The 72089-nt window shown below is 44.2% G+C and overlaps 1 protein-coding gene across 1 annotated transcript; it reads left to right on the top strand.

The window, feature by feature from the left end:
- Positions 1 to 18127: 18127 nt before the first annotated feature.
- Positions 18128 to 61272, top strand: LOC115090801 (aquaporin-8-like). The gene is made up of 6 exons (XM_029600313.1): positions 18128 to 18162; positions 28316 to 28637; positions 32280 to 32406; positions 49266 to 49477; positions 53246 to 53381; positions 60577 to 61272. Exons 2-5 carry the CDS (start codon positions 28348 to 28350, stop codon positions 53307 to 53309), a joined length of 693 nt encoding a protein of 230 aa, XP_029456173.1. The 5' UTR covers positions 18128 to 18162; positions 28316 to 28347; the 3' UTR covers positions 53310 to 53381; positions 60577 to 61272.
- The last annotated feature ends 10817 nt before the right edge of the window (positions 61273 to 72089 follow it).

Genomic DNA, 72089 nt, shown 5'->3' with positions numbered 1-72089 from the left:
GACTCTGAACAGTGGAATACTGAAGAAAGAACAAAATACAAATATGTAATGCGCACATTCCTAAAGATAACATATGCCAATCACAAAAAAATCAAAATAATATTTTTTTTTTACCTTTGTTGTCTGATCTCTGTTTCTCTAATCAGTTGGTCCCAAGCTTTTTTTTCCACGTTCCCTTTCTTGATCTTTTTCCAATTCCTTTTACAGGATTTCTTTTTTTTTTTCTCTTTCTTCTCTCTCTTCCTGTCTTCTTCCCTTCCTCCCTCAAATACACTCAGGCGCTCATTCTCACACGTTGTCTCTCTCTCAAATACTCTCTTACACACACATATAGGCTCCCACTCTCACATGCTGTGGCTTACACACGACTCTCACTTTCACATGCTATCTCTCACTCATACATACACACTGGTTCTCTCACATACTGTCTCTCACACAGCCTCTCACTCTCACATGCTGTCTCACACACACAGGCTCTCACTCTCACATGCTTCTCTCACATAAACATACATGCTGTCTCTCTTACCCACAAACACATGCACTCATTCTCACTGGCTCCCTTACACCCCCCTCCACAGACAAGATCCCATTCATTCTCTCACATATATACGTAGGCAAGTTCCTACAGACCCCCAGGCAGGCTCCCATTCATTTTCACACTCACACACAAATCCCCCAGACAGGCACCCTTCATTCTCACACACACTCAGACTGAGAGACCCCCAGGCAGGAACCCATTTTTACACAGACCCCCAGGCAGGCACCCATTCATCTCACACACACACACACACACACACACACACACACACACACACACACACACACATACAATCCACCAGGCAGACACCCATTCATTCTCACACACACAGACATATTGATAGACCCCCAGGCAGGCACACATTCTGACACACATACAGACCCCCAGGCAGGCACCCATTCATCTCGCACACACACACACACACACACACACAATCCAACAGACAGGCACCCATTCATTCTCACATACACAGACAGATTGATAGACCCCCAGGCAGGCACACATTCTCACACACATGCAGACACCAGGCAGGCACCCATTCATCTCTCTCTCACACACACACACACACACACACACACACACACACACACACACACACACACACACAATCCACCAGGCAGACACCCATTCATTCTCACACACACAGACAGATTGATAGACCCCCAGGCAGGCACACATTCTCACACACATACAGACCCCCAGGCAGGCACCCATTCATCTTTCTCTCTCTCTCTCACACACACACACACACACACACACACACACACACACACACACACATACACACACACAATCCACCAGGCAGACACCCATTCATTATCACACACACAGACAGATTGATAGACTCCCAGGCAGGCACACATTCTCACACACATGAAGACCCCAGGCAGGCACCCATTCATTCACACACACACACACACACACACACACACACACAGGCAAGCTCCCATTCATACACATACACATACTTAAGGAAGGTCCCCCCTCTTTCTTTTGCCGGGAGCCTCTCTCACTGCGCTGCATGGCTGTTGGGGAGGAGCCAATCGCTGCTACTGGCACCTAAGCCTATTCTGCTACCTTTTCTGTGTAGGCCCTGCAATATAAAACATTTGCAGGGCTAACACTTCCTTTGTGCTGATCTCGTGCATCGCAAGATCAGCATAGAGAAAGTGCTGCTATTGCGAGTTTTTAATACTGCGGGACACCTGGAACTTTGGGGCTCTCGTCTGTACTTCGGGCCGTGGTGGCATGAGCTCTACAACGGCCCTGCCGGTTTTACTGCATGGGGATAGAAAAGTTGTGCGTGGCCTCCAGAAAAGTTATGTGTGGCCGCGCACGTGCGCAGCATAGAGGGAGCATTGCTGGCAGCCCACAGGTCCTTGGGGGCAGGGTGAGGCGGCCGCTAGAGGAGTTTGGGTGGACAGATTTTGCCACTTCCAAATTTTTCCACCTGAAGCGGCCGCCTCACCCTACCTCATTATAGAACCGCCCCTAGGTATACTCGACAGAGGTTTGTCTTGAATCATGTTTTATTGCCCCTTCTCAAATTAAGTAGCAGCTGACACCTCCCGTATTTGCATATCTTTTCAAACAAAAGTGCTCCTGTCACACCCAGAGAGTTCCCAGTACGATATCGTTTGACAACAGGTAGGGAGGCCTATGCAGCTTCTCAGTTAAAGCTGTAAGACTTAATGAACGATGCTATAAGCTTTTTTTCTAGAGGCCACGAATTACCATCTAATAACAAAAATACAGAATACGCCTAGAAACAGAAATGCAGTAGTGTAGTTTCTATGGAACAAGCATGAGAAACAAATTGTTACTAAAAAAAAAATAAAAGGCTCATAAGAGTTGTCAGACTCCAGAGTCTATGTAGTCAGCTATTCAGTTCTTCTGGTTATTTGTTTCAGAATATGTGCACAGCTTTGTTATTTCAGCAGGCTTTTAATGAAGAGAAATAATACATCTCACTGTACTCTATGGCAAATAAGTCCTAAGACAGTTAAATGTATTAATGAGGTGTCATACGATGTTATTTTATATTGATTATGTAGTTGTGTTCTTTTGTTAGTTTTAATCATATGTATGTTTTACTGGGAACCGCTTTGGGTTTAAAGTGGTATAGACATTTTTTCCAGATAAATAAATAAATAAATAAAAGGACTTGTTTGCATATTCTATAAGAAATAACCAGAAGAACTGAATTATTTGTTATTAGAGTAATCTGCATGGATCGGCAATTACAAGCCTAAACAGAAGGTGAGTGAGTAAACGGCACAGAGAGGCTGTTACAACTTAAAAAGAAGATGACAGGGTAACCTGTATGGAGTTAAAACCCTAAATACTTGGTTGACAGCCTGGATGGGCCATTTTGGTTTGTATCTACCATCACTTACTATCAGGCCAATTCAGTATGGTGTGCTCAGGCCGAGCGCACCGTTAGCCCCCGTTTGGATGTGCGTTTTCGACTCGCCATTATTACCCCTTATACAGTAAGGGGTAATAGCGCGTCGAAAACGCGCGACCAACCCCCCGAAACTAATAGCGCGCATCACATGCAAATGCATGTTGATGAGCCTATTAGTTAGTCACGCTCAATACAGAAAGTAAAATGCCCCAAAAATAAAAAATCTTAAAAAAAAAAATCTGCCTGCGGCCCGCGGGTTGGAAGACGGACGCTCAATTTTGCCGGCATCCATTTTCCGAAACCGTGGCTGTCAGCAGGTTTGACAGACTTCAGTTATTATTATTTTTGGGGCCTCCGACTTAATTGGCTTGGCTGCACATTTTACTTTCTGTATTGAGCGTGACTAACTAATAGGCTCATCAACATGCATTTGCATGTGATGCGCGCTATTAGTTTTGGGGGGGGGGGGGGGGTTGGTCGCGCGTTTTCCATGCGCTATTACCCCTTACAGTATAAGGGGTAATAATAGCGCGTGGAAAACGCGCATCCAAACAGGGGCTAACGGTGCGCTCGTCCTGAGCACACCATACTGAATTGGCCTGATAGTAAGTGATGGCAGATACAAACCAAAATGGCCAATAAGGAGGTGCTAGGGATGCACTAGTGTCCCTAGTGCCTCCTTATTAGCGCAGGCCCTCATTTGAATACTGAATTGCGTGCCTAGGAGAGTGGCCTGGGCACGAGTTGGGAGAGCGGGCGCTCGCCTCGGAGTGCCGGCTCTCCCGCGCACTTTACTGAATCGGCCTGTATGTTACTGTCTTTTTACCAGCTGATACCTGTTAAACATTAAAGGATATGTCACGTTGGGAGTGCTCAAAGTTCTCTCTGCAAGCAAATCCCAGCACTCTCGTCCTTCCCTTTGCATCGGGACTCCAGCATTCTTGTCCTCCCCTCTACAGCACCCTCTGACCCCACCTACTCTTCATCTTCTCTCCCAGCCCAACCCTATGGGCTACCCCCTTCTCAGCCTGACCCGAGCACTCTCTTCCTTCCTCCCCACACACTCACATGCCCCTTCCTAGCCAGCTCGATCCCAGCACATTCTGACCCTTCCCCAACCTGACCCCATCACTCTCTCCCTCTCCTCCTGAGCTCCACCCCGGCACACTCAGACCCCTCTCCCCAGCCCAATCCTAGCACTCGTTTATCTGATGATGATGTTTGTCTCTCTGTGATCGGTGGGGTACACATGTGCACCATTGTGCACTTGTGCACCATGGTAGCAGTCAAGGAAACATGTCCATAAATATACCTGGGAATTTTTAATTTCCAATCACTGAGATTGTAGTGGATTATTGAGGTGGGGTGTATGTGCACAGACCTTCTTCTGTCTCATGCACACACACTCACATGCTCACTCTCACACTGTCACACATATACATGCTCTTTCTCTCACACATTTACACTCTTACATGCTCGTTCTCACTCAAACATGTGCTCATTTACATGCTTACTCCTCTCATTCTCCCACACACATTTTCATTCACTTACTTTTCTACCTCTTCTACACACACATCCATGCCCCCCACACACTCACATGCCCATTGGTTGATGTTTCTCTTCCTTCCCACCCACATGACCTGGGTGATTTATTCTTCCCAGGCCCACTTGGGTCTGTTTCTGCAGCAAGACCCAGGGTTCTCCAGTGTTAGCTCAGAGACCTGGAAATTCCTTTAGAATTCCAAAATCTCTGGGCCATATCTAGGTATGCCATATCTAGGTATGCCCTAGAGCGACACCCATAAGAACATAAGAAATTGCCATGCTGGGTCAGACCAAGTGTCCATCAAGCCCAGAATCCAGTTTCCAACAGAGGCCAAATCAGGCAAGTACCCAAACACTAAGAAGATCCCATGCCACTAAGGCCAGAAATAGTAGAAGCCATTCCCTAAGTTAACTTGATTAATAGCAGTTAATGGACTTCTCCTCCAAGAACTTATCCAAACCTTTTTTAAACCCAGTACATTAACTGCACTAACCACATCCCCTGGCAACAAATTCCAGAACTTAATTGTGCATTGAGTGAAAAATAATTTTCTCTGATTAATCTTAAATGTGCTACTTGCTAACTTCATGGAGTGCCCCCTAGTCCTTCTATTATCCGAAAGTGTAAATAACCGATTCACATCTACTCGTTCAAGACCTCTCATGATTTTAAAGACCTTTATCATATCCTACCTCAGCTGTCTCTTCTCCAAGCTGAACAGCCCTAACCTCTTCAGCCTTTCCTTACAGGGGAGCTGTTCCATTCCCTTTATCATTTTGGTTGCCCTTCTCTGTACCTTCTCCATCGCAACTATGTCTTTTTTGAGATGCGGCAACCAGAATTATACACAGTATTCAAGGTGCGGTCTCACCATGGAGCGATACAGAGGCATTATGATATTTTCCCTTTTATTAATCATTTCCTTCCTAATAATTCCTAACATTTGTTTGTTTTTTTGACTGCTGCAGAATACTGAGCCAACAATTTCAAAGTATTATCCACTATGATGCCTAGATATTTTTCCTGGGTGGTAGCTCCTAATATGGAACATAACATCGTGTAACTACAGCAAGGGTTATTTTTCCCTGTATGCAACACCTTGCACTTGTCCACATTAAATTTCATCTGCCATTTGGATGCCCAATCTTCTTGTTTAACAAGGTCCTCCTGTAATGAATCACAATACGCTTGTGATTTAAATACTCTGAATAATTTTGAACCATTTGCAAATTTGATAACCTCACTCGAGGTATTAAGAACATAAGAACATAAGAACATGCCATACTGGGTCAGACCAAGGGTCCATCAAGCCCAGCATCCTGTTTCCAACAGTGGCCAATCCAGGCCATAAGAACCTGGCAAGTACCCAAAAGCTAAGTCTATTCCATGTTACAGATGCTAGTAATAGCATTGGTTATTTTCTAGGTCAACTTAATTAATAGCAGGTAATGGACTTCTCCTCCAAGAACTTATCCGATCCTTTTTTAAACACAGCTATACTAAGCTAACTGCACTAACCACTAGGGATGTGAATCATTTTTCTGACGATTGAAAATATCGTACGATATTTTCAAACTCGTCAGAAATCGGGGGCTCCCCGAAACCGATAGGAAAACCCCACAAAATTGTTTGTGGGGTTCTCTTATTATTTAGGGGAGGGCGGGAAAACTGGCACACTAAAACAACCCCTAAACCCACCCCGACCCTTTAAAACACATCCTTTAGCTTCCTCCACCAGGTTTGGGGGCTATTGGGAAATTTTTTGCGTACGGTCCGATCGTTTTTTTTTTTATCGGCTGTGCCTGAGCCGATAAAAATCCTTTAGCTTCCCACACCCTTCCAACCCCCTCAAAACTTTTTAAAAGTACCTGGTGGTCCAGTGGGGGTCCCGGGAGCGATCTTCCGCTCTGGGGCCGTCAGCTGCCACTAATCAAAATGGCGCCGATGGCCCTTTTCCCTTACCATGTGACAGGGGCTATCGGTGCAATTGGCTGGCCCCTGTCACATGGTATGCGCAATGGATGGCCGGCGCCATCTTTAAAAATGGCTGCACTAATGGCTGCCACTAATGGCAAAGGGCCATCGGCTGCCACTAATCAAAATGGCGCAGATGGCCCTTTGACCTTACCATGTGATAGGGGCTATCGGTGCCATTGGCCAGCCCCTTTCACATGGTAGGAGCAATGGTGGCCCATGCCATTTTTAAAGATGGCGCCGGCCGTCCATTGCTCCTACCATATGACGGGCCGACCAATGGCACCGATAGTCCCTGTCACATGGTAAGGGCAAAGGGCCATCAGCGCTATTTTGATTAGTGGCAGCCAATGGCCCGAGAGTGGGAGATCACTCCTGGGACCCCCACTGGACCACCAGGTACTTTAAAAACATTTTGAGGGGGTCGGGAGGGTGGGGGAAGCTAAAAGATGTGTTTTAAAGGGTCGGGGTGGGTTTTTTGTTTATCGGTTCGGGCGCAGCCGATAAAAAAAACAAACGATTGGACCACACGCAAAAAATTTCCCGATAGTCCCCGAACCCGGATTCAGAACCGATTCTGGTTCTGATTCACATCTCTACTAACCACATCCTCTGGCAACAAATTCCAGAGTTTATTTGTGCGTTGAATAAAAAAGAACTTTCTCCGATTAGTTTTAAATGTGCCACATGCTAACTTCATGGAGTGCCCCCTAGTCTTTCTATTATCCAAAAGAGTAAATAACCGATTTACATCTACCCATTCTAGACCTCTCATGATTTTAAACACCTCTATCATATCCCCCCTCAGTCGTCTCTTCTCCAAGCTGAAAAGTCCTAAGTACATTAACTGCACTAACCACATCCCCTGGCAACAAATTCCAGAACTTAATTGTGCATTGAGTGAAAAATAATTTTCTCTGATTAATCTTAAATGTGCTACTTGCTAACTTCATGGAGTGCCCCCTAGTCCTTCTATTATCCGAAAGTGTAAATAACCGATTCACATCTACTCGTTCAAGACCTCTCATGATTTTAAAGACCTTTATCATATCCTACCTCAGCTGTCTCTTCTCCAAGCTGAACAGACCTAACCTCTTCAGCCTTTCCTTATAGGGGAGCTGTTCCATTCCCCTTATCATTTTGGTCGCTCTTCTCTGTACCTTCTCCATTGCAACTATGTCTGTTTTGAGATGCGGCGACCAGAATTGTACACAGTATTCAAGGTGCGGTCTCACCATGGAGCGATACAGAGGCATTATGACATTTTCCCTTTTATTAATCATTTCCTTCCTAATAATTCCTAACATTCTGTTTGTTTTTTTGACTGCTGCAGAACACTGAGCCAACAATTTCAAAGTATTATCCACTATGGCGCCTAGATCTCTTTCTTGGGTTGTAGCACCTAATAAGGAACCCAACATTGTGTAATTATAGCATGGGTTATTTTTCCCTATATGCATCACCTTGTACTTATCCACATTAAATTTCATCTGCCATTTGGATGCCCAATTTTCCAGTTTCACAAGGTCTTCCTGCAATTTATCACAATCTGCTTGTGATTTAACTACTCTGAACAATTTTGTGTCATCTGCAAATTTGATTATCTCACTCGTCGTATTTCTTTCCAGATCATTTATAAATATATTGAACAGTAAGGGTCCCAATACAGATCCCTGAGGCACTCCACTGTCCACTCCCTTCCACTGAGAAAATTGCCCATTTAATCCTACTCTCTGTTTCCTGTCTTTTAGCCAGTTTGCAATCCACGAAAGGACATCGCCACCTATCTCATGACTTTTTACTTTTCCTAGAAGCCTCTCATGAGGAACTTTGTCAAATGCCTTCTGAAAATCCAAGTATACTATATCTACCGGTTCACCTTTATCCACATGTTTATTAACTCCTTCAAAAAAGTGAAGCAGATTTGTGAGGCAAGACTTGCCCTGGGTAAAGCCATGCTGACTTTGTTCCATTAAACCATGTCTTTCTATATGTTCTGTGATTTTGATGTTTAGAACACTGCCTGCGGCAGTTTGGCGACCTGGTTCATCGAAGACCTGCTTGAAGATCTGTACGACATGTTGTAAATCCTGCAGCAAGGGGTCTCCCCACTCCCACAGGGGGGATGCCCAGGCCAAGGCCTTCCCATCCAGCAGGGAGAGGATAACCGTGGTCTTGACCGTGTCACTGGGGAACTGAGCCGGCTGGAGGAAGAAATTGATAAAGCATTGATTGAGAAAGCCTCTACACTGCTTTGGATCCCCAGCATAGTGAGGTGGAGCCAGCAAGCGGAGAGTCGTGGTTGCGGTCAATGGTGCAAGTGGTACCGGGGAAGCAGAACTGGCAGAAGTCGTGGAGGTCAAGGCATCCAATCGAGCCACTAAGTGCTCCACGGTTCTAGCCAACATCTCCAAGCATTGCTGCTGCTGCTTTATTTTTTGAGCTAGGCCTGGAGTGGCCCGTGATCCAGGGAGATCTGTCAGGTGCATGGCCTCCGCAAACTGTTATGTGGAGTGGTGGATACCTGGGCCGAGACGAGGTTGGTGTCACCTATAGGAGAGGGGCCCCTACAGGTCCTTGTCGTCGGGAGGTGGATGCAGATGATGGAGACCCAACCAGACCTTCATCTATACTAGCCCTCATTCCCCATAAGTCGAGCCCTTGGGTGCCAGGGCTAACAGGACTTAGGAGCAGGTCTCCATACGAAGACAATCCTTGAAGGCAGAAAGCGAAGGTCAGACGTAGCAGAGGTCAGGGCTGGCAGCAAACAGGAGAATCCAGGAACAGACCAGAGGTTGGGGCAGGTGGCTAGCAGAAGAGATGGTGAGCAGGCAAGTTTTCAGGACAGGTGGCAGACAATGTGGAATCCAGGGACGAGCCAAGTCAAGAACCAGAAGGGCAAACCGAGGGGACGAGGAACCATAACAGGGACAGGAGCGGGAGAAGGATTACGGGACGAAAACAGGAGCAGGATCAGGAGCACAAGGAAGAAGGAGCAGGATCTAGGAGCACATGGAGCAGGAGCAGGAACACATAGAGCAGAAGCAGGAACAGGAACAAGCAGAGCAGTAGCAGGATCAGGAACACACGAAGCAGGAGCAACCAGCAGCTCTGAAGCAGAGTGGGATCTGTTGCTGAGGCAGGGAAGGAGCAGTAAGGCTGGCCTTAAATAGAGCCCTAGACCGCATCATCAAACAGGGATGCTGGCAGCCTCCCAGTTGCTGGCCCTTTAAACAGGGGGAAGGCATGCACATGTGCATGCCTAGAGGCCCAGCAGGGAAGATGGCGTCTGCAGCGTGGGGGGCGCAGTCATGGCGGCTCCCTTCCGCAAGGTCAAGCACCCGGGGCCGTCGGGGAGAAGCCCGCACGGGGTGAGTCCCTTGGCATCGGGTGGAACGAGGGACCGGCTGCAGAGGTTTGCATCCAGAGGCTGCAACAACCGGTCGCTCTCTCATATCCCCATCCCTACCAGGTTCTATCTCTCTCACCCTCTCCATCCGCACCAGTCTCTCCTTCTTAATCCCTAGGGATGTGCATCCGTTTTCCACGTATTTGTAATCCGCAACTTATTTTTCGCTATTTGTTAAATACGTGGGGAGGTGAAACGCATCGCGACTCCCCACATATTAAACAGATTTCTGTTTTATTCGGCCTCCTAAATAAAAATTTAAACCCCCCACCCTCCTGACCCCCCAAAAACTTACCAAAACTCCCTGGTGGTCCAGCGGGGAGTCCAGAAGCCATCTCTGCACTCGTTTGCTAGTTCTTATGGCACCAATAGCCTGTCACAGGGGCTACCGTTGCCATTGGTCAGCCCCTGCCACATGGTCACCGGCGCCATCTTGTGCTCCTACCATGTGACAGGGGCTGACCAATGGCACCGGTAGCCCCTGTGACATAGTATGGGCAAAGGCTATCGGCACCATTTTGAGTCCTGGCATCGGACGGCCGGCGTGCAGGAGGTCGTTCCGGGACCCCCGTTGGACCCACAGGGACTTTTGGCCAGCTTGGGGGGGCCTCCTGACCCCCACAAGACTTGCCAAAAGTCCAGCAGGGGTCCGGGAGCGACCACCTGCACGCAGGCCGTCCGATGCCAATACTCAAAATGGCGCCGATCGCCATTTTGTGTGACATAGTGAGGGCAAAGGCGATCCTTTCCCCATTGACTTTAATGGGAACCGGGAAATGTATTGACAGATCGACAAAGTATGGAATTCTCCATACTTCCGCATGAAACGGAATCGACCATCCACGAATACGTATCACAAATGCAACGAAAACTTTTTGGCTGCACATCCCTATTAATCCCCTTCATCCCTACTTTTATCACTTTCCCTTTGCCACCCCTCAGTCTCTTCTATCCTACTTTGAACTCTGTCTCTCTGCTCAAGCAGGGCAGTAGTTCATCTCCAAGCTGGAGGGTGTGATTCTCTGGCCACTTGAGCTGGGATTCTTCCATTGTCTGCCTCCCAGTGGTGAGCTTGGGCTGCAGCAGCTTCTGTTTCTCCTCAGTCACAGATTGACTCCAGCAGCTTCTGTCACCTCCTTGGCGGGTTGTACTGTCAGAGCAATTTGCAGTGGTGCCAGTATCACAATTAGCCAGTACTATACTTTGGTGGGCCACAGAAGGGCAAAGTTCAACAGAGGTATAAGCGTGAATTACACTCTTTTCCTAGCAGCAACCTCAGAAGTTGTTGTGGCTTTGTCTCCACCACATGTAGGAATGCTAAAATGAGCTCTTGTACACAGTTGAATATGATACCTAAAGGTGCAGTCAGAAGGTCATAACTCACCAGGAGCCATATGAGAGAAATGGTACCCTCCAGCTCTGCTACTGCCAGGGAGGAAGCAGGCTGGCCAGACTTAGTGTAAACACAAATGGAACCATCTGGCAGAAGAAGAGAAAATCTGTAGTGTGATGGCTTGGCACCCCTAGCCATGTAACTAGAGAATTGGATCAGGAAAGAGTGCTAGATGTGATTTATTTGGATTTCAGCAGGGCTTTTAATATGGTCCCACATAGGAGACTAGTGAACAAAATGAGAAGCTTGGGAGTGGGCGCCAAGGTAGTGGCGTGGGTTGTAAACTGGTTAACTGACAGGAGACAGCAAGTAATGGTAAATGGAACCTACTCTGAAGAAAGAGCGGTGTTAAAAGGCGTGCCACAGGGATCGGTTTTGGGACTGGTTATGTTCAATATCTTTGTGAGTGACATTGCAGAAAGGATAAAAGGTAAAGTTGTCTCATTTGCAACAAAGTGGACAAGCCTAAAGAAGTAGAGAGAATGAAAAGTTATTTAAGAAGCTTGAAGAGTGGTCGAAGATTTGGCAGCTGGGATTCATTACCAAGAAATGCAGTCATGCATCTGAGGTGCAGTAATCCAAAAGAGCTGTATGTGATGGGCGGTGAAAAACTAATGTGAACGGACTGGAAGAGGGACCTTGGGGTGATAGGGTCTGGCGATCTGAAGGCAGCAAAGCAATGTGACAAGGCAATAGCTAAATCCAGAAGAATGCTGGTATGCATAGAGAGAGGAATAACCAGCAGGAAAAGGAGGTGATAATGCCTTTGTATAGGTCCTTGGTGACGCCTCACCTGGAGAACTGTGTTCAGTATCTGAAAAAGGATAGAGACAGGATGGAGGCGGTCCAGAGAAGGGTGACCAAAATGATGTGGGGTCTGTATAAGAAGACTTATGAGGAGAGGCTGAAGGATCTGAATATGTATACCCGGGAAGAGAGGAGGTGCAAGAGAGATATGATACAAACCTTCATATACCTGAAAGGTTGTAATAATGCATGAACTTCGAACCTATTCCACTGGAAAGGAAACAGTAGAACTAGGGGGTCACTAAATGAAACTTCAGGGGGAAGACTCAGAACCAACATAAGGAAATATTTTTTCATGGAGAGGGTGAGGGATGCCTGAAATGCTCTTCTGGAAGAGGTGGTGAGGACAAAAAGAGTAAACAAATTCATAAGGGCATAGAATAAATACTGTGGATACTGTGGATCCCTAAATAATGAAATAAAGGGTGCATGGGGGTAACTTGCATGAAGCAGCAGTTAGTACCCTTAGTAGAAGGCATGGGGGATTACTACCCTTAACCAATTAGCCTTGTTGCTTCTGACACAATTCCAACATCGCTCTCCTCTATGACGGCAGGGGGGTGGGGATGGGGGAAAGGATATTGGATTCTGAAGACAGCCAACACTATGTAAAATAGGCGCACCGGCGCGCAGGGCCCTGCTCGCCTAAATCCGCCCGGATTTAGGCGGATTTAGGCGAGCAGGGCTCTTAAAATCCGCCCCACTGTGTCTACTTGATATATCCACCTCTGGATATATCTCTGCTGCCAGCCATGCAGCATGACTACTCGTACAATATCGCTCCTTATCCAAAATAATTTTTGTCATCTTCCTCTTTTGTACTCCACCCTCTTGGGTAAAGGAGCATGCAAAATCTCTTATTTAGTTCACATCCAGTATCATTCCCATATCTAGCCACAAAGGTTTGCAATAATCAAGGATGGTAGCTTTCATACCGGCGCACGGGCGCACATGTGTGCACGTTCGGCAGCTCAAACCCAGGGATGTGGCTATCTTATAACATACGCATGTATATGTGCACATTATAAAATAGCCTGGCAGTGAGCACAATTTTAAGTGGGCATGCTTGTGCGCGCAAATACTTCTACTGCGTAATTGGGGGGGATTTTAATAGGCACACACGCTGATGCCAGTGCCAGTTTTCTCAGTTCATTCCCAGTTAAAGAATAGTTCTTCCCAAACACCCTAGTTTAATAGCCTTCCTTCTCCCCTCTTCTCCCCGACCCTTAAAACCCTGCAGAGCTGGCTAGATTTTTTTGTTTTATTACTTACACATCATTCATAGCATGGCAGGGAACCCTGATGCGTTCCATTGCGTAAGTAATTTTGTTAATGTCCCACGGAACATACTGGAACAAAATTATCATACCCCACCAGTGACCTCACTTAAATATGAATCTCAAAGACATAACAAACATCACAGGCGACTGTGGCGTCATGTAGCCCCGGGCAGCGGTTGCTACATGAATCCGTGGTTGCTTTGTGAAGAAGCCTCAACTTGGAGAAACATGGCTTTGAAGCAGAACGGATGAAGTGATTAGCTACTACCATGTCTTTGAACTAAACTGCATTACATTTGCATGGTTGACTATTGTTTGAACTGTCTGCATTTCATCTTGAATCATCTGAAATTCCTTTGAAGTTGTTATGGAATTTTTTTAACCATTTTTAACAGTTTAGTTTTCTTGTTTTTCATTTTCTTGTTTTTGTTTTTTTTATTTATTTTTTCTAGTTTCCCTTTCTTTTCTTCTTTTTCTCATTTTTATTTTGGTTTCTTGTATTTTGTTTTGTATTTAAGAACATAAGAAAATGCCGTACTGGGTCAGACCAAGGGTCCATCAAGCCCAACATCCTGTTTCCTGTTGCCAATCCAGGCCATAAGAACCTGGCAAGTACCCAAAAACTAAGTCTATTCCATGTTACCATTGCTAATGGCAGTGGCTATTCTCTAAGTGAACTTAATAGCAGGTAATGGACTTCTCCTCCAAGAACTTATCCAATCCTTTTTTAAACACAGCTATACTAACTGCACTAACCACATCCTCTGGCAACAAATTCCAGAGTTTAATTGTGCGTTGAGTAAAAAAGAACTTTTTCCGATTAGTTTTAAATGTGCCATATGCTAACTTCATGGAGTGCCCCCTAGTCTTTCTACTATCTGAAAGAGTAAATAACCGATTCACATCTACCCGTTCTAGACCTCTCATGATTTTAAACATCTTTATCATATCCCCCCTCAGTTGTCTCTTCTCCAAGCTGAAAAGTCCTAACCTCTTTAGTCTTTCCTCATAGAGGAGCTGTTCCATTCCCCTTATCATTTTGGTAGCCCTTCTCTGTACCTTCTCCATCGCAAGTATATCTTTTTTGAGATGCGGCGACCAGAATTGTACACGGTATTCAAGGTGTGGTCTCACCATGGAGCGATACAGAGGCATTATGACATTTTCCATTTTATTCACCATTCCCTTTCTAATAATTCCCAACATTCAGTTTGCTTTTTTGACTGCCGCAGCACACTGAACCGACGATTTCAATGTGTTATCCACTATGACGCCTAGATCTCTTTCTTGGGTTGTAGCACCTAATATGGAACCCAACATTGTGTAATTATAGCATGGGTTATTTTTCCCTATATGCATCACCTTGCACTTATCCACATTAAATTTCATCTGCCATTTGGATGCCCAATTTTCCAGTCTCACAAGGTCTTCCTGCAATTTATCACAATCTGCTTGTGATTTAACTACTCTGAACAATTTTGTGTCATCTGCAAATTTGATTACCTCACTTTTGTTCTTGTATTTTGCTTTGTCCCTTGTGTATACGTTTGTGTTTCTTTTAAGAGAATATTTATAACTCTTTGTGGTAGCGCTGTACAATGTTGATCCCTGTATATTGGTTATATATTAATTATATGGCCATTCTTCCAATCTTCTATAGAAATTCTTCACTGGATACCGTATCCTGTTCTCTGTCCCCGTTTGCTCTTCTGCTCAGTGCAGTCTGGCCAAGGAACAGTGTGTCTTCACTGAACTTTGCTTATTGCCTGGCTAGTTTGACATGCAGACATAAAAAAATTATTACCTGGAGATTCCCAGAAGTATCAAGACGGAGCTCCAAAAGTTACCAGACAGTACAATTGATAATGAGAAGGCTCCAGTACATAGAGAGAATGCATCAGAGCCGCTAACTTTCAGTGAGAGAAACAGTGATCCGGGCATCGGGAGAGACTACCTGACTATTTCTGCTCATCCTCTTTATTTCCTTCTGGCTTTCTCTTACTTTCCCAGGTCAGAACAGAACGTTTGGCTCGGCCTGTTTGTCTTGTTTAGCAAAACTAGAGCTTGAGTCTTTTCCTCAGCTGCTCCTGCTTTGTGGGATAAATTCTCGAGGGAGTTCAGACTGGAATTCAACCGCCTGACTTTGAGGAAAAGCTTAAAAATCTGGTTATTTTTGTTAGCATGGCTCTATTGTGGGGCTACGGGTTCTGCTTTTGTTTCTTCTTGTAACCCACCCTGCCAGGGGAAGCCTCTTCCGCTGTGGTGTCTGTATGTGGGCCCGAGGGTATGTAAGGCAGAGACTTATGATGGAGCAGGCAGGGGACACTCTCAGAAGCCCCCTCTCCAATTGGGTGCTGCAAGTGAGGGGACTGAATCCCACCCAATATTGTCTCCTGCAGGTAGGGAGGGAGAGCAGAGGTGAAAGTGGGAAAGGGGGGAAGGGAACTGAATGACTGGAGTTCTTCTGCTGTATAGTAAACAAGATTTATTAGCAAAAACAGCGAGAAGATGCAAAGAACCATAAACAATGTTGATAAAGCTGAACATTTCTTTTATATACAAGATGTTTTTATATATAATAAAGATGTAACTACTCTTGAGGTGGCAGTATGTTCACCGTCCTTCAATCAAGAATGAGTGTTCAAGAATAACTGTCAGGTAAGTATCCTGTAAGTACTTTAAGGTGTTAAGTATTAACCCAAAATATGATCAGCAGGTTCAATAATGTAATGCTTTGTATTCACTGTCCTTTTGCTGGTGTCCCTAATTCCTATTGCTAGGCAGTAGCAAAAAAATAAGTAATTTTACATTAAGAATGTAGCTGTATCTTGTTATTCGTATTTTCCTATATTAAACCTTGTCTACTCAGAGTTGTCGTGTAGCTGTCTCTTTGTCTGTGTAAGTGTACACTCTTTGCTTGAGCCTGTGTCTTTCCTATGAATTGGTTTAGCTAGTCTGTAGGTTGTGGTGCAAATATACATAGCTCAAAGTCTGTAGCTTGGTTCCTTTGTAGCTGGTTCCTGTATCCTGATCCTGTATTTTGGTTCCCTCCAGGTTCTGCAATTGATGTGGACGCTGGATTGGTGATTTTTTTTAGTTCTTCTTTCTTAATGTGTAACTTAGGCTTTAATTAAACAAAATGGGGAGGTACTCGCCACACTCTACGACAATCTTCCGAAAGTGTACTTAAAAGCAGTGCTGACCCGTATGGTCCTCAAGACTTGTTGGTACTGTATTTCTAGCTAAAGTGAAAAAAGGATAAGTAAGATTTTCCCTATTCTCTGGGTATGGAGAGAATAAAAAAATGGTTAGTGTCTTTCACAGCAGTCCAGCAGCCTGGGTCTTTTGCTTCTTCTGCCACTGGTGGGATCAAGTCTACTGGCGGCACCATGGGCCTCCGCTTCTTCCGCCACTGGTGGGATTGGGTCCACTGGTGGCAGCATGGGCCTCTCCCTGCTCCCAATGTCACTCTACCAGGTGTGCTGCCCTGGCCTATTGCACGGTTTAAACACCCAGTGGTGCTGGGCCGGACTGCTGTAAAAGACACTAACCATTTTTTAATTCTCTCCAGCAGAAGAAGCAGGAGGCCACATCAGATAAGAGGCCCGTCCGGCAACTCCTCCTCGTGTGCTGGCCCTGCGGTAATTCAACACTCACGGGTCTAGCACTTCCTGTATTGTCATCTCATGCATCATGAGATGACAATACAGGAAGTGCTAGCACATGAAGAGGAGCTGCAGAACAGCTGCTCTCCACAAAGATGAAGGTACAGGCTGGCGGCAGCAGTGGAGGAGAAATGACCTGTGAACCCTGACTGCCTGGTCTGCATGTGTGTGAGTGAATGGGAGGCTGCCTGGGATGGGTGGGTGTGTGTGATTGTGAATGGGAGGCTGCCGGGGATGTGTGTGTGTGTGTGTGAGTGTGTGTGTGAATGGAAGGCTGCCTGGGATGTGTGTGTTTATGTGTCTGTGCATGTGTGTGTATGAATGAGAGGCAGCCTGGGATGTGTGTGTGTGTGTGTGTGTGTGTGTGAATGGGAGGTCGCCTGGAATGTTTGTGTGTGTGTAAATGGAAGGCTGCCTGGAATGTTTGTGTGTGTGTAAATGGAAGGCTGCCTGGGATGAGTGGGTGTGTGAATGGGAACCTTCCTGGGATGGGTAGGTTTATGAATGAGAGCCTGCCTGGGTTGCATATGTGCATGTGTGTGTGAATGGGAGCCTGCCTGGGATTGGTGTGTGTGTCTTTTTTTATGTGAGTTGGGAGCCTGCCTGGAATGAATGGGTGTGTGTGTATGCGTGTGTGCACATGCATGCATGAGAGCCTTCCTGGGATGGACAGAAGGTGTGTGTGAGAACAGGAACCTCCCTGGGATTTGGGTGTATGTAAATGGGAGTCTGTCTAGGGTGTGTGGGTGTAAATGGGAGCTTGTCTGGGGGTGAGTGTGTGTGAGAGAGAGAATGGGAGTCTGCCTGGGGAGTGTGTGTGTGTGTGAAAGAGAGACAGACAGAGATAGAGAGAGAGAGAGAGAATGGGAGCTGCCTGGGTTGTATGTGTGTGTGTGAGAGAGAGAATGGGGGCTGCAGGTGGATTCCAACTGCAAGCAGCTGAATTGAAGATTAGAGCCTGGGGCTGCTGGCAGATCCCAACCAAAGAAGAGGTGGAGACACCTGCGGGTTTGTCTGAGAGGGAGCGTATGTGTGTATAAGCTTATGTGCGTGTATGTATAAGAAAGAGAGGAGAAAGTTTATATATCCCACTCCTACTAATCTATGACAATCTCAGGGTGTCTGGAAATCAAAAGTTCCCAGGTATGGAGAGCGTGAATTTTTAAAATCCTTCGTAGTTTTATTTTTCAGGTGTTATGTGTATGCTGTTTTGAAATATTTTATTGGTATTTGGGACATTTAAAAGAAACTTGTATATGAGGTTTAATTATTTATTTTGTATTCATCAGCTTTTTTGCAAATAATATTATTAGTATGTTTTTAGTATTATGATTATATATTTATTTTATTTCTTGATTTTATTGTTTGATGTTTGAAGAATGGTGATGGTTCTACTTTCTCATTGTTGCACTGCAAAGAGTGTCTGGCTTCTTGCGGTTTCCAGTTCAGTTTTTGTCTGTGTGTTTGTATTTCTACTTTATAGTTGCTCTATTCTGTATTTGTAATTCTAAACCCCAAAAAACCTAAACAGTGTGGTTAAGGAGAGATACCACGATAATCAAACCATCAACCCTAGACCTAGGAATTATAAATATCACTTCCTCAGATCAAGTACGAGACTTAGGAATACAGATTGATGAGAACTTTACTATGAAAAAGCATATAAGCAAATTAATCAAAACAGGATACTCCGAGCTGAGAATACTGCATTGGCTGAAACTTTTACTAACAATACAGGACTTCCACACTGTCTTACAAACACTAATATTTTCAAACTTAGACTACTGCAACTGCATTTTACTAGGTATACCCTCAGGACTACTAAAACCACTACAGTTACTTCAAAATGCCTCTGCTAGACTCCTACTTCAGACAAGGAAATTTGACCACATCCCCATCACTGATTGCCATGCACAGGCTTCCTGTACAATCCAAAATTAATATAAAGTATTAACTCTAATTTTCAATATCAACAAAATTAATCCATGCTTATTAGGAGTGACACTTCAACATTACACACCACAGAGAGCCCTAAGTTCACAAAACAAAGGACTTCTAGTGGTGCCTTCTACTCGGAACACACACCTAACGCAAACAAGAGAGCGAATGTTTTCCATAGCGGGCCCCCAAGTTGTAGAACTCTCTTCCAGAGTCACTACGTCAGATAACAGAAAAAAAGAGTTTCAAGCATGAACTGAAAACATGGATCTTTAGAAATGCTTACGATTTAACGTAAAATACCAATATGCTGATAACTTCAACGTCAGTGCCAGAGATAATGTTAGTGGAGCGAGCAATAAGCAATGAACGATATAAAGTGTATTATTAATAGAATTAGAATTAGTATTTGCAGTTGTGTTGACCTAGAAAATGTATGAAAATGAACCAGAATATGTATTTGCTGTGGTGTTGACCTAGAATATGAATGTTGACACAGTATGTGAATGTAGACCAAGAATATGAATATTAATTTTGTAAACCGTTGTGATCTTTTTTTGAAATGATGGTACATATAAATTCCTAAATAAATCAATAAAATAAATAAATACAATTTGGTGAGGGTCTATTTATATGCTCATGCTGCATGTGTGACTGAGGTGAGGCATTTTCCTAATAGGAAGTGTATTAGTGTATTCGGGCCCACACCCAACATATGCCTAATAGCATATGGGTTCCAAGTGTGTATTTTATAGGAATTTCTGGTTGGGATCACAGCAGCACATGTAAATATAATGTAAGTGATATTTTTACCTCAGAATACTGTATTTTGATATTTTTCATGTAAAATATAAATGAATAGCTCTTAACTATGTGGAATGGGGCAGCGGGGGGGGGGGGGGGGGGGGGGGAGGGGTATGGCTATAAGGTTCGCCTAAGGCACCTAATACCCTTGCACCAGCCATGGGTTTGGGTGATGGTGGTGGTGGTGGTGTCAGTTTTTAAAGTTTTTCTCACTGAAGGGAGCTGTTTTTTGTGGGTTTTTTTGTGGGCCCAGGACAAAGAATGAATGAACCAGTTGGGGGTGGGGGCAGCACAGTAATCGTTCACACAGGGTAGCAAAAAATCTAGCACCAGCCCTGACAGCAGTTGCACTGACTGTAGCATTCACAATGCTTGTTTCTAGGGATGTGCAGAGGGACGCCATACGTTGCATTCAAGATTCGTATTCGTTGGGGGGCAGATATGTTGCATTTGGCAAGAGGGGCCCCCGATATGTTCATGCATTAATTCTTATTCGTTTCCTGGCTAAAATTGAATTAACTACAACCCCCACCCTCCTGACACCCTCAAGACTTACCAAAACTCCCTGGTGGTCCAGCGGGGGGTCCGGGAGCCATCTCCTGCATTCACACCCTCGGCTGCCGATATTCAAAATGGCGCCGATAGCCTTTGACCTTACTATGTCACAGGGGCTATTGGTGCCATTGGTCAGCCCCTGTTACATGGTAGGAGCACAAGACGGTGCCGGCCATCCATTGCTCCTACCATGTGACAGGGGCCGACCAATGGCACCGGTAGCCCCTGTGACATAGTAAGGGCAAAGGCTATCGGCACCATTTTGATTACTGGCAGCCGATAACCCAAGTTCAGGAGATCGCTCCCGGACCCCCGCTGGACCACCAGGGACTTTTGGCAAGTCTTGGGGGACCCTCCTGACCCCCACAAAACTTGCCAAAAGTCCGTGGTGGTCCAGCGGGGGGTCCGGGAGCCATCTCCTGCACTCACGCCCTCGGCTGCCGGTATTCAAAATGGAGATGGCTCCCGGACCCCCGCTGGATCACCAGGGAGTTTTGGTAAGTCTTGGGGGGTCAGGAGGGTGGGGGTTGTTTAAATTCACTCCTTTAAATGGCTGAATAATTCGGTGAAGATTTGTTGTATTCGTGGGGAATCGCGATACGTTTTGCTTCCCCACGAATACAACGAATATGGCCCTATACGTTGCGGATTACCAATACGTAGGAAACAAATACACAACCCTACTTGTTTCTGCAGCAGCTCTCTTCCCTGGCACAGTAACAGGGAAACAAAAGTAGCTTGATGGGGTATCCGGTTAACTTGGATTTCCTTTGCTAAGGATTATCAAATTCTACAGTTGTCCTAGGTAAAGTTTAACAGTCTGTGAGGTGGCTGCAGCCTTTACCACTGACTGGCTATGGTAAAACTCTATCTCACACTGTCTCAGAGATAAATTCTTAAATTATTCTTGAGTAACAACAATAATGAGTTCTTTCTTTAAGGGGCTCCCACAGATAGACTTGGATCTCTCAACAGAACAGGTGGCATCAAATAAATGTTCACTTTCAAATTCTTCAGCAATAAAGTTTATACTGTCCTGTCTTAATAAGCTGAATTTGAATAAACACGTATCTTCAGCTGGAGAGTTACCATTAACTAACTCTTGATTTTTATCTTCTGTACTCAGCATAAGCAATAAACCAAATATACTTATTTTTTGTAGTATCTTCTTTTTGGCACCGGAGCAGTCCTGTGGAATGGCAGGAGCAATGCTTTTGCCTCTGTCCTGTTCCTGCTGCTTTTCCTTCTTTGCTTTCTTTCTCTCTTTGATGCTGATTCTTTCTCTCTGCGGTTTCTTGCTCCAGCCTGCTTCTTTCTTTCTCAGCTGCTGCCTTGCTTTTCAGATGCTATCTTCTTTCTGACAAAAGCATATGTAGACAGACCCTTTTTTCTGACCTTCTATCCTTTGCTGATAATTCAGAGAAAATAGTACCCAGGGGTCCTTGGGAGTAACATTTACAATTACAAAAACCTTTCCCTTTTCCCCTGCAGGGAATGATCATTTTTGGCAAAGTCTAGATCAGCGGTTCTCAACAGGTGTGTCGCGACACACCAGTGTGTTGCCAAGAACACGCGGGTGTGTCACCACACTTCCCGGTCCCCCGCTGACCAAGCTGCTCCCCCTACCCAAGCGAAATAAGTCCTCCGCCTCGGCTTAAAATGCTGATAGCCCGGGCGGAACGCAGCAGAACTGCTGGAGTCAGCGGCACGGGCATGCTCTCTTCTTCCCACACCCCAGCAGAGGAAGTGGTGAGCAGCAGGTGCGTGTGCAGGAAGAAGAGACCAAACTAGTGCGGGCAGCATCGGCCCAGAGAAAAGAAGAGAGGTGCGGCCTGAAGGATGAGCAGCGCAGCTCGGAGTATAATGAGGAACAACATCAACCCTCACGGCCGATGGGACTCCTTTCTCTGCGAGGGCTGAAGATGAAGGAGGTTGCTCCTGCCTTTAGGATTGGGAAGAGGCTGCTGCCGCTAGTTTGGGGGAGGGGGGAGAGTGAGTGAATGAGCAAGCATGTGTGTTTGAGATCCTGTGTGTGTGTGTGTGTGTATGTGTGTGAGTGAGCATGTATGTAAATGATTGAGAGCCTGTATATGTGAAAGAGAGTATGTGTGTGATTGAGAGCTGGTTTAGGTAGGGAGCATGTGAGTATGTGATTGAGAACATGTGTGAAAGTGAGAGAAAGAGACAGCATGTGTGTCTGTGTGTGATTGACAGCTGGTTTAGGTGAGGGAGCATGTGAGTATGTGATTGAGAGCCTGTGTAAATGGGAGAAAGAGATAGCATGTGTGTCTGTGTGTGATTGAGAGCTGGTTTAGATGAGGGAGCATGTGAGTATGTGATTGAGAGCCTGTGTAAATGAGAGAAAGAGATAGCATGTGTGTCTGTGTGTGATTGAGAGCTGGTTTAGATGAGGGAGCATGTGAGTATGTGATTGAGAGCCTGTGTGTAAATGAGAGAAAGAGAGAGAGAGCATGTTTGTAAGCATGTGAATGAGAGTCTGTGTGTGAGAGAAAAATACAGCATGTATGTGTGTGATTGAAAGCCTGTGTGTGTGTAAACGTGAAAAGATAGCATGTTTTTTTCGCTGTCACCTAATTAATTTTACCCACATATTTGTTTCTACATTTTATAATATGTAACATGTAATTGTAATCTGTGCAATATAATCTGCAGTTTACCCTTTTGTTTCGCCCCCTCCCATTACTGTTCAGTGTTCAATTTTGTGCCCTGTTCATTGTTCTCTGTAAAGCTTGTTAGCTGCATTTTATGTTCTATGTGAACCGATGGTCCAAGGAAGCAAACCGGTAACCGATCCAATGTGGCGAACAACAGAAGAATGAAAAGATGGATCGGTAAAAATGGACTTTTATTGGAACTTGCCCGACTCTGGCCGAGTTTCGCTCTGCCGAGCTGCCTCAGGGGCTTGTTGAGCCAGAAACTTGGCTCTATATACTTTTGCTGATTTCCTAGGATGAAGGAATATGAGTGAACACACCGAATCCGGGCTTGTCACTTGTGATTCATCAATCACTTATGTGAACAGTATTGATGCAATTCTTTGTTGAACTTGCACCGGTCACATACTGCTCTGACAAACGCTGCAAGACAATGTGTAATTAAGAGCCTATATAAGTGAGAGAGAAAAAGCACGTGTATATGTGAGCGATTGAGAGCTGGTAAGAGAGAGAGAGAGAGAGGAGAAAGTTGCAAGCAAACCATCCCTCCTCCTGCTTATTCAGAACAATCTCAGGGCACCTGGATATCAAATGTTCCCAGGTATGCAGAACAAACATTTTTTTGTATCCTTATTATTTTTCAATACTGGGTCTTTGTCTCTGCTATTTTGAAATCTCTAACAATACACTTATAGAGATATCTGAGAGTAAAGGAACAACCCATAGAAAAAAATTTAGGTCTTAAAGTGTTTCCTCCTTTCCTGCATATTTTGTGCAAAATCTGGAAAAATATGAATTGTTTGTCCAAGAAAAAAAGAGGAGAGAGTTCTAAACATTCTCATTATTTTGCTAACATCTTGCTCAGAAATAAAAGAAACTAACAGTGGATCACTCTATTATCTCAAGTCCTGAACTTTCTAGAAATTTAGATAAATTATCAGCAATACTGAAAGAAACTGACTGAGAATATTGAGTGTTAAATCCACGATTACAGAGAGGAAAAAACTTTATTAATTAAGGGAATCTTCAGAATCAAACTGAAAAACAGCAGCAAAATATTTTCTAAGAGTGATAAATAGAGTTTCTCCATTCACTGTAGGAAAATTAAGGAAGGGAGTGGAGAGTGGAGTGCCTCAGGGATCTGTATTGGGACCCTTACTTTTCAATATATTTATAAATGATCTGGAAAGAAATATGACGAGTGAGATAATCAAATTTGCAGATGACACAAAATTGTTCAGAGTAGTTAAATCACAAGCAGATTGTGATAAATTGCAGGAAGACCTTGTGAGACTGGAAAATTGGGCATCCAAATGGCAGATGAAATTTAATGTGGATAAGTGCAAGGTGATGCATATAGGGAAAAATAACCCATGCTATAATTACACAATGTTGGGTTCCATATTAGGTGCTACAACCCAAGAAAGAGATCTAGGCGTCATAGTGGATAACACATTGAAATCGTCAGTTCAGTGTGCTGCGGCAGTCAAAAAAGCAAACAGAATGTTGGGAATTATTAGAAAGGGAATGGAGAATAAAACGGAAAATGTCACAATGTCTCTGTATCGCTCCATGGTGAGACCGCACCTTGAATACTGTGTACAGTTCTGGTCGCCGCATCTCAAAAAAGATATAATTGCGATGGAGAAGGTACAGAGAAGGGCTACCAATATGATAAGGGGAATGGAACAGCTCCCCTATGAGGGAACACTAAAGAGGTTAGGACTTTTCAGCTTGGAGAAGAGACGGCTGAGGGGGGATATGATAGAGATGTTTAAAATCATGAGAGGTCTAGAATGGGTAGATGTGAATCGGTTATTTACTCTTTTGGATAGTAGAAAGACTAGGGGGCACTCCATGAAGTTAGCATGGGGCACATTTAAAACTAATCGGAGAAAGTTCTTTTTTACTCAACGCACAATTAAACTCTGGAATTTGTTGCCAGAGGATGTGGTTAGTGCAGTTAGTATAGCTGTGTTTAAAAAAGGATTGGATAAGTTCTTGGAGGAGAAGTCCATTACCTGCTATTAAGTTCACTTAGGGCTAGATTTTTAAAAAAAGCGCGTTCGCGTACTTTTGTTTGCGCACTAGGCGCAAACAAAAGTACGCTGGATTTTATAAGATACGCGCGTAGCCACGCGTATCTTCTAAAATCCTGGATCGGCGCGTGCAAGGCTGCCGATTTTGGGCAGCCGGCGCACGCCGAGCTGCGCAGCCTGTCACCGTTCCCTCCGAGGCCGCTCCGAAATCGGAGCGGCCTCGGAGGGAACTTTCTTTTGCCCTCCCTTCACCTTCCCCTCCCTTCCCCTACCTAACCCACCCCCCCGGCCCTATCTAAACCCCCCCCTACCTTTATCCATGGATTTACGCCACCCGAAGGGAGACGTAAATCCACGCGCGCCAGCGGCCTGCTGGCGCACCGAGACCCGACCTGGGGGCGGTTCCGGAGGGCGCGGCCACGCCCCCGGAACGCCCCGGGCCGAAACCACGCCCCCAGGCCTGCCCCCGAAACGCCGCGTCCCGCCCCCGACACGCCGCATCGTTCGTCCCCGCCCCCGACATGCCCCCGACACGCCCCCTTCCCAAAACCCCGGGACCTACGCGCATCCCGGGGCTCTGCGCGCGCCGGCAGCCTATGAAAAATAGGCGCGCCGGCGCGCAAGGCCCTGCTTGCGTAAATCCGGGCGGATTTACGCGAGCAGGGCTTTGAAAATCCGCCCGTTAGAGAATAGCCACTGCCATTAGCAATGGTAACATGGAATAGACTTAGGGGTATATTTTCAAAAAAAGCGCGCGCGCGTACTTTTATTCGCGTACCACGCGCGAACAAAGGTACGCTGGATTTTATAAGATACGCGCATAGCCGTGCGCATCTTATAAAATCTGGGGTCGGCGCACGCAAGGGGGTGCACATTTGTGCAAACTGCGTGCTCCGAGCCCGGCGCGTGCTGCCTGTTCCCTCCAAGGCCGCTCCGAAATCGGAGCGGCCTAAGAGGGAACTTTCCTTCCGCCTCCCCTCACCTTCCCCTCCCTTTCCCTACCTAACCTACCCCCCCGGCCCTATCTAAACCCCCCCTACCTTTGTCGGCAGATTTACGTCTACCCGAGGCAGATGCAAATCTGCGCGCGCCAGCGGGCTGCTGGCACGCCATCAACCGACCCAGGGGCTGGTCCGGAGGCCTCGGCCATGCCCCCGGGCCGGCGCCAAGCCACTGGACCCGCCCCTCCCACCCCTTTTACGAAGCCCTGGGACCTTCGCGCATCCTGGGGCTATGCGTGCGCCGGCGGCCTATGCAAAATAGGCGCGCTGGTGCGCGAGTGCCCTGCGCTCGTAAATCTGATCAGATTTACGCGCACAGGGCTTTTAAAATCCGTCCCTTAGTTTTTGGGTACTTGCCAGGTTCTTATGGCCTGGATTGGCCACTGTTGGAAACAAGATGCTGGGCTTGATGGACCCTTGGTCTGACCCAGTATGGCATTTTCTTATGTTCTTATGTTCTTAAGGAATCTAAGATTTAAATATCTGGCATGATTTTCCGGGAACTCCACACATTGAGATAGAATCTTTACTAACAGATGTATTAAAAGCTTGCATATCTTTAGTAGTAGATTCCCTATTAAATATCTTTTCCTGGATGACAAAAATTTGGGAGTCATAGTTTATATTCATAGATTCAAACTTATTACAACGAAGGTCAGTCTTTATTGATAGAGTCAGAGAGCTACCAAAGCCCACTAGTAGATCCCAGATAGCTTTCAACATTACATTATAACTGTTGGCCTGATGGTCAAGAGAGAGAAGTCACTGTGGGAATCTTGTTGAGTCGATCTCACACTACCCATCAACATAGACTCAGTCAATGGCAGGAGCTCTCTCCGATCCATAATCGGTGAGGAAGACAAATGGGCAACAAAGCTCTCTCCTGGGATTCCCCGAGCAGTGACAAGGGTAGCGACTGCTTGAACACCAAGCCTCCAACAGCCCCCTCCAGGGGAGGCACCGGCAGGATGTCCTCACTCAGTTCCTCCAATGGCAATGAAATGGCAAGTCTTTCTGCAGGCGGCAGTTGAAGATTATTGGGGCTGAGCATGACCTCTACAGGTGAGTCAGGTGCTCCCTCACCTGACATTGCAACTAAGTCTCCAGTCCCCGTATGTGCAGACATGCAGGGCATGTAAGATGGGATGAGCTGCTGCATGTGAAGAGGGGCATGAGGGGAAAAATCCAAATCTTCCCTTTTCACTTTTAAGGCACAGTAAGGGTAATCGAGTAAGGATATCATAGAGCAGCTAACACGCCCTGCTTCATGCTGCCATCTTGCCTCCCATAGAAAGACATCTGCTTATGTTATTTTGTTGTATTATATGTGTTATTTATTTCTTGATATTTTAGACTGCAAATTGCTTTGGTTAGATCTGCATTTGGGAAAAGTGGTTTATAAAATTTTAAATTGAAAATTAAATTAAAATATAACGAATGCAAATAGATACTGCCCCTCCTGCCTTCTCTCTTTCATTCTTTTCTTTATTTCATTCTCATCTATAGTTTGTTGGACTGTCTTTTGTCTGTGGGGCTGCCTGCCAACCGGCTCAGTTGTATTTTTTCTCTAGACAGGTTAATCCAGTCCTGGTTTTACTCCTTTGCATGCATGGAATTGTAATTTCGACTTCTCTAGTTAAAATACAGGACCACAAATCTCTACATGCCATGAGACAAAACTAGGAGTGGATCAGGATCTCCTCTAGTCAACAACTGTTTCTATCAGTCTCTCTCATTTCCTCTTATCTATATCCCATTTTCTTTTTTTGCTCAGATTCATTCTTGTCTTCCTCCATCCCTTTCTCTCCAGCCTTCCCTTTTCTGAGTCTTTCACCTTTCATTGCTTTCCAAGTAGGCTAAAATCTTGTGAGCTCTCTAAAGTTTATTTTATTGGGAGCAATTTCAGACACACTTTCACAACTTATAGGATGCCTAGGGACCTTTGTTTTCAATTTTTATTTATTTATTTATTTATTTATTTATTTATTTAAGGTTTTTCTATACCGATATTCGTTGTTGGACATCATATCGGTTTATTTTATTTTGCCTGGAAATGTCAATGTTAGAAAAAAGAAATCAGTGGAGGAGTGACTTTTCCACTGATTTTTATCCTGAGTGTTCCATCAATATCAACTCCTCCACTGACATCTTTTGTTAGAACATTAAAAGTCCCTGACAAAATAAAATAAAAAATTAAAACGCAGATCCCTAACGATATCTAAGAAAGGCATTTTATGAAGTCTGAGGACATTTACACATTCTTTGTTGTGTTGTTCTGTTTCAGAGAGAAATTTGCTGCAGCATTTCTTTTTTTTTATGGTGGGGGGAATGGCCCATGATGGGGGATCTGATGCCGGAGCAGAAATGAAAAATCTAAAAAGCGGGTCCAAGGAACAGCTGACGAGCCAGAATGGAGAAACGGAAGAAGAGAGCATCCTGGAGAAGTACATTCAGCCTTGCTTGGGCGAGCTGCTGGGCACAACACTTTTCATCGCTGTGGCCTGTCTCTCTGGCCTCAAGAACTTGGAAGGCGGCAGTACTGTGGCACCGGCATTAGCTAGCGGGCTGGCCTTGGGAGCTCTGATAGTTATGCTGGGGAAAATAAGGTAAAGATATACCAAAAGCAGATTCTTTGTCATGCAAAATATCTGTTGGTCAGAAAAATCTTTCCCCAGAGGATCTGATGCAAAAATGTTTTCACATTAGCATTTCAAAGTCTAACTAAAACTTTCCAGGAAAAGGAAAAGCCCATTGGTATAATATTCAAGAGAAAGTCAGAGGGCAAACTCTCACAAGAAATAATGCTAAATCAATCATTCTGAGTTTGTGGCAAAAAGGGAGTTTTCTCATAATAATCTGCAATACACTTTTGGTGCAAACAGTTTTAAACGACAATCTCTAGGAAATAAGGCAAGGGCCTGATATTCACAGCATAAAACCAGCGACTGGCATTTATTTGCTTTGCGGGTGCCTATAATAAAAATTATTGTGAAGCAGCTTATTTTTGCTTTCTATTCTCTATTTTTTGGCTCATGACACCTCAGCAGAAATGTGTTTACAGCAGATAGTCAGGCTTAATTAAAAGGCCGTGGAGCTTAGGGAAGGCGAGACTATTAATTTATTAGGGCACTTGATTCCATGAATTCTTGTGTAAAGCTTGCTATTGCAATTTTATATTATCTAGTGGTGGAGGATTTAGGTTAATCTGTCAAGTGTAGTGATATATTGCATTTTAGTCTGTCTCGAGCAGAGAACATGTGATTAACGCAGTGGTTTGGGATCAAGTTGTACAAAAACTGCAATGCAAAATGCAATACAATTGCCATTGGTTTACATTCGTTGGTAAAGCAATCCATTAAATTAGCAGCACTAGCCAAATAACAGGTAAAAATGTAAAGGTTTATTCAGTTAGCAGTTGAAACAAAATCATTAAGCTCTCCCTGTTTTGATAGTCCAGAGCAAAGGCAGTGTTGTTCATGACCTGGCTTCATCTCACGGGCTTCTGCTCCTCAGGCCTGCAGGGGGTGGGAATGTATAAAGTCAGCAGGGAGATGGTGGGGGGGGAGGGATATGAAAGGGAAAGGGGAAAGGAAACACAGCTATTTCATGGCCTCGACACCCTCAGGTGGAACTGAATGAAAACCTTGGGGCTGATGCAATAAATGAGCACAGAACACGGACGCTCAGTGTTGAGCGCCCGCTGTCCTAACACGTGCCCAGGCACCTCTCCTGGGTGTGCGATGCGATATTTAAATGAGGGGTTCGTGCTGCCAAGGAGGCGCTAAGGACAATTGCGTGCCCCTAGCGCTTCCTTGGCAGCGGGCGCCCAGGAGAGGCCTGCTGGCAGCTGGTTAAGAAAACAGACGCTCAATTTTACGAGTGTCTGTTTTCCTAACCAGTGCACAGCCACAGGGTAGGAAAATGGACGCTGGATAATTGACCGCTGGCAAGTTTTGGTTTTTAACCTTTTAAACTTTTTGGTTCCTCTGACTTAATATCGTCATGATATTGTCGGAAGATGCGCAGAAAAGCAGTATTTTCTGCTTTTCTGTACAACTTTTTGGGCTGCTCAGAAATTAACACCTGCTGTAGGCGTAAAATATGTTTTGGTTGAGTGCACATTTTTTCTTTTTAGATCCGGATGAATAACTAATAGCCTCATCAACATGCGTTTGCATGTGATGAGTGATAATAGTTTCGCCGTAGATTGGACGCGCTAATCCCCTTATAGCATAAGGGGCTGTGGACACGCATCCAAACCGCTCGTCCAACCACGGGTTAAACAGTGTACTCATTTGCATCAGCCCCTTTGTAAGGAACTGTGGCTCTCTACCAAGCACTATCACTGTGATGACTGCACTAGAAGGGAGAAAGGTGGGAAGTAACCAGAAGGCCCACAGCACCTCAGTTTTGGTCTACCCCTTGTGATAAATAAGTAGAACTGAGCCAGATTCCAAAGAAATCTAGAAATTCAGGTGTAGAGAGAGGTGAGCCAGGCCCCCATCATTCCACCTCTTCATATGTGAAAAGGTATTTGCCGCAATCCATCTCTTAAGATGAGCAGGACAATAAGCCCGTAGATGAAATGAGCAAACCAGGACTCGGTCAGACTTTCTCAAGAGCTGTTTGCAGGGTAGCATGAAGTTCAGACTCCTGAAGTTATTTTCATGGACCTCCTGAATGCGATTACCACTAGAAAAGAGTGAGATAGCGCCATGGCAGAGGAACATCACAATTAACCTTGACTCGTTAGAGGGGCACTCAGGGGTGGGCAATTCCGGTCCTCGAGGGCTGCAAACCAGTCGGGTTTTCAGGATATCCTTAATGAATATGCATGAGAGAGACCTGCATACACACTGCTTCAGTTGTATGCAAATCTATTTCATGCATATTCATTAGGGGTATGCTGAAAACCCGACTGGTTTGCAGCCCTCGAGGACCGGACTTGCCCACCCCTGCTTCTAGTTTAATAAAAATTAGGGGAAGCCAAAAATCTTTTGAAGTGCTATGTTCACCTATTATCCAGATTCAGTGAGCATGTTAGAATGAGAATCAGGTTGGTTTCTTCTCTGCTTAAGGTTTCTCTACCCCAAAAATACATCATTTTTAAAATAGCTTCCTATAGGGAAACTAGCTTTTTGAGATCATCATGTCTATCCTCACTAATAAGCTTTGAACTGTGCACCCAATTTCCTTCAAATTTCTGCCACAGACAGTAGAACCCCCTGTGACCCCCTGCTCAACTTTTCACATGTTCGACACTCCCAATACTTAAGGGTGGATTTTAAGACCTGTGCGCAGGAGCGCATGCATGCATGTTTTCTGGCTTGTGCACATGGACACTGCAATTTTATAACATATGCACGTATATTTGCGCATGGCATAAAACCGGGTATACGCACATACGTGTGCGCACAATTTTACATTGAAGTGCGCATCTGCATGCAAATGCCGCCTCAGTCACATAAGTGGGGGAGAATTTTAGTAGATACACACGTCAACGCAATTACCTGTTTCCCCAGTTTGTTCCCAGTTCACTCCAGTAAAGGAGAGGACTTCCTAAACCCCCTAGCTAACTTGCCTCCCTTTTATCCAATTAGCCCCAACCCTTAAAACCCAGCTGACTAGCCTAGTTTTTTTTGTTTCATGACCTACATGCCTTATGTAGCAGAAGTAAAGTTAAGTGAATACATGCTGGAGTGGTTTCATTCATAGTTCCTGGAATGTCCATGCCAACTGCCAAGCCCATACCACGCCCATGCCTCACCCGTTTTATGGAAAAAAAATGTACTCGCATACCGGGAGATACATATGTACCTGGGCACCTCTTAAAATCTGTGTGGCACAAGCTGGGCCAATATTCACACATAGGGCTTCTAATATTCACCAGTTACAATCTTTTTTTTTTCCTAAAGAGAAACAGACCAGTTCAGTCCAGTTGAAATCTCAGGGAGATCAGAGCACATTGTGATGCCATCCAGTATTTTGAAAACTGCCATATCATTGGTTGACATCAATCATTGTTTAAAGCTGCTTTGCCACTGATTAGTGTCTGTGGTCACCAGCTGACTCCATTTCTTGCCTAGTGTCCTAGAAAGAAAATCATCTCTAATATTTATTTAGTACACCAAAATTCCCATAACTAATGTTGTCAGTACCAGGTGCAAATTTATGTACCAAAGAAGGAATTGAGTCGTCATGAAATGTTCACATACCTCTTTGCTCATGTGATTTTTTTCCCTTTGCAGCGGTGCCCATTTTAACCCAGCTATTACCTTGGCGGTATTTGCATCAGGAGGCCTTTCTCCTCTCTTCCTCCTCCCGTACTGGTTCTGCCAGCTGTGTGGAGGAATGCTGGGAGCTTTCTTGGCCAAGGTATGTGTCATGCAAGAAACATGTTAATAAAGCTCACTCTGGTCTGTCTAAGGATGTAGTCCATCTCAACAAAATTATTTTTGTACTGATAATTTGGATATTGAATGCCAGATAAAAGACTTAGCCATTCCATTTATATATCTATATATCTATATATCTATCTATCTATATATATATATATATACCTCCACTGTTATTTAATATTTATCTCTATTTTTGTATTATTTTGTAAATTTATACCCTGGGGCTTTGGATACATTTGCTATACAAATGATCACATTTTGCTTTTGATATCAGAGCCTGATGATATCCATGCATTTATGTCCCATGCCATGGTGTCCCTGCTGCTGTCTTGTGTTCTTTGCTTGTTAAACGGTGACACCTACTGTCCAAAACACATTACTGCAGCCCCTGTGGTCGTGCACCGGTCGCTGAGCGCTGAAGGGTACAGAGGAATTTTAGTCTTGGATAAAATGGGATCCTTGAAAAGGCAACAAATCTCTGAGGAAGGCACCGGTAAATAAGGTATCATGAGAAACTGACCAAATGATTCTCCAAGGAGATAGCAGAAGTGGTAAGAGAAAAGAGGTTAGCATTAAAAAATAAACAAACAACATACTCAACCCCACAGCTTGAGAAGGACCGGCAGAATAATCAAGGAAAGCAAAGGGAAGCAGGGAGGGCGGTTAGAAGAGCAAAGGCCAAAACCAAGGAGAAAATTGCCCATTCGATAAGAGATAAAGCCTCGTCTAGATATAGAAGGGAGAGAGAAGAACTCAAATCTTATAACAATCTGTGCGTTAAGTATGCACTGAAATCCAGAGAACAGCTGCTTAACACACAGATCAAAGTTTTCTTTTTTAACCCCCAATGCAGCAAGGTAATGCATCGGGAGTTTTAAAAAAAAGGGTGCAGAGCGCAAAATGTGCATTCAGCACAGGCTGAATGCATGTTTTAAACCTGTGCGCAGTTAGGGCCAGATTTTAAAACGCCTACGTGCGCCGGGCCCATTTTCAAAGGCCCGGCTATGAGTGTAAAGAATGCAGCAAGGTAATGCATCGGGAGTTTTAAAAAAAAGGGTGCAGAGCGCAAAATGTGCATTCAGCACAGGCTGAATGCATGTTTTAAACCTATGTGCAGTTAGGGCCAGAGTTTAAAACGCCTACGTGCGCCGGGCCCATTTTCAAAGGCCCGGCTATGAGTGTAAAGCCCCGGGACGCGTGTAAGTCCCGGGGCTTCGGGAAAGGGGCAGGGAGGGGGCAGGGCAGGGCGGGGCTAGAGGCCATTTGCTGCTGTGTCGGAGGATCGCGTGCCGGCAGGGTGCTGGCGCGCGCAACCTGCGCCTGCCCCGAGGCAGGTGCAGGAGGTACAACAAAATGTTTGGGGGGGGGGGGGGCTAGGTTAGGGCTAGGGGGAGGAAGGTTAGGGGAAGGGGTAGGAAGGTTAGAATAGGGTAGGGTAGGGAAGTTCCAGGCCGCTCTTAAATTGGAGATGCCTGGGAGGGAACTGGGGAAGGCCGCGGGCATCGGCGCGCGCAAGTTGCACAAATGTGCACCCCCTTGCGTGCGCCGACCCCCAATTTTATTATAGCGCGCGCACATGGACGCGCATGCTCACGTCTGAAAATCCGCCCTTTAGAGCAGAAGGGGCATGGGCGGGAGAAAGCTTTGGCTGGGAGGGGAGGAGAGAAAGGCAGAACTCGGTGGTCGCGGCAGCCCCCTGAGAGAATGAAAGAAAATAAATCACAATGGTGCCAGAGACGTTTGGCACTGTAGAAGGGCTGGTGCTGGGAAGGCTGCTGCAAGGCATTTGGGGGGGAAAAGACCCGAAAAACCCTAAAACATAGCAACGGGAAGTTGCTGTGTGCTCCTGAGGCTTCTCCCCCTCCCTCTCTCCACTTCTGATGCACCCTCTGGAAACATCTCTGACCAGGAGTAAAGTTTCCAGCACCCCTCTCAGCACTGGGAGCCTGGGAGACAATCCTTAATGCCCTCATTAGTGTGGAATTTCCATCGTGCCGATACAGTAAAAGTCGCGGGAGAGTGGGCGAACACTCTCCTGTGCGCGCGATTCAGTATTCAAATTAGGGCGGGCGGTAAAAAGAGGCGCTAGGGACACTAGCGCGTCCCTAGCGCCTCTTTTTGGACAGGAGCGGCGGCTGTCAGCGGGTTTGACAGCCAGCGCTCAATTTTGCTGACGTCGGTTCTCAAACCCGCTGACAGCCACGGGTTCGGAAACCATACGCCGGCAAAATTGAGCATCCGGTTTTCAAGCCACGGGCCGACTTCACATTTTTTTTTTTACTTTTTGTAACTTTTGGGACCTCCGACTTAATATCGCCATGATATTAAGTCGGAGGGTGCACAGAAAAGCAATTTTTACCTCTTTTCTGTGCACTTTCCTGGTGCCAGCAGAAATTAACGCCTACCTTTGGGTAGGCGCTAATTTTTGAAAGTAAAATGTACAGCTTGGCTGCACATTTTGCTTTCTGAATCGCGCAGGAATAACTAATAGGGCCATCAACATGCATTTGCATGTTGCGGGCGTTATTAGGTTTGGAGGGGGGGGGGGGGGGGTTGGACGCGCGTTTTCGACCCCTTACTGAATAAGGGGTAATGCTAACACGTTGAAAACGTGCGTCCAATCGCGGGTTAACAGTGTGCTCCACCAGAGCACACTGTATTGTATTGGCCTGCATGTGAGGGCACTAAGCTCACTGCACATTTTCCAACACATATTGGGGCTATAAGGGGATTAGCGTGTCCATAACGCGCGTCTAGTGCCCTCATTAGTGTGGAATTTCCATCGGGCCGATACAGTAAAAGTCGCGGGAGAGCGGGTGAACGCATGAGGGCGAAACTAATAGCGCTCATCACATGCAAATGTATGTCGATGAGGCTATTAGTTAGTCACCCCAATGCAAATTTTTTACACCAAGAAATTAGGAGTTAATTTCTGAGCACCCCAAAAAGTTGTACAGAAAAGTAGAAAATACTGCATATCGGCACATTCGCCGACTTAATATTAAGTTTGAGGAATGAAAAGTTTAAAAAATGTAAAAAAAAAAAAGAGCGCTGGCGGTCAGGTTAGGGAAATGGACGTTCAGTTAACCAGCGTCCGTTTCCCTAACCCACGGTTGTGTGCCGGTTAGGACACCGATAAATTCAGCGCACAGCTCCTCCTTGGCAACATGACCCCTAATTTATATATTGCATGGCGCCCCCAGGAGAGGTCCCTGGGTGCGTGTTAGGAAAGGGGGCACTGAACACCTCAGCGCCCTATTTTGGCACATTTTGTTTGCATCGGCTCCATTTTCTGCTTGCAAAACTCCTTGCTGTATCGGCAGTTAAGTCTTGAGTACAGAAAATGCACATTCAAGAGCAGGTAAAACTGAGCTCAGCTGAGCACACCTTTCTGCATTGGTTTATCCAATTGTAAGCCCTCTAGGGACAGGGAAATACCTGTATTGTAATACACTTTAAAGTGCCTGAAAGATGGAATATAAAATCAAATAAATAAATAATAGTAAAGCGAGAGAGAGAGAGAGAGAGAGAGAGAGGGACAATTGGAAGGTGTGAATACAATGAAAAGAATTATGAAAAGCAAAAATGCTGAAAATGCTAAGTCCTGACTGACCTAGGGCAGGCTCTCTGTCTTAGAAAAATAGACCTTTTACCAAGAAATTATAATATGGCTATACTATGTCATTAGCAAGCGTGAGAAGGCAAAGACTGAGCTGGATGGGGTGGGAGTTGGTGGGGTGGGGTGGAAGTATCGAATGACTGTTTTGTCTGTTGGCATTAAACACAGGATTATAGTGTCACTGCCTGGAGAGGGGCTTCTCCTATCCAGGAAACCCCACAGAAAGCACAAATCTGGAGCTGAAGGCAAAATAAAGGGTGCATTGAATGGGGAATGTTGAGACTCCAACAAAAAGCAGAATCCAGGGGCTGAGAGCTTGAACATATCTACCTCTCTGCTTCTGACCTGGTTATCCACAGCCTTATCTGCAGGGATGTAGTCTGGACACTGATTAATCTGGATTGGACTTGGTAAACATGGAGTTATCAGTAGTGAGAAAAACCTGTTACATGTTGAGTTGCTTCTTTAACGGAGCATTACTCAATATCAGGCTTTTCTTTATAGGCCCTTATCGCTGGAATGACTTGTTTAAGGTGAGTGGGTTGTCTGATTTGCTGGCTTTTCACAAAGCTATCAAGTCAGTCTTGTTTAAGGCTGTGTTTATGTAACCTCTGTGATGGCTGAACCTGGATATTAGTTCCAGAGGCCATATCTCCAATTTCTAATGTTAGATGGAACAGTGTTATGCCAAGAGATGTAATTCCAGGGTTTTCTGCTTGGGGGTGGGGGAGTTTCATTTTAAGGACCTTCACATTGCTATTGGGTTTTTCCCCATACTGAAATCCTTGCACACAGCATAGATTATAGCAATATAGATGAGCATTACAGTCATTTGTCAATGAAATAAATGAGAGTTTGGGTGGTTTCCAACATTTCTTTTTACCGATAAGGTAAAAAGTGATGATTTAGTCTTTACAGTTGTTTGATTCACTTTCAGATTGTACAAATGTTTCCAAATAAATGTGTTGCTTCTTACAGTCTTGTTTAAAGCTTACTATGATAAAGCCGATTGATTTCTTCCCTCCCATTGGTTGCAGGGCAAGCTGATGGCTTTCCTCCCACTGCAGGTGTCGAATCAAAGATGGAATTTATATTACACACAGGCCGAATCAGTACAGTGCGTCAGTTCTCCGGTGGAGCACACTGTTAGCCCGCGATTGGCCGCACGTTTTCGACGCGCTATTTTTACCCCTTATACAGTAAGAGGTAATAGCGCATCGAAAACGCGCGGCCAACCCCCCCCCCAAAACTAATAGCGCCCGCAACATGCAAATACATGTTGATAGGCCCTATTAGTTATTCCCGCGCGATACAGAAAGTAAAATGTGCAGCCAAGCCGCACATTTTAATTTCTGCCGGCACTGCATGTACACTGGTGTACTGCATGTACACTGGTGTACAGAAAAGCAGAAAAAACAGCTTTTCTGTACACCCTCTGACTTAATATCATAGCGATATTAAGTTGAAGGCCCCAAAATTAAAAAAAAATTTAAAATTTAAAAAAAAAAATCGGCCCATGGCCCGCGGGTCAATTTAGCAAGCGTCCGTTTTCCGAACCCGTGGCTGTCAGCGGGTTTGAGAACCGACGCCGGTAAAATTGAGCGTCAGCTGTCAAACCCTCTGACAGCCGCCGCTTCTGTCAAAAGAAGGCGCTAGGAACACGCTAGTGTCCCTAGCGCCTCCTTTTACCGCGGGCCCTCATTTAAATACTTGATTGTGCGCCCAGAAGTGTGGCCTGGGTGCGCATTGGGAGAGCGGGCCGGCCTGACAGTCATTTATCTCTTACTTCCTCTTCGTTGTCTCCTCTTACTCCTAATTGACACAAATTCTTCTTCTCTCTTTTCAGTATCAGGATGATATCTTTTGCTCCTCTCCTCCAAATCTCTTGTAGATATTCTTGTGCCATGGATGGCTCCAAACTCCTCTCCTCTTGTCCCTTTCTCCTTCTTCCTCTCAGGGATGGCTGGAAGTCATCCTCCCCTTGGATCTTGATGATCACAGATTCCTCTTGCATGAAGGGAACCTCTCCCATTTGATTGTAGAGCAAACTTAAATTAGCTTAACTGAGCTTCAAGTTAACTGGGTAACTTAAATAAATCAACTGAAGACTATATAATGGATTGAGAGGGTGGAAAGAAACTCTCATCCAAATAAAAGACTATGAATACAACAACTGAATTAATAGAAAAGTCAGAGGACATTTAAGGCATTCTACCTCCTCAACAGAAAACAGGAAATGCACAAGATAAAATGGTTGTCTGGCTAGAAAAAAATATGATTTCTGCTACAGAATCTAGGAGCATTATAGGAAGGATAAGAGGTAGTGGTAGTCCTCTCTTCCTTTTAACATTTTCCTGTTACAAATGCTTTTTATACATTAATGACTGAGTGAAAAGAAAGACAATAATGGAAAATTGCTTAGAATGACAGAAAGCAGTTCCACATTCTTAGAGACTCTCTCAGGCAGGTGTAGCAGAGATATGAACACACAAAGCAGGCAGCCCAATACTGACCATACTAATGCAGTGCACCATTTCTTATATGAAAGTACTCATCCACTACTACTTATCATTTTTAAAGTGCTACAGACACGCACAGCTCTGTATAAGAAGTTTATTGTATTTTTAAAAACTATTTTATTAAGGCACATGAATAGAACAAGCAGTTACAACAGGATATGCAACAATACAATATACTCACTGTGCAAATACAGAATTAAAATTAAAATTGCTAGGCAGTGTCACACCATCTGGCACAATATGCAAGAAGATATACATAAGATATGCCATACTGGATCATACCAAGAGTCGATTAAGCCCAGAATCCTATCCCCAACAGTGGCCAATCAAAGTCACAAGTATCTGGCAAGTACCCAAACATTAAATAAATCTCAAGCTACTATTGCTTATTAATTAATAGCAGTTTATGGATTTTTCCTCTAGGAACTTATCCAAACCTTTTTTAAACCCAGTTACACTAACTGCTGTAACCACATCCTCTGGCAATGAATTCCAGAGCTTAACCATATAGGCTGAGTGAAAAAGAATTTTCTTAGATTTGTTTTAAATGAGCTACTTGCTAACTTCATAGAGTGACCCCTAAGTCTTCTAGTATCTCAGAGAGTAAATAACTGATTTACATTAACTTGTTCAAGTCCTTTCATGATTTTGTAGACCTCCATCATATCCCTCTTCAGTCATCTCTTCTCCAAATTGAACAGCCTTAACTTCCTTAGCCTTTTATCATAGGACAGCCATTCCATGCCCCTTATCATTTTGGTCGCCCTTCTCTGCACTTTCTCCAGTGCAACTATGGGCCAGATTTTTTAACCTACGCGCGGGCGTAGATTTGTGCATGCAACCCGGTGCACACAAATGTACGCCAATATTTGTGCACGCTCAGCCCTAGGGGAGCCCTGATGGCTTTCCCCATTCCCTCCGGCCCCCAACACCTTCCCCTCCCTTCCACTATCTAACCCACCCCCAGCCCTACCTAAATTCCCCCCCCACCTTTATTATTTAAATTATGCCTGCCTTTGGGCAGGCGTAGGTTGCATGCACCGGCCAAGTGCCGGCGCGTGATCCCCCAGCCTAGCGGGCCTTTGGAGGCCTATGACCACGCCCACACCCCAGACCGCCCCCGCCCCCTTTTTCAAGCCCCGGGACATACGCGCGTCCCGGGGCTTGCGCGCGTCGCTGAGCCTATGCAAAATAGGCTTGGCGTACGCAGGAGGGGTTCAAAAGGGTTACGCGCGTATATTACGCGCGTAACCCTTTTAAAATCTGCCTCTATATCTTTTTTGAGAAGCGGTGACCAGAATTGCATACAGTATTCAAGATGCAGTCTCACCATGGAGCGATACAGAGGTATTATGACATCAGTCTTTTTATTTGCCATTCCCTTCTTAATAATTCCTAACATTCTGTTTGCTTTTTGGATCACCACAGCACACTGAGCCGATGATTTAAATGTATTATCCACTATGACTAAAAAAATATTTTCCTTAACAAGTAAGGGTTCCAAATTAAATTATTCCTGTCAATCTCCTTCCTTGGAGATTAAGTACCATATGTTTTTCTGTTATGGCTATTTCAGTTCATGTTTTTGCCAGTAAACCACCTGTTTTCCAGAAAAAGTGACTATGAACTATGCAGCGTGCAACAGCTGAGAAATAAGCTTATCCACAGTGGTGGTGATATTGACCACATTCCACTTTCCAAGCTTTCTTGTAGTGATTTTTTGAGTTGCAAACTCTGCTCTTCTTCGCTCCCCCCCCCCCCCCCAAAAAAAAATAAATTCTTTGACACATTCACCACATGTGAATATCAGAGCCGTGATTACCACAGTCTCTCTGTCACGTAGAACAAGTAGTATTACCAAACCGAATGGAAAATCAAGGGAATCTATAAATGTAGTGAATTAATTTAGTTCTTGCCTTTTATAACTTATAGAAACTCTGGGAACAATAATCAAACTGCTTGTATTAGTGCTAACTCCACAGGTACTTGTGAAACCACAGGTTTTGCATCAATAATCAAAGGAAAACCATCTGGCTAGTTTTGATTATTGCTGTGGGAAAAAGTACCTATATAGATTTTTTTTGTTTGAACTCTTTATTCAGACACAGAAAAATCCTATATTTTTTAAAACATGCATTAAACTAACTGTACACAAATAGATGTACAAAGCAAGAACCCCCATTTCATCATTACAACATATATGAAAATAGATACATTGGCAAATTGAACAGAATCAGCGAAACATACTTCTTATCAGTGCACATTCGTTCATGTCATTCCCAATAAGGTCTCCAGATTACCTGCAGAGATTTGCACCTTGTTGGTACTTGTTCTGGGCAAAATAATATGCATAATATTTGATAATGCAAAACTGCATGAGCTGTCCCTCTTTTGACCTCACTCTGTCCCTGGGAACACCGCGGCAGCATGAGGATAAAAGTGAACATAAGAATATTAGAAAATGTCATACTGGGTCAGACCAAGGATCCATCAAGCCCAGCATCCTGTTTCCAACAGTGGCCAATCCAGGCCATAAGTACCTGGCAAGTACCCAAGTGTGTGGAACATCGCGCATGCTTTTACCCACATAGAGAGAATGGGCAATCTCAAAAATCCATTTTACACGAGTAAAAAGCCATTTTATCCACGGACAAGGCTTTGAATATTACCTTATTTATGATCTTCAGAACAAATATGTTACTAGTCCTTTTAAGTTAGATCTTGCTGCAACTCTTTTTTCCATCTCTATAATCAAGTATAGCGGGTCCCCCATTTTGATGCTTTACCCATAGCTAGGGGTCCAGAATCAAGTCCAGATGGGGAGGAAGGACTTATCTTCCAGGGTCCCTGGTCTTGTCAATCACAATCTCTGTTACCACTTCATACTCTAAATCAAATATTTCCAGGAGGTGCCTAAAGGTGAAAAACAAGAGCAGGGAAGCCAAAATTAGCACAACAGGGAGAAATCAGGAAGTACAAAAGGGTCCATCAATCCCCTAGTAAGTCCACACTAGGGTACACTAAAAGAAAACACTGGAGTCTGTAGTTGGTGTTGAAATAAAATACAGTTCTTTAACGTAGCTTAAAGAAGAGGATCCAGGTTAAGATTAAAAAAATAAGAATCAACATACATCTAATAAATAATAAAAAGAAAATGGTTTCTCTGTCCATCTTTCTTCTTTTCACTTCCCTTCCTGCTCTTGTACCTTCACCCTGATTGAAGATATCCTCAGTAGAGGATATCTAGAGTGAAGCTCCAATTCTGGCATGAACTGGGCTGAAGGAAGAAATAATATCTCCAATTAAAAATGCTAAACTGAGTTCCAAAAAGTCAGACACTTCAACTGTAATACAAGCTCTCAAAAATACAAATCCCTTAAGTTATTAACTCATAAGGCTACATCCTTCTCTTTAACCCATCGGTTAACTTGTCAAATGGGCAAAAAGATCCTTGATCTAGTCTTTTGGGATACCTGGGGTATGCCCTTCCCTCAGACACTGGTCAACCAAAATCCAAAAAGTCTTCTAAAATCTCTTCTTCTAAACCTCTTTGCCAAATGTTAGAATTGCCTTCTGTAAGATCCTTGGGGAATCTCCAGCTCTCCAACCACCTTGCTTTTGAGATCCTTGGAAAATCTATAGCTCCTCACTTTTCCTCTATCTCCTTCCCACTCATCCACTGAACCACTGAGCATACTGCAAGGTACTTTATACTCCCAAAAAGCCTATCCCCCCAAAGGTGGGGTTATAGCAATGACAGGAATAAAAAATATCAAAAATCCTCCTACTGCCCCCTAGAGAGCAAAAATCACATAGGGATTATGTTAGTGACTGGCATACACCCGTCACACAAGTTTAACCAGTTTTTAATTAGTATGTAGGGGCACCCCCAGTTATTGTTGTATCCTTTGTGAGCCTGATGGGCATACAGAAGGCTCTGGGTGAGGGAGACCCCAGGAAGTATCTGGTTTTTGGAACATGTTTAAACAGATAAATAACATGTGAAACAAGATGTCCTATCGCTGACCGCCACTCCCTTCCCCCTTTACAAATAAGCACTCTGACACGTATATTGGCTTAACATTTCACAAGGCCGCAGTTTATTAACAATTAACCCGAGCCAACAACTTATTAATACAATCAACCAAAAAAAACCCCCCCAAATAGCCTTCCACTTCCCCCCCCCCCCTGCTCTGATGAGCTCCTCTTCGCTTACCATCGTGTTCCGATGGTAAGGCAACCACTTCCCGCCACCCCCCTAACTCACCCTGCCACGGCACCAGCGAGGGTAAGCATGCGGCCTGAGCATCGGCCCCCCCCTTGCTCGTTAGGCCTTCCCGTGTAGCAGCCCCAAACTACACGGGCATTTTCCCCCCCCCTCCACCATCCCTCCCCAAGAAATACAGATAACTGTCAATTCATGGCTCGGGTTACCCGCCACAAACACTGGCAACTCATGCCTGTGTTCCCCCACTGCGGCACCTTATGAAATTTGTAGCTCCAATCCCTCCTCCAGGGCGTTGTTAAAGAGATCCATGCCCACCTCAGAAAGGTGTACACCATCTCCTAGAAAAAACCCCCCCCCATAACCTTCCAGGACCACTCATGCCGAATCCCAGAATCCCCCTTGTTGTACCAACCATTTTCCCACTTGCCTGTTAACCTTTTTAACGCCGCTGCGCCATATGGCTCCTCGTGATGCTTAGGCGGAGGATGATATCTGACCATCCTATTTTTTGTCCCCGGTAAACATTCAATATTTGAGCCAGGTCCCTTTCTCATAATGGTCACCAAATTACGACACGTCAATTTACCTATATCGTTCCCTCCCAAATGTATGAGCAAAATTCTCGGGGCACCCCCACTTATGCACTTTCTCCTGGAGGACAGATATGAGCTCCCCCCACCGCATACCCCCCTTCCCGAACCATCGCACTCTCCATCTGTCGACCTTCAAGTTCAAATTTTCGCTGTATGCCTCTTGCCGGCCCTTCGCTGAGCGCGATTTGTACATAAGAATGGCCCAACAACCCAGACACATTCTTGCCCATTTTCAACCTTTCCAACATCTGTAAAACAAAATAATCGATTACCCTACTGCTTCCCCCTTTCCCCCCCCCCCACCACTTAATCACGCACATAAGATTGAAAGACCGCTGACTTCCATCTGCCTATTCTCTGTATCCGTTTGCCGACCAACCCAATTCTGCTGCCGAAGTCGCCGCCGCTCCTATACGGAAAGAATGCGTCGTATATGCAGCCACGTCCCACCCCAATCTTTCCACCACCCATCGCAATACTCGCGTGAACTGAAATACCGTTAGCGGCGCCCCATCCTCGTGCACCAAAAAGAAACCCCCCACCCTCGCCCTAACCATACAAAATTCTGCGCACACCGTACTGGACATGCTGCAGCATCCTTCGCCTTCACCAACGAAATCCAACAACCTTTACGAATTGATCCGTTTTCGACTTCCGTATCAACAACCTACCTCGCTTTCGTATACCCATACATCACCCTACCTGCCAAACCGTACCCCCCGCTCTCCCTCTTTGACTTAGCCACCAGCTCACTCACTCGCATAGCACCAAAAAACGCAAACACAAAAGCCCACTTGAAATAGCAAAACCTCGTAACGTGACCGACAAACAACACCCATTCTCCAACCAACTGAAAGCAATTCTTGATAACGAATAGGCTTCCTCCTATCCGTCTATGCTCGTACCCCCGCCGCCATCCCCTCAATAGGCGGCGTACCAAAAAACCCCTCGCCGGGTCCCTTTCCCCTTTTAACTTCTGGAAAAAAGGCAAAACCCGCCAACTGGCACCTTACAGATCCCAACGAATATCCGCCCCTTTTTGCCCACATAATGAACTGTACCACCTCCTTCTCGCTTACTCTCCACCTTCCCACCCCAAACCCCTCAAAAACCGATTCTACCACTCCATAACCAGACACATAAGACTTCCAAGTCGTCGGCGCCACCGATTGCCGAATCAATCCCCAGGTGTTCATCCCTGCCGATCTGCCACAAGTGTTCGGGAAAGACCTCTGCTCGCAGATTCGGCTTGAGGTGCTTCTTTCCGGAATGTATCCCACTTGAAACGAGAAAGAGCATCAGCAATCACATTCCAACTGCCCCAGCACAGCTTTGCTCTTATCGTCACGTTCCAATGCATACATAAAAACACCATTTCCCTAAGCAGTTCAGATACCTCCAAAACACTTTGCCGCTTGCTTATTCACGACTTGGACTACTCCAAGGTTGTCACCACCACCAAACCAATCTTTTTGTTCTGCAACTCCTGCCCCCCAAATATCCAACGCTACTATGATCGGAAACAGCTCCAAAAATGTAATGTTTTTAACTAATCCTAACCGCACCCAACTCTCCGGCCCACGCCTCAGCACAACCACCTACCCCGAAAATACACCCCAAAACCGCCCGATCCTGCCGCATCTGAAAACAGCCTCCAACTCCTCGTTCGATACCTCTTCTTCCTGAATCATACAAACCCCATTGAATGACTTCAAAATCTGTCCCATACCGCCAAATCACTTCTCATAGCCACCGTAACCCGTATTTATAAAATTGATGCCCCGCTTTTACTCCTGCTGTTCGAGCTGACAAACCGTCTAATAAACGCTCCCGACCCATTGGATACTGACTCTGCACGCAAAGTTCAAAGAACCTATAAGCGACTGCAACTGCTTCAAAGTCACTTTCTTTGCATCATGCACCAATCGAATTATTCCTTGCAACTGAACTACCTTCTCCACTGGTAAACGTGAACCATTGCCACCCGAATCTCTTCTTTCCCCAAAAATGTCAGTGTCGTAACGGGCCCTTCAGTTTTATCCTTAGCAATCGGCACTCCCAACTGTTGAGCCACCCGACAAAAAAACCCGTCAACTGTTTCTGACATCCCTGTCCCTCTGGGCCCCACAAACAGAACAATCTTTGTTCTAAGTAGTGCAACAGCTTGTATTGTTATTATACTGTATGGTTGCCCATTGTAAAAACGAGCTGAACGCCTCAAAAAACGCGCAGGATACCGCACAACCCATCGGCAAACAACGATCCACGAAATACCCACCTTCAAATAGAACCCTAAAAGTGGGAAGGACTCAGGATGAATCGGCAAACAACCTGAAAGCGGACTCTATATCTGCCTTAGCTAACAACGCCCCTTTCATGACCTACGCACTAACCGTAAGCATCCTCAAAGGATGCATACTGCACTGTACAAGCCTGCCTCGGAATAAGTCATTCACCGAAGACCCCTCCGGGTGCGCATAGATTCAAAATCAAACGGAACTTCCCAGCTGCTTTCTTCGGAATCACAGCCAACGGAGACAAGTGCATACTGGGAAATGGCCGTTCGCCGAACGCGCCCCGACTATCCTGCCTAATGCTATTTCCGCCCCTAATTTCTCCCTTGCCACGTCTGCTAACTTATAAGCTGATCTCGCATTTTTTGCCCTCCCCCCTGCCCCTGGGCCCTTTGTTAGGAATCCTAAACCCTTCCACGAACCCTTGTCTTAAAAAACCTGGGCCGCCTCTGTATTAGGATAATCTTGCAACGAATCCACCAAAGCTGCCGTCACAATCGGGGATTCCGCCTTTTGGTATAATACATCATTGCTTGCCACCTCTTGCAGAGGCAGGCTTTGCCCTCGGACCACATTTTGTTGCCGGGTGGGCCCCCGCCACACACTGAGCACGCGTGCCGGAACTTACATTCTGGGAACAAAACACGTGAGCTTGTTGTACCTCCAACATACATCCGATCCTCCTCCTGTGGACTGACCACCTTGCACCTGCTGTCTGGGGACTTCTGCACCTCGAAAGGAATCACCCTTGAAGTTACCCCCCTTTAATCCCCCCCACTCCACCTCTCGCTGTGCCCCCTGCCATTTCCACTTTTCATATTTCCCGCCCCTTTATTCGTCATCTGTGTTAACCACAGATGAATGTCCTGGTAGCCCCAAGACATGAACTTGTTCCCCGCCATCTTGTCCCTAAATTTTTTCATCATAGTTGAGCCAAGCCCAACCTTCATAATCCTTAAACGCCCCTAATATGCTGTCCGCATAGGACAGCAACGCCCCCGTATTGTGAAACCTCAAAATGACTAACAAACACTAGCCAAACGAAGGAAACCCCTACCCAATTCAACAATATTCTTTGAAATTCTGGGTCCGGATTTTTTCTGCCTTCCCCTTCTTTCTTTGCTCTCTTCTTCTCTCTTTTGCCCCCCCCTCCTCCCCTCTAGCAATTTAAATATGTCCACAAACTTACGCTTTGCGTATCCTCTTAACTAACCGCGAGGGAACCTCCCTCCACAATTCCGTAAGGACGCCAGGGCCGGGTGCCCCGCATCCTGTCTCGGACCTTCCCCCCAACTACCGAAAACCTACTTTCGACCAGTACTAGTTGAACTAATGGACGACGACGAGGAGCTTGACGAAGAACTCCTAGCCGATCTCTTCCTTTTCTTTTTCTGTATCCTACCACTCAGCTTTATCTGATCATGCCTACCTGCTCCTTCCCGCGAACGCCGCTGTCGGTACCCCTGCCGTTCTCTCTCTCACTCCCTGCTGTTCGTTCCGCTTCATCTGCGAAGATATCCTTCGTGTTATCTCGCTCTGCGCCTCGGGTTCTCTCTCTCTCCATGCTTCCCGCTTGGATGGACCTGGTACTTCCTCTCCGTCAAAACCTGTAACAGACTCAAAGGCCCTCTGCCCCCCATCAGATTCCTTCCTTTCCAACAGCCTGGCACTCCGTCCCACCTGTGCGTTAAATGCCCCAGTCTGACCTTGCCCAAAACCCACATCCTCCATCCCCCTGTGCCCTGCGCATCCGCTTTGCTCCCCACCACCCCATGGTAACCACCCTCCGAAACCCCTACTAGCCTCTCCCACTCTCAGGGACCCTCTGTTATGGTCTCCGGCGGTGGCAAGCCACGACAGGGGGCCAAGCACTCACCGGCGCGGCAGACCGCTCCGCTCTCGGTGACTTCTTCAGCGTCGACGGGCTCGTCCTGCGGCAGTTCCTGCTGCTCAACATGGCCGCGGCGTCGGCCAGTCTCCTGCTCTCTATTGGCTCCACCCCCGCCGAGCTTCCTAGGGCCGCGCGCGCAGCAGTTGCCGATTCTTAAAGGGGCCTTGACAGGAAATGGATAAACACCTTCCTGTGGGCTCCAATGGGGGTTAGACTATTTAAGGCAAGGTCTGGAGCCTCAGACTAACACCACTATGGCAAGGTTCAGGCACCAATCAATGCTGGCCTGATCCAGTCCTGCTGCTGCTGTTGCAATCCCTAAATCTGTGACACTGTAAGTACCCAGCTAGGCCGCCTAGTGATTCCAAAGGCTCTGCTTCTCCCAATTAATTGTACAAGATTTAAGAGTCAGACTACATTAGGATGGAACAGTGCTTCTCAACTCAGTCCTCTGGACACATCGAGGCAGTTGGGTTTTCAGGATATCCACAATGAATATGCATGCGATAGATCTGCATGCACTGCCTCCGTCCTATGCAAATTTATCTCATGCTTATTCATTGTGGGTATCCAAAAAAATCTGACTGGCTGGGTGTGTCCTGAGGAATGGGTTGAGATCCACTGGAATGGGAGATAGAAAAGGATTGGGCTAACATTTTGCCACGACATGGCACACTAAGGGCAACACTCCCTGTGTATATGGAATGAGATGCTGGTCTCAGCCGAGCTCTCAATAGAAAGCTGGCACCAACACTGACATTATCAAAAGCAAGGCGATACGCTGTTGTATTTTGTTTATTTCTGTTTATTTTTGGATTATATATATATGTATGATTGTTAACCGCCTACAGTAGGTGATAGTGTGGTATTATACCAATTACACTGGCAGGGGCTACCAATAAAATATAGAATTCAATAGACGTTACTGACAATAATTCATAGAGTTATACACCAGGACATGGACTGCTGGATGTCAACTATACTGAGAAGAATGTTTAAACCAGTATGTTCCCAATGCTCAAACAAATGTCTGCTGGAAGACCCTTCATTTAAGGAGGTATACTGGACTATTACACTTGACAGAGCATTTTCAGTAGCAGGATCTTTGCTGTGGAATTCTCTGCCAGATTATTTACGCATTATTGGTTCTCATGATACCTTTAAACGTTCACTCAGGACCTACCTATTTAAACAGGCTTATAATCAAGCAGTTTCAATTTAAGATGTAAGAAAAATGGTTTTGTGTTGGTGGTAGGATTACAGAGACATTTACTTGAGGTTCAATGCTTGCAGTTAATGAAGTAACTATTAAGTTAATGGTTTTATATTTATGTTTAATTGTTTGGCTTTATTTTGTTACTGATTATAATGAATTGTTACAGGTGAACATTTTTTTTTTGCTTGTTAAAGAGCAGAATACAAACTTTAATAAATTAAATTAAAATGTAATTAAAATAAGTAAATAAGGCTGAAAGGGGCTGGAAAAATTACCTAAGTTTTCCTTCTTAGAGGTTTCTCCGACCCCCAATTTAGGGTTCAGCCACAGTAAAACAGAGTAGGGAAGTTTGGACTGCTGCTACCTATGCCGTTTATCTTCTGTAAGAATGCATGTCACGTAGAACTGTGAAAGCATTTTCATTCCTTTTATAAGTGTGACCTTTTGTTTGTTTCCTGCCTACGCTTCGTTTGCAGAGCATGGTGAATGAAGCAGTGTTTGCGAACGGCACAGGAGCCTCATGCATAGTGGGAGAGGGCAGCACCATATCGGAGGCGGTCTTTGTGGAGTTGACGTTCTCCTTCTTCCTCATCTTCGCCGTGCTGATGGGGGTACTGGGTGACCGCAGCAAGAGTGAGCTGGCTCCATTCTCCATCAGCTTCACAGTCATGGCAGCTGCACTGGGGGGGTAAGCAAAACACTGCATCCTCTATGTGTAACGTACATTAAGAGGCACTTGTATGGTCCGGGGGCAACGTTCACACCGTCCATTTTGGAATAAATTCCGCAAGTGCTTTTTAACCGTGGACTTTGAACCAAGTTTCAAAAGCCTAAAGGGCTGTGCACGTTCATTTTGCAATGTGCTGCAGGTACAAAATACTTGCGGTCACTTGCACCTGTTTTATGTGTGAGTGGAATTTTGCTGGAAACGTGCCTCTCCAGAACTAAACATGACCCTGGGAACACCTTCTCTAAATGTGATAAAAAAAAGTCTGCCCATGGTTTCACAGCTCACCTACTTTTTGCTGCATAGACGGAGGCCAAATTAGGTGGGTGAAAAACATTTTACCAACAAAAATGGTAGCCACGTGTAATCCCTGATTTTTCATTCTGGTTTATGTTTTCATTTTGGGGAGGGGGGGATTGTTTTTCAATCTGTTTAATATTTGTTTTTCAGCTCAGTTGTTTTACCAAACTAATAAAAAAGCATTAAATGTGAAAAAAAAAATCCAAAATGATTAAAAAACAAAAAAAAACGGGCCTCTTGTGGCTCTGAAAACCCCCAGGCTGACCCAAAAAACCGAATCTGGCCCAGGTGAACCTGCCTGGAGCCTGCTCAGGAAAGGATCAGGGCTTGCCCAGGGTCTGGTGATGACCCAGTCCCCACTTCAGCATGTTTTCTCAGGCCTTTCTGACCTCGATCCTCAGCTCATAAAACTAATCTAGCTTAGCCAGAGTCTGCCCCCAGACCTGCTTGTGGGTTTTTCCAATGTTCTTTTCAATGATGTATTCTAACATTATTCAAATAGGAAGAGACAATACAGAGTTCAATCAGATTATAATCCAATTCAGAAAACATATATCAAATTACATACTTACATATATAGAGATCGATATTCAGCCACATATATCAGACATATATCAAATTACATACTTACATATATAGAGATCGAAATTCAGCCACATATATCAAACATATATCAAATTACATACTTACATATATAGAGATCGATAGTCAGCCACATATATCAGACATATATCAAATTACATACTTACATATATAGAGATCGATATTCAGCCACATATATCGGACATATATCAAATTACATACTTACATATATAGAGATCGATATTCAGCCACATATATCGGACATATATCAAATTACATACTTACATATATAGAGATCGATATTCAGCCACATATATCAGACATATATCAAATTACATACTTACATATATAGAGATCGATATTCAGGCCACATATATCAAACATGTATCAAATTACATTACTTACATATATAGAGATCGATATTCAGCCACATATATCAACATGTATCAAATTACATACTTAACATATATAGGAGAGCGATATTCAGCCACATATATCAAACATATATCAAATTACATACTTACATATATAGAGATCGATATTCAGCCACAGAGTGGCTAGTTAAGTTAGCCAGATATAGCTATCTGGCTAACTGAATGGGGATATCTTAATGTGAGCCAGATAGGTATATCCGGACAACTTTAGGACACCCTTATGGCGCGAGTAGAGGATAGCCGCATAAATTATGCAGCTATCTCTAGCCCGTCCAGAAATGCTCCCTGCCTATCTCTGAAACACCCCCTGACTTATCAGTTAAATTCTAGCTAGAATTTAGCCGCATATGGCTTTAAATATAGCCGTCCTAAATGGCTTTTGAATATCAACGTCATAGAGATCAGAAGGACTATATAGCTGGTTTTTTCTTACCATTACATAGAAGTTTGATGTACGTTTTTCCTACTGCGATTTCCATTTAATAAGCCTGGGTAAAAAAATATAGAATGTAAGTTTAGCTATGACATTTTTTGCAAAATGCATTGCGAAGCTAATTTCATACGTAGTTCTACCATGTGCTCTCAGTTAATAAGCTGCTTAGCATAATTTTGCATCACAGCAGTTAATTAACTATTAAATAAAATTTTGCATGCATAAAGGTGAATTTTAAAAGCCCTGACCTGTGCCAAACCGGAAGATGTCTGAATATGTTGGACCGGTGCGCGCCAAGTGGATTTTTTTAAAGGTGCCACATACACATGTACTTGCTGCTATATGCACAAATGAAAAGTTCTGAAAAATGGGTGGGGCATGGGTGTAGTCTGGGCAGGGCATGGGCATTCCTGAAATTCACCTTGATGGTTTCCTGGTTCATAGACCACTGCTCTAACCACTAGGCTATTCCTCCTCCCTTTTCTTTTGAGTGTATCATGTCTTTGACTATCAAATTCTATTATGTATTTCATCAATTGTGATGAACATTCTGAAAGAATTGCTTCCCATTTCTTAGGGAGTCCCAAATCATTCAAAGCGGGGGATGGGGGGGGGCGCGTTTGGTCCTTATAAGCCTGAAGCCTACGTGGTACTCTTTTTTAACCTTATTGTATTCCTGCAGTTTTATTACTCCAGCAAATTCATACTTCCTTTCGGATAAGCTATGGGAAGAAGGACTGGGTGGAGGATACAGAGTTGGAAAGGGAATAAGGAGCCAAGGATTGGGGGAGAGAGAATGGGTGGGAGGTATGCAGAAAGAGTGTGGGACTGAGAGAAAATACAGGGTTGGGGGTGGCATGAGGAGAAGAAGAGAGACTTGTTAGAAGGTGAGAGGAAGACTAAGGGGATATTAGAGGGAAGGGTTTATTGCAATAGGGGTTGCAATACATTTTCAGAGCAATGTAGCCTCATGAGAAAAGTTTTGGGAACCCTTGATCTAATATCTTCCTCATCCTCTATGGTAATGAATGCATTTTTAACATTGTGCCCACATATTGCTGTTTGTTTCTCTGCCTTACAGTCTCCTGCTCCACCAGGATGATATTTACAGTGTGTGTAAATATTAACCAGGACTGCGGCTCCTGTACAGTGTGTGCTGCAGTTTCACAGTTAACAGATTATTCCTGTCTTTGGTTTATTTCAGAATGATAGCAAATAAGAGTAAAACAATTTTAATGAATGGGATCCATGTATTCGTCAGGGCAGTCACTCAAAAAAATCAGAACATGTAGCTCCAGTTACTGCTAAATGATGTGAAATGCCAACAGCGAAAACAATGCATTTGGATTACATAAAATACTTTTGCCTTTTCTAGGTCATCTATGCTAAGTTAACAGCTAATTCAATAAGTTACTTTTTAAATACAATACTGACCCTTAGGAAGCCACACTTTTGTGTGAGAAGTCCACGGTTGAACTCTCTGTATAGTAATGGTGTTATCTTCGAGTGATCGCACACTGCCCTAGGGAGTCTACAGTTCTGTAGTGGTTTCCAGTTTCACCCTAATACATGGATAGCCAGCGCCCTTCTGCTCGAGGCCATTAAAAGTAGTCTGTTACTAGCCATTTGAGTGAAATAGCATGGACAGGAATCAGAGTTCATTGTAAGGATGATGTAGATCAAACAACACTGTAGTTTTACAACTAAGGGGACTTAATGGGACATTATGGGACATTCCATTGTTCTGCAGGATCTCCTGGCACAGGAGTGAAAGGGCCTGGTTGATAAAGGGCTGTCTCTCCTTTTGATGCCCATGACAAAAGCTTTTACTGTACAAGTAGATTTCTGAGATTTCCTGTGAGGTCCAAGAGACAACTAAAAAACAGTTACAATGGATGTAGGAAGGACATGGCCCTTAAAATTGTGATGTTTTCAGCAAAACTAGACCAAAGCTAAGAATGCTTTTTCTGGCTTTTTCAGTGGTTCCATTTCCGGTGCATGTTTTGAATCCTGCTCGTGCCTTTGGTCCAGCTGTAGTGGCTAATTACTGGGCTTATCACTGGATATTCTGGGTGGGCCAATCATAAGCCGCCATGTTGGTGACCATTATTTACAGGTAAGGAATGAACATGTGGATTCTAACCTTCCTAGCCCCTCTGAGACCTACCTCAGCCCACAGCAGTGGATGCCGCCTTCCATTCTCTTCCCAGTATCGTGGTCATTGACTCTGCAGCATGCCAAACCCCTGCTGACCCCATCAAGACTGGCAACTCCTGCACCACAGGGCCATCGCAATATTGGCAGATTTATTAAGTTTTGTTTCATTGCCCAAAATTGCATCTAGTATTTTGCAGTAAGTGAGGGTTGCCTGTTATTGAGGGTGTGTCTGCATGGTCTCCAGGCTTTGCACATGCACAGCAGGGTATGGCCCAGACGAGGGCAGCATAGGAATAGGCAAACGTGCAGGAACCCTGCTGTCCCTGCTGCTGATACGGAGCAGGGAGCTGGCAGGTGGCTTGCAGGAGAGAAGGCCCGGCTCAATGCCTGCCTCAGCAGTTGTCAGCAGGTCCCCAAGCTGGAAAGGAGCTGAGAGAGATGACGGGCAGGTGGGTTCTTTAAAACGTGGCTGTGGTAACTATTCTGTTTCCGGTCAGCTGCCACCGCTGCTGAATTTGGCCTTGCATCTTTCCTCCCACACCACACTGTTTTTTGATTTTGATGATTGATTAACTTAATTTTAGCAGGGAACAATTGAAAATCTGTCTAAAATGTATGAAAATAACAACACTCCCTAGTGATATTTTTGATATTAAGGACTAAATGTATTAATTAAAGGGATTTTCCTATTGTAACAAATACAGTAACATAGTATATGACAGCAGAAAAAGACCATGTGGCAGTCTGCCTAGTTATCCTGTCTATACTGCTAAGGATACATTCCAGCTGCTAGCGATCTGTAGGATTTCTCCTTATTTATTGTATTTATCATTACATTTATAATCTGCTTTCCATAGCCTAAAGTGAACAATGCAGTTTATCACAATATGATAACAAACAAATAAAATTCAGTAACAATAAAAATATAACCACATATAGACATAACCACAAAATAGCAATGAATATAATAAAAACATAATATAAGTCTTACAAATCATCACAGCTGTATAATATATCAAACATAGGCCTTTCAGTTTAAAAGCCAGAATAAACAGGTAGGTTGTAAGAAATTTCCTAAAGCTCATAAAATCAGTTATCCAGGACTTTGTTTCTCCTTTGTTCTCTACTGTCTTGGGAAGGAAGTATAGAAGATCCCAATTTAGTTCCCTCCCAGCACTCACCCTTCCTATGTCTAAGCCCAAGGCTCCATAATAATCTAAATAGCCAGCAATACTAGCGTGATTTTTGCCCAAACAATTGCCCCTTAGATCCCCTGCATCGTCTGCCAGATAGACCTGGCTATGTGAGTGCATGCGTTTCCACTAGGTCTTCTAGTTATTCTCATTTGCAGTCTTCCAGAACAGTCAGCTGCTATTTTTGATTTTTATCCAACAGAGCCTGATCTCTAGGTTCCCCTACACAGTCTGCCAGAGTGGATTATATGAGGTCTAGGGGTGGGCACTTAAATGTTGTTTTGTTTTGCTTTTCATTTTGTTTTCATTTTTCTCATTTTGTTTGTGGTTTATTTTGTTTCATTTATTTGAAACATATTAAACAAAACAATACTAACAAAACTCCCCCCCCCCCCCCCCCCCCACTCCACAAAAAATAAAATAAAATAAAATAAAAGGAAGGGGCCAGAGTCTCCTCCTCTTGCTGGGGGAAAAACACCAGCTCCAGCGCTAGCAAATTAAAAACAGAAGCCTCCTAGGCCTTTCACTATCCTACCATGTCTCACCAAAGCACATCCTAAATGAACACCTGTATTTCTGCTAGGATATCAAGTTACTACAGAGCTTGCAGCTTGTCAGACAAACCCAACATAGTGCTTGCCTGGTTTCTGACCTTTCATATTAACCACTTTGTCATTCATTCTGACTGCCCAATCAGGGCCAGTGGTAGGCAGACCACAGAGACTGGCACCCCTGTACCTTCACACATACAAGTAACATATATATATTTGTATTGCTATGTTGTAACACACACACATTCACACACACACACACACACACCGAGCAAGGTACAAATTCTCCTGTCCTCTCATCAGCTGTGGCCCCAGTGACACTGCTGCTCCTTCATGCCAACGCTGTGCCTCCATGCTGGCCTACTCCCATACTGCTGCTTCTTTCCTCTGCCTCCTTCTGGCCCCGCACAGACCACGCAGGCTCCACGTCAGCTGTTTTCCCTGCAGCCTTTTGTAACCCCCCCCGAGTCGATGCCGATCAGGGCCAGTGGGAGCATTAGGCCACACCCCCAACCGTCTGACCCTCTAGGCAGCTGCCCAGTCCACCTAGTGCTTTCAGCGGCCCTGAGCCCGATATTTATGGCAAAGAAGTTAAATTGCAATATTAGAAGTCCTACTGAAATACCACAAAATAGAGGGCCAAAGGTACCACCATACAAGAAACTACAATAAAACTCTTGGATGAAAATAATCTTATTGGTTGTACACCAAAAATGCTTGCACTCGGTGATTGTCAGGAAGGGACACATTTTAATACTGCAAGGGAAAGATACATAAAGGCCTCCCCAAGACTTTAATCACTGGGTAGGCAAAAAAAGTGTAGTTTGTATCTTTTCCTTTTTATCTTTTTTAATATGCAAATAAAAATACATTTCCAGAGTTATTTTTTAAACGTATACTTCCCCCATATTGAGAAAAACACCTGACAGCCATGGAAACACGGGTATCCCAAGTTTGTCTGGCAGGTTGTGATGGTTGAAGCTAGCCAGCAAGCTTGGTTGTTCTACGGTACAAAAAAAAAAAAGGGCTTAGTGGCATTCATCCCTTATAAATGTGGTAACTTCATCATCAGAGCTACTGTTGTTGTTTGCTTAATAATCTTTCTTACCCCTTCAAGGTTCTTGTTGGGTGGAAGGTCTCACCGATTATTCCTAAAATAAAGTGAGGACAAAAGACAAAATCAATCGATTGGCTGCTGACATTTCCCTCCTGCTTTCCTGGAAATGCACCAGAACGTGGACATCCAAGACTAAAAGCTCTTATTTATCAGAGTCCTGGACATACAATTAGATGCGGTGGCCTCAAGGTTGAGAGGAACAGTGTACGCAGCCCTCCTGAGTATTGACCCCATTAGGGACGGCATAGCTTGGTAGAATTAGGTTTAGGTTCCTCAGTGTGAACCTTCCGGATGCCACTGGAAATGGACATGGACAGCCCACCTCCCTGTTGCAGGCTGATGGATAGCAGACTGGTTTCAATGATGAAAGAGATTTTTCAGTGTCATCCAAGGTTCAGTTCTGTTCAGTTCATTTAAATCCAGTTTAGTGATTTTTTTTTTTTCATTTCAGGCAGCAACAAATGCACGTCTTTAGTTTTTCTTGTTGAGCAACTATACCTTCCCTTCTAGATTCTGGTGTTAAGTGTTTCTGGTTGTGATTGACAATTATATTAAGCAAATGGTGTGAGCTACCCTGTAGGTTCAAAAGGATCAAAATAGCCAGTCAATCAACCATAAGAAAGGCACCAACAAAAATTATACCAGCACGGGTGATACATTTTTTAATTAATTAATTACTTTTTGTTTTTGCTTGTCAGCTTAAAATTTGAAAAAAAAAAAAGAAATTTCTGCTAGAGGCAATGAAATTATTGACAGTTACAAAACTATCTATATCTATATCTATCTATATCTATATTCTTCTATCTTGCCACATAAACACAAACACACGCATTATTTATACACAGTGAACCCGATATTAAAAAAAATATAGCCGGATAAGTCAGATTTATCTGGCTAACTTGCGCCGCTGAATTTCTGGCTATGGTCAGCGGGTGACACTAAGGGCCTCATTTTCTAAAGTATCGCAGGCCTGCGATACTTTAGAAGATGAGGGGCGGGGGACGAACGGGGGGCGGGCCTGCCGTAGCCGGCAGCGATCGCACCGTCGCAGTGCGATCGCTGCCGGTTTCGCACCCAATAGCGCCACCATAGGAGGTGTTTGCTATTGGGAGCGAAAATAGGCAGCGAAAAAGCACTTACCTTTTCGCTGTGCGCGCCATCGTCACGGAGTCGGCCCCGGTGACGCCCCGACTCCTCCTCTTCCGGGGCCGACTCCGCCCCCATTTTGGTATCGCACGCGAAAAGGGACATTTCGCGTGCGAAACGTCCCTTACCGCGTGCGATACGTTTGGAAAATGAGGCCCTTAGCCGGATAAGCGATTTATCCGGCTAAGGGCCAGATTTTAAAAACTGCGCACGAGTGTAGATTTGTGCGCAACCTGGCGCGCACAAATCTACGCCTGATTTTATAACATGCGCACGCAGCCGCGCGCATATTATAAAATCCAGGGTCGGCGCGAGCCAGGGGGTGCACAATTGTGCAACTTGTGCGCGCTGAGCCGCGCAGCCTTCCTCCGTGCCCTCCAACCCCCCACCTTCCCCTCCTTTCCCCTACCTAACCCGCACCCCAGCCCTACCTAAACCCCCCCTCCCTTATCTTTAATTTTTAAGTTGTGCCTGCCTCCGGGCAGGCATAGGTTGCGCGCGCCGGGTATGGCTGGCCCGCAATCCCGGGCACAGCAGCAAGTTGCGCTGTGTCTGGAGGCTCCGGCCTGCCCACTCCCCGCCCATTTTTTCAAACCCCGGGACATACGCGCATCCCGGGGCTTGCGCGCATCGCCGAGCCTATGCAAAATAGGCTCAGCGCGCACAGGAGGCTTTTAAAAGGGTTATGCGCGTATATTATGCACATAACCCTTTTAAAATCTGCCCCTATGTTTTTAGCCAGATAACTCAGGAGTCAGTAGGATGCGTTCCAGGGAGGAGTCAAGTTAGCCAGATAAGTTATTCAGCTAACTCGGACTGGACCACAGACTTGTCCTCAAGATAAACAGATAAACTTATCTGGCTATTTTTAAGATAGTTAAGTATACTCAGCAGCACTAACTCTGTTAGTGAACCGGATAAAGTTATCTGGCTAATTAGCTGAGCTGCACAGTTGCTGAAAATGGACCCCCACTATTTTTAGGCACGTTTATGAGATCAAGAGTGCCTGTTGTCGAGGGTGCATCTCTCCGTCTATCCATCCGTATGAATCTTGCAGGGGCCTCTGTGGACAGAGGAGCCGATGCAATACGGTGCACTCAGCTTTTCTGTACTGCCTCCTACTTAATATTGTTGTGATATTAAGTAGGAGGCAGTACAGAAAGCAGTTTTTTCTGCCTTTCTGTACTTTTTTTTGATGCACACAGCTATTAGCACCTGCTCCAGGCAGGTGTTAATAGATGACAGTTAAATGTGCGTCTGAGATGCACATTTTTTTTTTTTTTTGCATCAAAGTGAATGCCTAATAGCCTCATTCACAAGCATTTGCATGTGATGAGCGCTATTAGATTCCCTCCGTGTTGGACGCGCGTTGAATATGTAGTTTTCCTTACTGGTGGACGGCAGTTATGAAAACTGACACCGGGTTTATCGGTGTCTGTTTTCGTGACTCGGCTGTCCGCCGGTAGAAAACGGACGCCGATAAACCTGGCGTCAATTTTCGTAACTGCCATCCACCAGTAAGGAAAACCGATGCCTAGTCTATCGGCGTCGGTTTTTGTGACATCCGTCTGCCGATAAGGAAAACTAACGCTGATAAACTTGGCATCGGTTTTCCTTACCGGCGAACGGTAATCCTGAAAACCGATGCTGGGTCTATCGGCTTCGGTTTTCATGGTTTTCCTTACTGCCATACGCCGGTCATGAAAAGCGATGCCGGGTGTATTGACGTCGGTTTTCATGGTTGTCCGCTGGTAAGGAAAACCGATGCCGACAAACTCGGCATCAGTTTTAGTGACCGGCGTTACCAAGGAGGCGCTAGGTTAGCACCTCCTTGCTAACTCGACCCCCTAATTTAAATATTGCAAGGCGCTCCCCTTGGGGGCAACTGGGGCGCGTTAAGAGAGTGAGCACTGACTGCTCAGTGCCCACTCTCTACATGTCTTTATTGCATCGGCCCCAGAGTTTGTTGAAGTTTGGTAGGAAATTGTCTTCCATGTCATTACTCATGCCAAAGTTCAGCGACATCCTTCAAGTGAAAGGGCCCCTATCGTATTTGGAAAGTGAAGCCAACAGTCATTTCCGACCAGCAAGGAAAATAGAACAGCAAAAAGCTTCTATAGTTACTACTTGTTTTATTTCCATCTCAGTAGATTTAAGACTGGTGATCCAGAAACCAAGTGAAAGGCCATCAGGTGTTTTCCAGTTTGAATGTAATTTTCAAAGGAACATCTGTAGGTAAAGTAGTGCTTTACCTGTATAAATGGCCCTTTTGAGCAATGCATGATCAATACTCACAGAAAATTACTTGCATGCATGTTATGGGCCTGATTTCCAAAAACATTTACATGCTTAAAACTGGGTTTTACATGTATATGTGCACTTTATCTGTGTAAGTGGGCTTTCAAAAATAGCTACAATGTATGCCATTGAATTGTCCATAGGATTTACCCGCATAAGTGCACTTTTTGCACGTACATGGTTTATGAAAACTACTATAATAGTACGTTACATTTACACGTATTACTCCTTTGAAAATATTCCTATATATGCATAAACGTTTTTGCACATAGGGAGAGGAGTTCCTGGGGGTGGAGTCTGGGCAGGGTTTGGACTTGTGTGCTCATTTTTTATTTTAATAAATATCAGGTAAATTTTCAAAGGAGTTATGCATATAAATGTAACATACTATCGTAGCAATTTTCAAAAGCCTGCTTACCTGGGTAAAGTGCATTTGTACATGTAAAACCCAGTTTTAAGTGTGTAAATACTTTGAAAATCAGGCCTAAGGCATGTAAACTCTTCTGGCAAAATTATGCAGATGTAATTCTGTAACTAGCAGTTGTAATTCTGTGCATTTAGTTTTGCTGAGATAATTTTGAAGGCAAACTTACATGGATAAGTTTGCTTTGAAAATTGGTGTAATTTGGGCACTAGCAGCCTGCAAATTAATTTGAGCTGATATAAAATTACTCCCTTTATATGCACTAACTTTCTGAGCTACAGTCAGTGCAAAAGACAGAAATTGTTCTTGCATGTTGGAAATCAAACCACAGATAACACATTTTTGAGCCTCCAGTTTTCTGATTTTGTAATATCCTAGTTCTTGTATCAGTTACTCTAGACCAATACTAGTGTATTTTTGCACAGGTCCACATCATTTGGAAGAAGACAGCCTTGGAAACTCTCCATCATCAACAGTCTTCAGCAACACCAAAAAACATATGGGACAAACTAGTGGGCATTATGCATATTTAATTTCAGCTATTAAATCATGTAACTCCTAATCTAACACTGTTAGCACATAGCTTTGTTGATTTCAATGTTACACTCCAGTCAAGAAGTGCCAAAGCAATACCTGTTTCCCGTTTCTTTTTGAAAGTCTCGTATCTCACAGATTGACTTGGCAAAACATGCGGACATAAAAATCTGTCTTTTGGAGCTAGGATGTATAACTGACTGCATTTTGTGTGGAAATGTTTTTATTTTGCCATAACAGCTTAGTAGTAATATCCCATACTTTTAACTATTTAAAAACAAATTCTTGATTTGAGACTTTGTATATCTTTTTAAAAATTTTATCAAATTTGTACATCATAGCACAGAAATATCTATCTGCTGTATGGATTATTATAAAAGGTCCTCATTTACTATACAGGACACCAGATACATTGTGACTATTGTTTGGATGCATTCATGGTAGACATAAGGGTGACATGTAAATAACCCCTTTGTCTTCTTTGGATAATATATGTGATATATGATATATATGATATATGTAATGTATCATATAGCCATACGTGACTAATTCTTGTGGTGACAAAAATAAAATTTCTGTTGCCATTAGCTATCCTCCAGCTAATGTTTGTTCAACACCATTGTATACATTTTTTTTGGGTTGAATTTTGTTTTTTTAATTGTGGGAACAACCTTGGCAATCTACTGGGAAATACTAATGGCCAAATCCATAGAGCTGTTAGGATCCTACCTATTATGCAGCCTCCCTGCCACCAAAGGTCCCCTTAGAGCTACACCTACTCTTGCTCTAGTCAGAGTCTCTGTGGTCCCATGACTCAGCAAGGCCCAGCATATTTAATCCTGTTTCTTGCGAAGTCCAGTGCCTTATCATTGAGTTAAATCACAAGCAGGTTGTGATACATTACAGGAGGACCTTGCAAGACTGGAAGATTGGGCATCCAAATGGCAGATGAAATTTAATGTGGACAAGTGCAAGTTGTTGAATATAGGGAAAAATAACCCTTGCTGTAGTTACATGATGTTAGGTTCCATATAAGGAGCTACCACCCAGGAAAATGATCTAGGCATCATAGTGGATAATACTTTAACATTGTTGGCTCAGTGTGCTGCAGCAGTCAAAAAAGCAAACAGAATGTTAGGAATTATTAGGAAGAGAATGGTTAATAAAATGGAAAATGTCATAATGCCTCTATATCGCTCCATGGTGAGACCGCACCTTGAATACTGTGTACAATTCTGGTTGCCGCATCTCAAAAAAGATATAGTTGTGATGGAGAAGGTACAGAGAAGGGCAACCAAAATGTTAAAGGGGATGGAACAGCTCCCCTATGAGGAAGGGCTGAAAAGGTTAGGGCTGTTCAGCTTGGAGAAGAGACGGCTGAGGGGGGGATATGATAGAGGTCTTTAAGATCATGAGAGGTCTTGAACGAGTAGATATGAATCGATTATTTACACTTTCAAATAATAAAAGGACTAGGGGGCATTCCATGAAGTTAGCAAGTAGCACATTTAAGACTAATCGGAGAAAATTCGTTTTCACTCAACGCACAGTTAAACTCTGGAATTTGTTGCCAGGGGATGTGGTTAGTGCAGTTAGTGTAGCTGAGTTTAAAAAAGGTTTGGATAAGTTCTTGGAGGAGAAGACCATTACCTGCTATTAATAAAGTTGACTTAGAAAATAGCCACTACTATTACTAACATTAGTAGCATGGGATAGACTTAGTTTTTGGGTACTTGCCAGGTACTTATAGCCTGCATTGGCCACCTATGGAAACAGGATGGTGGGCTTGATGGACCCTTTATCTGACCCAGTATGGCGTGTTCTTATGTTCTTATGTGATGTGCTGATAACAGAAGGCCTATATACAGAGATGCCCAGCAAGGTAACACAGTGTATTCATTGAAAGCTGTGTAAACATTATAACACTGACATATTAAACAAACATAGGGAGCATAACCCTAATAGAATAGTGGAGAATAAAGAAGCTGTAATCATCTGGGTCATTCCTATTCCCACAGATAGGAAGATTGATGAGCAAAAACCAAATATTGTTTTGAAGGAGAAGAACAACATTGCTGATAGAGGTGTCAGTACCCAGTAACTATTCTGTGGATCGTATGGAGAAAGCAAAGATCCTTAAGTACCAAGAGATGCATTCATAGGCCAAGAAAATGTGAAAGAAAGATACAGAAATAGTCTCAATCATATTGGGTGCCAGTGGTCTGATTAAGAGGAATTTTCAAGCGCATCTTGATATGTTGCCTGTTAAGATTACACTCAAGAACTCCAGAAGAAAGCTCTCTTTGGTACAATGCAAGTATTAAGAAGAGCATTAGCAATACATTTGAGATACTGAGATAATTCCCAATATGCCTTGGCTTACAATGAGGTTCATTCATGGGAAGGTATGCACAAAACAAACTCAATTAGAAAAATTGCATCCCACCCACTCCTTTTCTTTCCTTTAGCCCTAAGGGAGGGCTGGGTGTTTCTTTTTCTTCATGCATACCCATGTCAAAAGTCTTATTCAAAAGGCATTCAATACATAAGCACCATAATTCCATGATAGTACAGTACACCATCACTTGTCATAGGGCATGGTTCACGCAACATTCATGAACCACTTTGCACTTATGTCCCCTCATTATCATCCTTCCCAGCTGGTTTCCCCGGACACAGCCAAGAAAGGACTTCTTGAGACAATACTTCAGTATGATTCCCCTACTTGAAGCATCCTGCTCCACACCTTTTGGGTAATTCCTCTGGAGCAGGACAGCATCCTTCCTCAAGCCTCACCACTATGGTAAACTCCTCTGGGGGATGAGGAAACCTCTCCTTTTCATCTGTGTTAAGCTACTCAGACCCCTCACATAAAGAATACCTGGTGGTGGGGTTGCACTTTATGTCCGGGATGGCATAGAGTCCAACAGGATAAAAATCCAGCAAGAGACTAAAAGGTCAATTTTAAAAGGGGCGCATGGGCGTCCATGTGCGTGCGGTTCCCGGTGAACGCACATGCGCGCTTGATTTTATATCAGAGTGTGAATGTGCGGGCGAATGGCGACTCGCACAAGGGGGAAAGTTTTTTAACAAATACATGCTGACTCGAGTAGACCTTTCCCCAGTTCCAGCCCAATCCACTCCAATAAAGGAGTGGACTGGGAGGGAACTTCCCTAACCCCCTAGTTAACCTTCCTCCCTTTTCCCCTCTCAGTCCTGATCCCTAAACCCCCCCCCCCCCAACTAATCTATTTTTTTAATTTTAGAACGTACCTGCTCTCACGAACAGCAATAAGTTCTGCGTGCCAGCTGGCTGCCGGCACATGCTTCACCAGGACAGTGCTAATAGAGCTGTCACGGCTGGCCCCCACCATGCCCCCACCCCGCCCAGACCCTGCCCCGGATCGTCCCATTTAAAGACCCTGGCAATTCCGCGCATACCGGGAGATACATGCGCAGCTGGACATTTCAAAAATATGATCAGCGCGTGCACGATTCGGCCATGCATGCATCTCCTGGGATTTCCACGTGCCATGGATTTAAAATCCCCCCGCAAATGCACAATTGAATCTTTATAGGTAGAAATCCCTTGTGTTGGGGAAGAGTAAAGCGATAGGAGTATACTACCATCTACCTGACCAAAATGATGAGACAGATATAGAAATGAAATGACGGCAGAAGAAGACCAAACGGCCCATCTAGTCTGCCCAGCAAGCTTCACACATTTTTTTCTCATACTTATCTGTTTCTCTTAGCTCTTTGGTTCTATTTCCCTTCCACCCCCACCATTAACGTAGAGAGCAGTGAAGTGAAATATCAAGCTTGATTAGTTAGGGGTAGTAGGGGTAGTAACCGCCGCAATAAGCAAGCTACACCCATGCTTATTTGTTTTACCCAGACTATGTTATTCAGCCCTTATTGGTTGTTTTTCTTCTCCCCTGCCGTTGAAGCAGGGAGCTATGCTGGATATGCGTGAAGTATCAGTTTTTCTTCTCCCCTGCCATTGAAGCAGGAAGCTATGCTGGATATGCGTGAAGTATCAGCTTTTCTTCTCCCCTGCCATTGAAGCAGAGAGTTATGCTGGATATGCGTGAAGTATCAGTTTTTCTTCTCCCCTGCCATTGAAGCAGGGAGCTATGCTGGATATGCATGAAGTATCAGTTTTTCTTCTCCCCTGCCGTTGAAGCAGGGAGCTATGCTGGATATGCGTGAAGTATCAGTTTTTCTTCTCCCCTGACATGCTAAGGGAAATTAGGGAAGCTAACCAACTTGGTAGTACAGTAATAATGGGAAATTTCAATTACCCCAGTATTGACTGGGTAAGTGTAAAATCAGGGTATCCTAGAGAGATAAAGTTCCCAGATGGAATAATTGACAGTTTTATGGAACATTGGTTCAGGAACTGAGAAGAGAGGGAGCAATTGTAGATTCAGAGTGCAGGAATTTGTGAGAGAGGAAAAGGTGGTGGGCCACTTGGCAATAGTGATCATAATATGATCAAATTAATGATTGGAAAGGGTACAGTAAGCAAATACACGCCTCTAGTACTAAACTTTCAAAAGGGAAACTTTGACAAAATGAGAAAAATTGTTAAACAAAAACTGAAAGGTACAGCTACAAGGGTTAAGAGTGTGCAACAAGTGTGGATATTGTTAAAAAATACCATCTTAAGCCCAGTCCAGATGTATTCCATTAATTAAGAAAAGTGGAAGGAAGGCCAAACAATTGCCAGCATAAAAAGTGAGGTTAAAGAGGCTATTTTATTCAAAAGATCTTCATTCAAATAATGGGAAGAAGAATCTATCAGAAGAAAATAGGATAAAGCATAAGCATTGGCAAGCTAAATATAAGACATTGATAAAGCAGGCTAAGAGAAAATTTGAAAAGAAGTTGGCCATAGAGGCAAAAACTCACAATATAAACTTAAAAATATATCTGAAGCAGAAAGCCTGCAAGGCAGTTAGTTGGGCCGTTAAAGGATCGAGAGGTTAAAGGGGCACTTAGGGAAGTATTGTGGAGAGACTAAACAAAATTCTTTGCTTCGGTGTTTATTGAAGAAGAGTATATTCGGGAAATACACGTTTCAGAAAAAGTTTTCAAGGGTGACAATTCAGATGACCTGAAGCAAATCACAGTTAATCTGGAAGATGTAGTAGGCTAGATTCACAAACTAAAGAGTAGTAAATCACCTGGACCAGATGGTATACACCCCAGGATTGAGAAAGAATGCAAAAATGAAATTTCAGACCTATTACAACTAATTTGTAACCTATCATTAAAATCATCTCTTATACCTGAAGACTGGAATGTGGTCAATGTAACCCTGATATTTAAAAAGGGCTCCAAGGATGATCCGGGAAACTATAGACCAAGGAGCTTGATTTCAGTGATGGGAAAATCATAGAAACTGTTATAAAGAATAAAATCACCAAATATTAAGATAGACAGACATAGTTTAATGGGACATAGCCAGCACAGATTTACCCAAAGGAAGTCTTGACTCACAAATCTCCCTCATTTTTTTAAAGGGGTGAATAAACATGTGGACAAAGGTGAACTAGTTAATGTAGTGTATTTGGATTTTTAGAAGGCATTTGACAAGTGCCTCATGAGAGACTTCTAAGAAAACTAAAAAGTCAGGGGGTAGTAGGCACTAGGCAATGTCCTTTTGTGGATTGCAAACTGGTTAAAAGACAGGAAACAGAGAATAGGATTAAATGGTCTGTTTTCACATTGGAAAAAGGTAAACAGTGGAGTGGCTCAGGGATCTGTACTTGGACCGGTGCTTTTAAATATATTTATAAATGATCTGGAAAGAGGTACAATGAGTAAGGTGATCAAATTTGGAGATGACAGAAAATTATGCAGAGTAGTTAAATCTCAAGCGGATTGTGATGAATTGCAGGAGGAACTTGTGAGACTGGAAAATTGAGTTTTCAAATGGCAGATGAAATTTAATGTGGACAAGTGCAAGGTACCGGTAGATTCCATCCTAGGAGTTACCACCCAGGAAAGAGATCTAGGCATCATGGTGGATAATACATTGAAATTGTCAGCTCAGTGTGCTGCAGCAGTCAAAAAAGCAAATAATGTTAGGAATTATTAGGAAGGGAATGGTAAATAAAATGGTGGATGTCATAATGCTTCTGATTCACTCCATGGTGAGACTGCTCCTTGGATACTGTGTGCAGTTCTGGTCACCACATCTCAAAAAAGATATAGTTGCACTGGAGAAAGTGCAGAGAAGGGCAACCAAAATGATAAAAGGGTTGGATGGAACGACTGCCCTATGAGGAAAGCTAAAGAGGTTAGGGCTGCTCACCTTGGAAAAGAGAGGGCTGAGGGGGGATATGATTGAGGTCTACAAAATCATGAAAGGTTAATGTAAATTGGTTATTTACTCTCTCAGATAATAGAAGGACTAGGGCTCATTTAAAACAAATCGAAGAAAATTATTTTTTTCACTCAATGCATAGTTAAGCTTTAGAATTCATTGCCAGAGGATGTGGTTATGGCAGTTAGTGTAGCTGGGTATAAAAAAGGTTTGGATAAGTTCCTAGCGAATTCCATAAACTGCTATTAATCAGTAAGGAATAGTAAGTTGAGATCTATTTAGGGGGTCATTTTCTATGGCTTTCGCACGCAAATAGGAACTTTTCACACGTGAAAAGTCCCTTTTCTCTCTTTTTGCGTGCAATAGCTAGATTGGGTCAGAGTCATCACCAGAAGGGGAGGAGTCGGGGCGGCACCAGGACGGACGCAGACCAATAGCGCCACCTTTCATGGTGGTGCTATTGGTTTGCGAAAGCCGGCAGTGATAGCCCTGCGGTGGTGCGATCACTGCTTGCTTTCGCAGGCCTGCCCCCGCTTCACCTCCCCCCGCCCCCCGGTACTGCACGAATCACTAAGGCCTGCGATTTTAGAAAATCCAGGCCTTAATGATTGGGCACTTGCCAGGTATTTGTAACATGGATTGACCATTGTTGGAAATAGCATGCTAGGCTTGATGGTCCCTTGCTCTAACTCAGTATGGCATATCTTATGTTCTTATGTTCTTAAACATCAGCGGGCGAATTTTCAAAGCCTTGCGTGTGCAGATACCTAGATATACGCGCATGGCTGGGCCCTGCACTCTCCGAGCGCATTTTAGAAACGGCCCAGCCACATGCAGATCTCCTGGTACGCGCAGAAGTGCCGGGCCATTCAAAAGGGACGGGTAGGGAGAGGAGACTGGGCGAGCTGGGGGCATGGTTGGGGCTGGCCAGGACAGTGCTATTTTATGCTGTCACAGGGAAGCGCATGTCGGCAGTTAGCCGGCGCACAAGTTACTTCTGCTCCTTAGAGCAGATAAGTTGTAAAACAAAAAATGTTAAAGGAGTTAGGGCGGGTTTAGGGGTCGGGGAGGAGAGGAGAGGAGATGGGAAAAGGTAGGAAGGGTAGTTAGGGGGATAAGGAAGGTCCCTCCCAGTCCGTTCCTTAATTGGAACTGGGAAAGGCCTACTCGCTTTGCTGCCATTGTTTTTTTAAAATTCCTCCTCTTGCACTTGTGAGAGGCCAGCCGCCCGCACATGCACGCGAATGTGCATGCAGGAATCATATTTTATAATATGTGTGCGGTCATGCGCGCATGTTATAAAATCACCACATCTAGGAACCGCGTGCACATGGACGCCCATGTGCTTGTTTGAAAATCTACCCCTAGGAGCATAGACATTACGTAACGCTATGGCTGTCCCCTCAACTACTAAAAATGTTTTATTCGATTGATTTATAGCTTTATGTTCCTTAAAGGGAACTGATTTTCTTATCAAAATGCCAACTTCTGCTTTTTGCAACTCAGAGGATGCATAGAAGACCTCTTCAGTACATTGACTTTTAGACTTCAGATATTCTAGGTTATCTAATATGGCTTCTTGCAACAGGGCAGTATGTGCCCTGTTCCTATATCTCTGCAGAGCCTGGAATATTTTTAACTGTTTAACTACAGACCCAATCCCAGAGACATTCCATGTAATGCAATAGACAGTGTTAGCCAAATGACACAGCCAGCCAAGAACTTATATTCATCTTTATCAATTAGATCCCCAGTCTAGATCCCAGCCGAAGCAAATCCCAGCACGTACAACATGATCACTCAAAAGATCCTTAATCCTGATTTTCCCCCACTATGAACTGAACCAAATTACCTAGTATTGATCAAAAAAACACCAATCCCCTCCATATCCCAACTTCCACCCAGGTTCCTCCCACTCCTCAATCCCTTCCACTCCAAACCCAAATTAACTTGATCTACCCAATTGGAGGTGATAGTCATGCCAATTATGCGGAGAGGCCTCTCTTCTTCATTAAATAAAGTTTAATGCATAATGCTTAAACATTAAAAAATAAAAAGATGAGAAGAAAAAGAAGAAGAAAAAAGGAGTTATTTAGAAAGAAGGCACTACATAATCAATAGCAGTATCGTTCTTCTGTACAGATGTTTCCAGCATTTGTAGACTGAATGCACCCATCAAATTAACGCCAGGCAGAAGCAGTCATCCAAGAAACCTGTGCACCCACAATGTTGTCCATTCAGAACATATATTAAGTTAACTATATGAAATGCCCAAAAAGGAAAAGAAAAACAGGATGAACAACATTTTAAATGCTGGTCCTTCTCTGTTACATACAAAGAAAAATACTCCACTTGCAGCTCTCAGTGCAAAATATCCTGCATTCTTTGCTCCCACAGTTAGTCATAATACTATTGTAATTCCTGCTTGGGATACATAAAATGATGGAAAGGGTTTCCCTGTTTAAGGGTCATCCCTTCCAAATTTATTTAGGAGGTTCTTAGTAGTTCTTACAACACAGGCCACTTAACAGTCCCCCCTATCAGAGATCTCACTTGACAGCAACCAGAGAAAGAACATTTTCCATCGCCTGCCCTAAAATATGGAACTCCCTCCCAAAAGATTTGAGAACCCAACCTAACCTCAAAACATTCAAAAAGGATCTAAAAACGTGGCTGTTTTACAAAGTCTACATTGACAATCAAGTATCACAACATCCAAACACCCAACAGAATTACCAACCGAAACCATGCAAAAACAAGTCATCAACCAGCACCAAGCAAACCCTTCTCATTCAAAAATGATTTTATATCAGACTATAAAAAGAATAACTTTACGTTTATAATATGTATCCTGTTATACCCTTAATTCACATATGTTAAGAGAATACCTTTTGAATCTTGTAAACCGTTGTGATGGCTTCACCAAATGACGGTATATAAAACGCAACAAATAAATAAAATAAATAAATAGTTGGTGAAGTGGATCTGTACAGAGACAGCAGGGGTGGCAGTTAAACCACACTCTCCATGAACTCTTGTTCCATGCTTCCCATTGGTTTCTAGCTTACATCAAAATGCTGCAGAACCACTTTCAAACTTCAAACCATTACCTTTATTTCTGAGTGAACCAGACAACAACTATTTACAATGATTGGCATAGGGTGAACAGGTACAGTACATGCAGAATATCTCAGCATTCATCGGCATCAAACAGTCAGAATCACATCTTATTCAGCATAGCATACCCTCACTTAAGGCTTACAAGGGCAGCCTCCTATCCCTATCAGGGAATTATTTTGGACATTTCGACTTGTTACCTCTCCGGAACATGCTGGTTATGTTCCCTATCAATTACCTCATTCCCCAAACATTTCTATCCAGGAATGAGGTTCACAGAGTTGAACAAGCTCAGACATATCATAGCAAAACTTACATCCAAAGGAGACACTGCAATTTCCATTCTCAGATCTACTCACAACTCTTTTTTGTCTCTGACGTGTCCAGTCTTATAACAGGTGGGCTTTCCCCAGCATTCCCCATGCCTCGGACCACTTGGGACATTCCTCATCTTGGATTCACCCCCAACTCCTTCCTCAAGGGGAGCAATAATTGCCACTTCACCCTGGTTTTGGGCCAAATCCTCGGGAGAAGAAAGAGAACCCCTCTCCACGTTATGGTTTCGGGCCTTTTCCCTTAAGAGGAAGAGCCCGTGCATGGCCCCACTCCCACTGTGATGGTCCCCAGGCCTACCAGCCCATAGGCTGGCAACTCCAGATGGCCACATCCCTGGAAGTCCTTTTCACACACCCCACCCTGAGAAGGGCAGGAACCAAACGAGGTCAAATCTACCAAAAATGTTCCACTATTATACCACCCACTAAATCTTGGTTACCCAGTCAGAAAAATCCCACATTCTTAAGGGAACACACATTTCTTAATTCAAACACATCATCCCATTACCTACAATACTCACAACTTTAAAAGTGCCATCCAGTGGTCATTTGCTAGTACTGCAATAACATACCAAACATTTCTCAAGCATGACAAACATGATACTTACAGGGTCTCCCCCACCCAAAATATCTTGTACAACTATCAACCAAAAAAAGGGTTCTGTCTGGGGATCTCCCTACACTAAAGATAACGGGATAACAATGCATCAAAAAGTAAAAATGTAGCCAAATGCTATGAATTTCTCCCACAATAAACTCCATTGACTTTACTGGAGACTTTCCCCAGATATGACCTATGTATTAGTTCATCATCCACAATGCTCCTTTATCATATTATTAATCTTTACAACTGAAATAATGCAAATCTTATTAAGAAATCCCAGGAAAAATTTCCAAAGGCCACAAACCATTACTGAAAGTCCAGGTCTCCATTATATAGTATTACCCAATCAATTTTCCACCTAATATATCATACGTCACTTGGCCGCACCTCAATTTTTCACCTAATATATCATACGTCACTTGGCGCACCAGATCCTGCAGAAATGTGTGCACTGCTTTCACTGTTTCAAAGATTACTGGCTTCTTCTCATACACCATTCTCAATTTTATTGGATATTGTAAAGCAAATTGAATTTTCTTCCGTATCAGTTGCACTCAAATAGGAGAGAAGGCCTTCTGCCTGGACACTACTGATGTGGAATAGTCCTAAAAGATCAAAATCTTATATTCTTCATACAGAATATTCCTCCTCTTCCAATAAGCCCTCATGATTTCTGCCCTATGTGCAAAGTTTAAAATTGTTGCAATAACTGTATGAGGTTTATTACTATTGGGAAGGCATTTCCCCTCTCATGGGCCCTTTCCATCCTTAGTTTATCATGGCCAGAGTGCAATAGTAGCTCGCTCACCAGTCAGGATTCAAGCATGCTGGACAAATCAGCTTCTACAGTACAATCTAATGAATCGGAGTTTACTTCTCCGTGACCAGTTTTCCAGGTCCTCTCACTTCTCCTCTTACTTGAGAGCCACTGCTTCCTACAGTAAGGAACTATTTGACAGCTCGGAACCTGGTCGAGGCTTCATACTGCCAGCATCACTGACTCCTGTTGCTGCC

Source organism: Rhinatrema bivittatum, chromosome 4, assembly GCF_901001135.1.
Source record: "Rhinatrema bivittatum chromosome 4, aRhiBiv1.1, whole genome shotgun sequence".
NCBI lineage: Eukaryota > Metazoa > Chordata > Amphibia > Gymnophiona > Rhinatrematidae > Rhinatrema > Rhinatrema bivittatum.
Note: the sequence above shows the minus strand (reverse complement) of the source record. Positions and strands in the feature narration are given on the sequence as shown.

Excerpts from the sequence above, each read along its gene's own strand:
- LOC115090801 (XM_029600313.1), top strand. The coding sequence starts at position 28,348 with ATGGTGGGGGGAATGGCCCATGATGGGGGATCTGATGCCGGAGCAGAA. Across the intron at positions 28,638-32,279 it reads GTTATGCTGGGGAAAATAAG|CGGTGCCCATTTTAACCCAG; the intron begins GTAAAGATATAC and ends TTCCCTTTGCAG. Across the intron at positions 49,478-53,245 it reads ATGGCAGCTGCACTGGGGGG|TGGTTCCATTTCCGGTGCAT; the intron begins GTAAGCAAAACA and ends TGGCTTTTTCAG.